We start from the raw sequence: 72,089 nt of genomic DNA on the forward strand, positions 1-72,089 counted from the left end.
CCTGGGAAGACTATAGCCATGGGGGAGGAGGGATGCTAAGTATCTACACATTTATTAATAACAAAAAAATGTGTCTTTCCCCTTTGGGCTCTTTCCCAACCCTTGTGTTACAACACTACTAGAATTAGTAATAACAGCAAAGATTTTTGTTTCCTTCTATGAGTAGGTTTTTGCCTAGTTCTTGTAGGAACCCAGTGACAAGAGTTTTTGCCTTAGATGCTGAGGGTAAGCTGGCCAGTAAAGTGGACTAGTTTTCAGGTCCAGTACTATGTTCCACTGATGCTTTGGTGGGACCAAAGGGCATTTGGTGGTGAAAGGAACCCCAAACCTGCTCCTTGCATCCCTGAAACTGTTCATCAGATTCAAAGCCAAAGGACCATGTCACTCTAATTTAATGTGTGCATATGTTGGCCAGCATCTTGGCCGGTTTTATGAGGTTTCACTGGCAAGGTCAGAGGGCCTGATGCTAGTGTTCTCATGAGGATTAAGGATTCTAATGAATCATGTGACTGTGAATAGACCTGGATGGTGGTCATGTTTAGGAGACCTACTTACCCTCCTCCCACTCTTGGGCTTTCCACCCTGGAGGTCTCTTTCCATTCCCAGAAGGGAAGACTGGTCTTTAAGGACCAACCAAAGAAGAGGCACTTGGAATTTTAAAATGTGCTTCTCTTCTGCATGTTGGCACAGACTATTTCTGAAAATGTGCACCTGGAATGCATTTATAATATGAATACAGAAGAAAATAATTAAATTCAGAAGTAGAAGTGGACCTGCAGAGTTCATCTGGTCTAGCCACTTGCATGCATATCATAATATGTTGGGAGATGCTGGTGGTACTTGGCCAGCAAGTCTCATTAATTAGTGAAAATGGGAGTGATGGGTTTCTCTTCCTTCTGTGGGTAGTTATTTCTAGGGATCTCTTGTTTATTAAAGATAAACAAGAGGACGATTAGGCAGAAGATGTTTTAAAGGGGAGGCATCATAGAGCACTAGGTGGGAAGAAAGAAATTCTCATCTGGGGGTGAGATAATTAAACAGACCTATCCCCACCATTTCCTGAATGTCTTTATTCTGTTCCAAGACAGCTATTGGAGGCTGTCTACACACTACACATACTTCATGTTGTGTAATATTTTCCCAAGCCAGCCAGGAGAATGGATTGTTCTCTTCTGGGGAAATGGAAAGGAAAGCAGTTCTAATGCAAACGTGGTGGGTCTGGTGACAACACAAGCATGGGCTTCCTTTAAAGCCCAGGGTCGCTGAGGTGGGATTGGGACAATGAGTCTAGAGGAACTGCCAGACTAAGCCAACTATGTACTGCCCCTAGGATGGAGAGAGGCTGTAGGCCTGCTAGGGGACTACAGTGGATGAACAAGAGATCTGTAAGAGATGTGAAAAGATGAACCGGCAAAGAGGAGAGCTCTGGAGATAGCTTAGATCTGAACTGAGGCTTCTGAGTTTCTAGGGCGCTACTGGGGATGCCTGGATATGCCTGGCTGTGCATCTGTATATAAGGAGGAGCCACCCAAATAGCTTTGGTTTTGCACAAATATTTTCCCCTATGGATAGGGACGGAGACTCTAGGTGCTCTGGCTTTGGAGGGGAGGGACACTCAGAATCAACAAGACAGGGCAAACAAATAAATGAATAAAAATTTAAAATCATCGAAGGAACTCAAACAGCCTGCACGCACCAGCCTTCCATGATTGAAGAGCCGCGTGCTGGCTTCAGTGCTCCGTTTGGAAATACGAATAGAGTCAGATCCCATATTACACTCCGGGGACAGAGTTTTAATGTAAACGTAAAATATGCTTGTAATAATCACTTGCGGGCCCTGAAGCGCCACTAGAATCTCTGTTTAATTATAGGGCATGAGAGGAGTATTACTAGCTAATTAAACCCCATCCTATTTGCAATTCCCCCCTGTGCTGCTGCCGACTTTTAAACGCGAAATTGCTCTTTTTAATATGAATTTTAAAAACACGAATGAGCTAAAGTGAGAAACAGGGTGAAAGGGGGCGGGGCAGAAAGGAAGAAAGAAAGAAAGAAAAGAGCCTCGGGCCCTGGCCCAGAGTCAAATGGGCATCTAGAGGAACGTAGGCCTGGCCTTCAGCGGGTGCTGCCAGGAGCCGCTGCCTCTGAGTTCTGAGGTTTCTTCGACTTCCGCTTTCTTCCGCGAGGAATTCCACCGCGCCCCAAGGCGGGGGCCAACAGCCCCTAGGCCGGGAAAGGAGCGAGGGGAAGGCCCCGCCGGGAACCAGTGCCCGCCGGGCAGCCGCCGGAGGCCGGAGCGGCTTCTCGCCGCGGAGAATGGAGCGGCGCCGGAGGAAGTGAGCTCACCCTGGAAGGAAGGAAAGCAGGGAGCCCGGACCCACGGCGCGGCTTCCAGGCCCCACGCGCGCGCGGAGCTGGAAGGCCAGGCCGACTCTGGGGAAGAAGCTGCGAGCTCCCGACTCGCGGCCTCGGCCCTCAAGGAGGCCGGTTCGCCCAGGGCCTCAGATGCAGCCGACTCCATGGGACTTGTACGGTTGGTCCTTCGTGCTCCCTGCGAGCAGGAGCGCCAGGTGTGACCTTGGAGATTCAGTCCTGGGGAAGGAGGTCGGAGGTCAGCACAGCGCGGCCGTTTTTTCTGGCCTGCCGGCCCTCAGCGTCCCAGCTTTGTTTCTCATTGTCCTTGGGCGTCCCCCTCAGCCCTTCCTGGTTTTCTTCGCGTTGCGGGTCCCAGAGCCTCGGTTTGCTGTTGTTTGCAAGAGAAAGCTAATGACTAGCGATCATTTGACTAGTGACTGAGTACTTGTATAACAGAATACTATGCTTTGGGAGTGAGTCTGTTTTCAAACTTGGTACCCAATATACAATCTGTAAGCAAGCATCTGTATTCTGGCGCAGTCTGATTAAGTCCTTGCTGCGGAAGCGCTAGACAAACTCTTCAAACTGGTCGAGGAACAAGAGTGCAGGACTGGTGCTGGTCTCTTAGGGAGGAATTCACTTCCTGGCTTCCTCAACTGAACATGGAGTAGTTGCCTCTAGGACCTTGAGCACATGCATGCATTCATATCTGGAAAGAGGCACGGTTATCAAGGGATGCGGAGGTTGAGGTTAATTCCACTCTGCACCAGGAGAATCTAGCCTAGAGCCTATTACTGTGGTCTTCCATGCAGGGGTGGGGAGGAAAGTGGTGTGCCCTTACCCCTCCCTTTCCCCCACAAACTCGGAAAAAGTCGCACCTCTCAAGCATTGTTGAGAAGGTGGGAGGTCTGGCTCCCTCTATGGCCTGAGACAGGGTTTGCTGAGTCCCAAGGTGGGAAAGTCAGAACCCCCTCTCTGTATATTAGAGGTAGAGGTATTGTTGTCAGAATGTGAGCGAGCCTATGTCTACAGGGCACAGCCTGGGCAGCCAGGTTTGGGGACTCTAGATCTGGGTTTGATTTGAGACATTTCCATAACTTTAGGATCTTGGCATCCAGCTCTCACCTCCCCCCACCCCACCCCCCACCGCCGCCTCTTGCAGAAGCCTCCACACACTTTCTGATCCTTGCTGGTTTGATAGGATGCTTAATAAGATGGGTAAAATATTGTTTTCATCTTTTATACACGTACATGCATAGCAAAAGACAGAGCTGAAGAGTAGAGGAAGCAAGACTTTACCCCCAGCTGTCAGCAGGGTCCCCATCTGCCATGAGAGTGCTCTTAGGCCCCTTTCCTCTCTTCTCTCCCCCTTTTCACCCCCCCCACCATTTGCCTTCCTGTTCACTACTCCTGGAGCTCCACAAAGGGGCTTAGGGATTCTGGGTCTTCCAGGCCAGCCAGAGGGGCCCTGCTGCCTGCTTGGAAACTCTCCATTTTCCCACAGTATTTCACATTCATATTACTTTTCACACCCTGTTAGGCAGTAATAGCACTGGACCTGCTAAATACTTCCATGCACCAAGCCAGGCCTCCCACAGCACTCCAGATCTCGGGGTTGTTCTTTCAGCCTTGAAGACCATTGCCTTCCTCTCTCCTCAGACTGACCACCCTGCCCCAGCTTAGAAACTTGACTTGGTGCTGGGCACACAAGTCTAGTGAGTCTTTTCAAGGGGTTGAAAGGGTCAGACTTAGGAAGACTTGGGGACTGGTGTGGCTTCTCGTAATAGCTGACATTAGATGGGCAATTAAAAAAAATAACAGCACTTGATTGCCATGAGGAAAATCCTGTATCCTCTCCCCAGAGGCAATCAACAAACAAACAGGGGATGGAGCCTGAGCATCTTAATTAAGTTTGTGGCCATCCTTTCCCTTCACAGGCACCAAACCCTGAGAGTAGCATTTGGGCACCAAGGGTGCAGAATGCAATGTTCCCAAACCCCTATTCTGTTCTCCATCCTGTAGCCATGAGGCCTCTCCAGCTCTAGGGGTGGGGCTGCTCTTTAAACCCAGAGGGAGTGAGGAATAGGGGTGATTAGGTCTTCTATGGCAGTGGCAGTCCAGGAGCCCACCTGTGGTAGATTGGACCTGGAGAGGAACATCACACTTCTCTATCCTAGCCCTCACCTTCTTGGGGCTGAGTCTGCTTCTCAGTAAGTCTGGTGGCCACTGGACTTCAGTGCAAGACTGAAGGAAGTTAATGATCCTTCATAGCTCCTCCACAAGCCCACCTCAGTTCTTCCATCTGGAGGAGCAATAAAACCTGCCCACCCACCCCCACCTCCAGGACATAGAGGAAAGGAACTAAGTTTTAATGAGCGCCTATTAAGTGCCAAACATTTTACAGGCTCATGTTGTTCAATCTTCACAAGCTACAAGGAGGACATTTCTGAATCCTTTATGCCTGAAGGGACACTGCAGTCCAAAGAGTATAGCCTTAGCTAGAGTCAGTGCAGTTAAATAAACTCCCAGCTTCCAAGGACAGGATGACTCTGAGAGTCTGGTAGGCTAGGCTAGGTCTCCTAGTCACATGTGAGGACCTTGAAATGCTTTCTGTGAGCATCTTCTGCTCACACCTGGAGTGAGGCTAAAGTGGGACATATTCTCCTAAGCACTTGAAGATTTGTGAAGCATTTTAAACTGTGGTCCCCACATATGCTCTAAAACATTCACAGCAGAGTCATTTATTTATATCTCTCATCAACCAAAGAAACCCAGAGCACAATGGCTCCATAACAAGGTACTTTTTTTTTTCTCTCCACTTCCTTAGGGTTTGAGAAGATATACAATCAAATTTATTGGACTTGAGTTTCTGCCTCTGCCATTTAAACTGAGCCCAAAGCTTCCTCTTCAGCCTGGGGCAGGAATGGCTCAAAACTGGGGAGGCCTATAAGGCAATTAACTTACTTCTAATGTACAAATGCTACCTCAACATTTCTTCACTTGTCATGGCCAAGAGTTTTCTTAGTAAGGGGAAGGGATTACCTCCCTCCAAACTGGGAAAGGGCAGAGTGCTGAGTGGGGGGTTCTGGAAGCAAAGCCCTAAGATGCAGATGTGGTGATCTGCAAGTTTACCTGCCAGCCTTCATCCAGCAGTAGCTTCAAGGTGTTGCAGACATCTTTCATATCTAAAGAGGGTATCTCTGGAGATAATGCTTTAAGTTCTGGGTTTGAGGAATTTGTGAAAAGTAGGAGGGGTAACAGAACATGAAAAGCTAGGAAGCAAAGCAAGTATATAGGCCTTCAGAGAGAAGCAGTGTAACATAGGAATTTCTTTTTATTTTATTTTATTTTATTTTATTTATTCTTCTCTTATATACAATACATCCCAAATACAGTCTCCCCTCCCTCCACTCCTCCCAGTCTCCCCCTTCCAGATCCACTCCTCCTCCATTTCCCTTTAGAAAAGAGCAGGCCTCCCAGGGATATCAGCCAGACAAGATACAATAAGACTAGCTACAAACCCTCATGGCAAGGCAGGGTGAGGCAACCCAGTAGGAGGAAAAGGGCCCAGGAGCAGGAAAAAGAGTCAAAGACACCCCCACTTCCACTGTTAGGAGTCCCACAAAAACACCAAGCCAACAACATATTTGCAGGCTCAGTGACTGTTGCTTATGTATGTTGTGAGCTCCAATGAGCCCTGCTTAGTTGATTCTGTGGACAGTGCTCTCCTGGTGGGTGACATAGGAATCTCTTGAAGGAAATTATTCCCTCTTATTTCCATTCCTACAAATATACAGTCCCTGCACAACTTTCTCCATTCTCTAGCCATCAACAGCCACTCTTTGACTTTTTGAGGTCTCACATAGCCCAAGTTGGTTATGTGGCAGAAGATAACGACTAGTGAATCTCCTGCTTACAGCCCACAATGGGAGGGGTGGTTTACAGACGTGCTGAACTCATCTTCTGTTCTTGGCTTTCCTGATACTGATATTGAGGAAGATCCTCAGAAAAGAGGAGGCAGAGGAGGAGAGGAAATAGAACAACTGGGGGCCTGGGGAAATGAACCTTACTCTTCTGTATATCTGGGGACATGAACAGTCCTGGAAGCCATACTCATTTAGGTTGAGCCACCACTTTCCCCTTGTGTAAAAAAGGTGAGTGTGTGTGGGGCGGGGTGCAAAGACTCTGGGCCTTAATTATTCCTTTAGCATTAAGCCAAACCTAGAGGAGGCTAAATGAGTGGTTATTTAATGGGACTTTCTAATCACGCAAGGCTATGATAATTCATTTTATAGTTGCCGTGCTGAGAGGAAATATGGTGGTTGATTTTCCTCAATTCACGGCGTTGATACTCTTAACTCGGCGGTGACAGTTAAAAGCTAACTGGCAGACAGGTGGGGATGTACTTTAGGAAGCTCCTCTAATGGTATTCTGTGGAGGGTTCTGCTGCTACTGGCGGTGTTAACTGCAAAGGTAGAAGACCCAAGGCCCTAGAACTTGCTTGCTAATTTAAATTAAGCTCGGTCTTCCCTCCTTCAGATTGGATTCCCAGAGAGACTCCAACTGTCTGGAAACTAAAAACCGAGACCACCAAGAGGGAAATTTAAAGGAAAGCAAGAAACCATGGAGAGAGGGACCGGCAACGGGAAAAATTGTCCACCACTTTTGAAGGACGTGTGGAATTTTGCATAGTTCCCACAACACATTCTGACTTTTCTCTATGTACTTCCTAGAACCCATTTTCCGTGTTCGTATTTTGAAGATTTTTGTTTTGTTTGCATATTCCTGTAAGTTGTACCGGTTGGCAGTAGAAGGGAAAATCTGCAGCCGAGCGCAGACTTGGGTGGGGAACGAAAGCCCTGGCGGCGCCCTGGGTCCAATCTAAGGCACTCCCCTCCTGGCTACCGCAGGAGCAGGCTGAGACGCCGCCCGCCTTTCCGAGCCTGAGCCCCTGGGCTGCTGGCCATGGGAGTAATCTGGGCCAGAGTGATCGTACTGCATTTATTAACGACCAGAGAGATTTCTTAAGCCAAGTCCCCAAAGAAAGGGATCCAAATGAGTAAAACAGTTGCAGCTCTGGCTGTGGCCAAGGCAGCGAGTCGGGGAATCCCGACAGTATTGCTGCTTCATAGACATCTCCTGGGTGTAGGACAAGTGATGGTCCTTGGTGGGCTCCGTGCTCTAGGACTCCGGCGTGCGCGGCTGGAAGGTAATTATTTGAACGACTAAACTATGCTACAACCGGCTGTGGAAATTTGAAGACATTTCTGGTATACTTCAGAAAACATTACTGCGCTTTTTTTTTTCTTCCGTAGCAGATTTAGTGTCTCTCCTTTACTAATAATGACACTGTCTTAAAAGTCCTAGATGGGTGGACAGATTCGCCGTTCCTGTAGAACTGGAAACCTCTGTAAGAGCCTGAGTGACAATCGATGGATGCAATCAGGTGTTGTACACTTTGGTTTCTGAACTGAATTATGGCCTCTTAGACTCTGCATTTACAAAACCGGAACCTTAAAGTGCCATCTCGGGACTGTCAGCTATCCTCACCACTGTGCGGTTCCTTCAAGTCTTCAGGGAAAATCTAGAATCTCGTATTAGGGTGTAGTCTGTAGTTCGCCTTGCCTTCCCCATCCTGCGACCCTTGGCTAAGAATTTTAGTCCTTCCCTGGGATCTCACTAGCGTCTTCTCAAACATGCCTCCAAATACATTTTCCCAACCTTATGGGGCAAGGTTTGGTTTCAAAGAAGTCCACGTTCTGCTCCCCTACCCCAGCCCAGGCAAGGGAGGGGCACGGATTTCTCTTCCATGCCTGTCTTTTAGGTTAGTCGCAAATGCATGACTAGAGAATCTGAGATTGAGAGAGGTCTGGAGTTGTGTTGGCCACAGGATTCAAATTGTGAATATACCTGTGGTCTTGGCCCTTCGAGAGCCTGGGCTGCTCCTAGAAACGAAGGCCAAGTGGCAACACCTGGGTCAGACAGAGCTCGGCCTCCCCTCCCCCAGCCCTCGCTGGGTGGGAAGAGTTTAAAGCCACAGGTATTGCGCCCTTTTGATGCTTCATAAAAAGACCTTCTTTGAACACCAGGCGTCCTTTTTACTTATTTATTTTTTTCTCGGTAAGGAAAGTAAACATCTTGCTTATATTTCCATAGTGGTCAGGCTCTAATTATGCATGATTCCAGCAACATGACTGCCGCAGCCGGAAGGCGCCGGCCTCAGAAGATGCCTGGAACTTCACATAGATTTTTTTCTTTTTTTTTTTTTTTTTTTTTTTTTTTTTTTTTTTTTTTTTTTTTAGTTTAGACCGTTTGTGGAGGGTCAAGAACTGTGGTTGGAAAGGGGATAGCCAGGATTCCCCAATTTGAAAAACAAAAAGCAAGCAAGCAAGCAAACAAACAAACAAAAACCCGTCTTAGTGATACTAGCAAGCGAGTGAGAAGGCAACCATCAGTGAGCTTGCCTCTGCCTCTGAGATGAAGGCGGTCTCTGCCTCAAGGACAGCTCGCTCGACCGTGTCTGGTCAGCACCACCATTCAACCAGGACTCAGTAAAATCTACTGAACATGTGAGACACGAAGAGAGTGCAGAAAGGAACCAGGCAATGGAACATCGGAAAACATCTTTCTGCTCACGTGACCTTTACTGCATGCAGTTCGGGAAGTTATCTAAAGGGCTGCCAAAAACTTCTGACTGCATTGCTCCAAATGTGACTGTTTCTCATACCTCACCACCCGCTATGGAGTCTGCTGACTTGGGGAAATTCAGATTTCCTAGTCTCTTTCTAGCTTCTACCCCCACCCGACGGTTTGCATTTGGAGATGATTTACCTTTCTTCAATTCACCAGACCCTGTGGTTCCCATGCTTACCTGAGCTGGTGGATTTCCAAATCTCCTTCTGCACAGGCAGAGCCAGGTTGAGGAAAGGTCAAAAAAGGAAGCCAGGCCTGAAGCCCAGGCATACAGTATTGTATTCGGGGCATGCCTTTGATTCGTTCCAGAAAAAAAAATAACTTGAATGGGTACCCCTCTCCTATCCCCCTCCCATCCTTCCACAAACTCACTAATTTCCAGGCCTGAGCCAGTCTCATGCACTGGGAACCTGACCTTGTTTCCCTAAAGGGCCTGACAAAGGTCAGAATACACACTAGTCGGCTACCACAATAATCCTGGTTGAAGTTCTACGGGAGAAGGAATGATTATTGTTATTGTGGAGGGAAGAGAAGCAAAGACCCCCTCAGTGCCCTCAACTTTTGTGCACTTCATTTCATGGCCACTTAAAAGACTGAGATTATCTCAGGAGGACCCTCTCCTGAATACCAGCTGAATACCAGCTGAATACCAGTTCTTCCTGAGTAACCCACATCTAGATATATATATATACTCGGAGGGACCGGCTCAGGCTGACAGGACATTATTGTGACCCCTGTGCGTCTTTCCTGACCCCTAGAGGCCAGAGTGAGCAGGGCCCATGGACCCAAGTCCAAGCATAATACAAATGTCTAGGAAAGGAGGCACTTCTTCAGAGGCCTGTGTAGAGAAAGACCATTCATCTTGGGCCCAGTGAATTTACTCTGTCAAGACAGTCCAAGATCTGCCTCAGCGAGGAGGGAGCATCTACAGGAAGGTTGAGACAGGGACTGGCTATGCAGCTGGGGCAGGATATGCCCAAGAGCAGAAAGCACATTAGCGCTGGATTAAAGGATGTCCTGATGTCACCCACCAGGATAGTTTTGTGCCAGCATGGTTAACAAGCCCTTTGAGAGCCAAGTCCTTCACTATATGCCACAATCCAACCACAACGCTGAGGCTAAGCAGAGTGATGCACACATCCCGGAAGTGCTTGCTGAGACCCGGAAGCACCTGGGGCTGGCTGCCCTCTTCTCTAGGAGACCTAGGCTGCCCCTGTGTGTAAAGTCGTTTGTGGTCCCCTGCTGCTCCTGTCCCACCCACTTTTGGAATATACACTGGCTGATAGAGGGAACGGAATGGGCAGGTCCCCGGAGCAACCACGAGGAGAGTCACTCTTTGGTTTTAGTAAGCTGCAGTTCTGCCCTGCCGTGGCATAGAAGGATGCCAATGGAGAGAAGAATTTATAACAGGAGCCCGATGACTAAAAAACTCACTGTACATTATAGAATAGATGTACTAGAGATATTTGGTTGGGATTTATAATTCCACACATAATAAAACGTCCCCTATACTTCCCCCCTCTGTGTCCCTCTGCGGGAAACTCCCTGTGATCCGGGATGGGCGTGAGACTTGGGCGTGCAGAACCTGGGGCGCATCCCTCAGCTCGCGGAGGAGCCGGGTTCGCGGGGCGACTGGCGGGCCTTGTGACCTGCCTCCGTGCCGCTGTAAGACAAATGTTTCAGATCCAACCTGAGCTGCTTTCCGCAGCACAGGAAACATCTGGGAAGTTTTCTCCCGGCGTTTGGGAAAGTACTTTCTTCTGAACTTGGCGCTAAGGTGTCCTAGGACCCAGACAAACCTGGGTCTGAAGACGGGGTGCAGAGGTTGGCAGCCTTGCAAGCTGCCTGGGTGAAAACTGGGAGACTAACTGGTGGCAGGCACTTGGGTGAAGGACGAATTAAACACTTAGTCCCGCGTCTGCGCCTTCTGGCCTCATTGTTTTAACGTCTGTACTACTTAGCCACAGTTTGAGAAAGAATAATGCTTTTACATTCAGAAAAACTTCAAAGACCTGGGCTTGCTCAATATGGAACACACATGGTAGTCTCCGAAGGCCTTGTCTGCCAGAACATGTTTCTCAGTATTTTTCTCTTTTCTTTCGATCTCCCACCCCCAACTTTTTTTCCTCCCCAGATGGGAGGGAACTGAGGGCTCAGGTTACCTAGGGTATTTTGCCTTTACAGGAGGCAGTTAGGGCTCTGCCAAGGCATTTCGAGAACAAAACCTCAACTAGGAAGGGACTTTAAGGATGGCTGGCTCTCCGGACAAGGTCTCCAGAGAGGTTGTGACTTGATCAAGACCCAGAAGGGACTGTGGCAGAGTAGCAGCATTGTCAGATTTATAGATGCTAAAACGCGGTGCCCTTTCCCTGCACATGTACATTTTTTCCTTTTGGCAACCACTTTTTAAACCAAGGTCAAGATACACTGGCTGTGTCTCTACCATAGCATGTGGCTCTCGATGTGGAAAGTCTTCCTATTTATCGAATGCATGTTGAACTAACCAAATGAAGGCAACAATCTGTCAATCTACTTTTTATGATTTTTGTCTAAAGGAGTATCAGTCCCAACCCCCCTTTTTTACTGTTATCTAGACTATCATCCTGATTTTCTTCATTCTGTCTCCCTTCCCTTCGTTTATTTTTATTTTTTAAACTATCCACCAGAGAGAAGCAGAGAGTTGGCTAAAAGTTCAGGTGAATTGCTTCAGGAATGGGGTCAAGGAAAATTACGGATAGTAAGATTCTTTACGCTGATCTACTTCAGCTTCTGACTTCTCCTGCGGAAGCTGAGACCCAAGAAGGCAGTTGTTTGCCCAGGGCACACAGCTAGGATGGAGCTGGAAACGCCTCCTTGTCAGGCAGACTGTGTGCGCAGCTCACCATCCCAGAGCAGCCCCGTGGGAAAAGTCAGATAGTTTCGTCTCCTTTAGCCCCTTCCATTAAATGGACTCCTTTCGGCACCTCTGAAAAATGATCTCGGGATATTACCCTTCAGCGAATTTACATGCAGAGTTAGTATTAAAGGCAGGGGTGAGTTCTTAGGACCCCCATTTAAAGAAGATTCAGGCTGTCGCCAGAACACGCAGCTTTTTCTAACACAATATTGATGGTGGTGGGGAAGGAAGCACAGCACACATGGAGCTCGTTAACCATGGATCTTATCAAATCTTCCAGCTCTCTAGTGGCATATAAGATATACACAGGGCCAGTGGGCAAATTGCCCTGCCAGGTCAGAAAGTCTGGACTTTAGACCTGGATTTGTCATTGGCCTCTTGTATTCCATGGCCAACCACTTTCTGCAGGTCCCTGTTTCTCTAGATATATGTATACATGTATTATATATGCATATAAAATACATGTGCATTTAAATATAAAAATTTTTAGTCTAGGTGACTCTTGGGTCCATAAACCTGAATTCTCTTCTCATGTTCTCTGATATTCTGTTTATCAACATTTAATAAGCTGTGTGCTCATGCCTGATGGACATTAGAGCTTATTCTTATGTGAGAAACTGAGGAAGTGAAACCTGCAAGGGGTTGGAGATGCTTGAGCCCCTTCATCCTGCAGATAAGATATGGGGCCCAAGGAGGCTTCCCTAGGTCACCCAGCTGGGAAGCCCAAGTTGGCTTTCTGCAGTGTCACATTCTTTCCAGAAATTTATTACAGAAATGGGGCCTACTGGTCTTTGCAGTAGGCTTATGTCAGCACAGGTCACATCTTTGGCTACCTCCATCTGCCACACCAATGATCTGCAGGCCTTACATGGCTTTCTATTTCAGGTTATAAATAATAGGGATGGAATGTAATGGTTTTCAATTCAGGAGCATGAACTTAAAGCAGAGCTCCATGATAGAACCAGTACCTTCGCTTGGAATATGCCTCCTCTCTCTCTCTCTCTCTCTCTCTCTCTCTCTCTCTCTCTCTCTCTGTCTCTGTCTCTGTCTCTTTCTCCCCCGCCCCGTGTGTGTGTGTGTGTGTGTGTGTGTGTGTGTGTGTGTGTGTGTGTGTTAGTTTTGAGACTGAGTGTTTCACTGTATAGGCCAGGTTGGCCTGGAACTCACAGACACCTACCAACCTCTGCCTCTTGAATACTTAGATTTAAAGCTTTGGGCTACCATGTCCAACTAAAAGAGTATTTCTTTAAATATACTAGCTCTGTAAAAGCATCCAAGACCTTAGGACAAAGTTATGGGTTTTCTAGTGAGAGGTTCAGCAGCAAATATTTTTTTTTATTTATTTTAAGACTGAAGTCCAAGGTAAGAAAGATGAACAGTTCTGGTCAAACCAAATAAGGAGGGGAATTAAGTAAAGCAGCATTCATAATAGTATTAAACTGACATTTCTCAAGATACCCAAATTATAATATTGGGGGTAAACGAAGGAGCTAACAAGAATGATCCAGCATAAGGTTAAGGTTGCTTGCACTGTGAGTGCAGGGCTCAGGGAACTGTCTTCCAACTTCCTCTTTGCTACCCATCTTGCCCTGGTTGACCTTGACTGAGCAGGATTGCTGCTTGGCTGAAATCCAAACTTTTTAGAGGATCCACTGGGATGTGCAGAGAGCAAGCTAGCATCTCTGCTCTGAAGTTGTCTTTTCCTTTAGGCAGGAGGCATGGATTACTTGGAGGCTGAAAGGACCCCAACCAGGTTTTAGAGAATCTGTTCATCAGAAGCCATACGTGGAATAAGAAAGAATGAGCTGCCCAGCACCAACAGCCACTACCAGATGTTGTCCTCGTAATGACAGATGTTAAAAGTCCAGCTACCATGAGGGCAGGCTGGTTGCTTACACTGGCCATAGAAAAAGTGGTGAAAGGATATGGGCAAGACTCAGTATGTGTCATTCAGCATCGCTTGGTTTCTTTTGGCTCTATGTTCATCTTGCCTTTGGTACTTCCCTCCTTCACCAGGCTGTATTTTATTTTAAGATTCAGCCTGCTTTTTCTCGAAATCCCACACTAAGCCTCAGGGGTGTATCATTTCTCAAGCAGAGTTGCTTGAGGGTCATGGAATATATCGTTTCCCTTTGTTCCCACCACAGTTTAGTGCCAGATGCAGACTAGGTGTTCATCACATGCTTGCTGAATATGATTTAGCTCAGAGTTCAAATAAATGGCTTCAGCTCTGTTATCATCAGCATCTGAGGGAAGTGCTTTTTCTGAGCCTTGGTTTTCTCGTGTGTAAAATGGGGACTGACAACAGCCCCTAACACAATGAAGAATAAATGACAACTGAGAGCAGAAGTCTTCTTAACTGATGAATGATGTATGTATGACATTACAATGACTGCAGACCCATATTTCCTATGTGTATATACATCATCATACAATGTACACATTATTTACGTGTGTGTGTGTGTGTGTGTGTGTGTGTGTGTGTGTGTGTGTTTCTGCATGGTACAATGGAATGAAAAAAAACTTGCAACAACTTTCTCTGAACTCAATCACTTAAAAAGCAGGCTAAAAAAGATCCATAATAATTACTTTCCCTACCTTCTTTCAGTGGCAAGGGTTGATCCCAGGGCCCAAGGCATGGACAAGCACTCTGCCAACTGAACTTTATATAATAATTACTTTTTGAGACCTAGTCAACATCATAGACAAAGCAGTCTCTACCATCATCAGCCGTCATTCTGTGGAACTGTTACATCCATCTGCTCAAGAACAAACTTCTAATTTATAAGGCACTAGGTGACTAACAAAGATCAGTTGCCATTACACTATGGCTTATTAAACCGTCCTGCTATAATTAGTAGAAGGAGAGGGGTCTAGCTTTTCATTTAACTAACTCATTAGTCTCTTGCAACAATTAGAGAAGGCATTATTCCCATAATGTCCGTGAAGTAATGAGGCATGAGGTTGGAGGTCAGGGAAAGTGGGCATTCCTTTAGCCTGATTCCTTTCCACAGAGTGGAAAGTCGAGTAGGGATCATAACCCTGGATGTCCTTTCTTTCTGTCTCCGTTTGGCTCCGCAGAATGGTGAAGTCCATACCTGTTAGTGGCGCTTTATTTATAATGCATTAAGTAACAGTTACTTCCGCACTTTGGACTTGGCTGGAAAGCGGGACTCCCCATTCAGCCATCAATGGAGTGTGAGTGTGTGGCGTGGGGGTGGTGGTGGTGGTGGTGGTGGTGGATCATCTCCAGCAGGGTGACTGCTTCTTGGCACAGATCGGGGTTCCTGGCTTGCAACCCCGCTGCCCGTGGCTTTGGTGGCAGAGGAGGGGATGGGGGAGGGGAGCGCCCTGGAGGGGAGCGCCCTAGCTACTCCTTCATCGGACTGCTGGAGCTGGTACTGAGAATCAGGCGCCGCCGGCCCTCTTCCACCTCCCCTACCTCCCGCCTCGTGTTCTTCTTTAAAAAGCCAGATGGCGCCAACTCTCAAGTCGTTCGAGAGCGGAGGGCTCCAGGGCTGGCTCCTAGAGAGAGCCAGGGGTCGGGTGGACCCTCACGTCTGGGGCCGGCATTTCTCTCCGCCTCTGCAAACACCGGTTTGCTTTTCTCTTTTTTCTTCTCCCACACCCCTCGCAAGATGCCGACAAGCCCAAAGGAAAGCGGAGTGTCCTGTGTGCCACATGGAGCTCGGGGAAAGGAAATGATTAAAGCCGTGAGGTTTCCTGGCTCTTCGTGGTGTTTACGGTGGGTTTTGATTTGGGAAGAGAGCGAGGAGAGGTTAGAGTCGGTTCCCATCTGCCCGCGCCCTGAGTCTGTCTGGGTTGCAGATGACACGGGGGCGGGTGGGCACGCGCGCTCCGTGTACACATTCAGAGTGGGTGCAGGAGCATATCTCCTAGTGTCTCTTGTGGTGGCCTACGTGGCAATACACGCGTGTTCATAAAGAAGAAATCTTCCAGCAACCAAGAGGAGGGGTTTCGGGTTCTTTCCCACGACATCCGAGGGGCTGCATCTTTCTAAAGTGCAAGTGTTTCTTTTCAAACGCCATTTAAAACACTTTGTAATGTTTCCAGTCTTTGTATATTGTATATTAGGATAGGGGAGAAACCCCATCATTAGACACTTACATTGAATAATTTGCTTGAAATCAAATTCCAGTGAATGAAAATACTTGTTGAAATCTGGCAAATAATTACTAATGTCGTCATGACATTTGGCCATTTTGGCTATAGACAATCATCAAATCCGAGGTTAAGATAAATTCAATAAAAATAATTTTTGAATTCATTGGAATGTTGTGGGAATAGAGTTGGCATATGGTCTATAGCAATCTTAGGATTTTAATTCAAGTGACAGAAAAACACACACTAACACATAAAGCACTCAGCAACATTAGTAAGGACATGTGTTGTTGATTTTTTAAAAAAATAATGCTAGTCATATATTTATTGCAATGTGCATTTTGGAACAGCATCTTTCTTCCTTTCTCTCTTTCTTTTTTAGAGCAGTGTGTTTCAAACCACAGGTTGTCAACTATTAGTTCATCTTGGAGTCAATACTGTGAGGGAGGGGGGAAGTAGCTGGAGTCAGAAATTTTGAAAAAAGGTCCTGGTATCTTAACAGTTGCTGGTAGAATGATTCTTGATGATAGTGACACTTCAGAGGCTCAGTGGCTGATGTAGGGGTGAGAAAGGCTTCCACCTCTCTTTCTACTCCTCCACTCTAATGTTGAAGAGAAGAAGCAGGTTCCCATTGCTCAGATTTCAGGACACTGATTAAATCACATTTACTCTTTTCTGGGAAGTTGACCTTGTGGACCTGACCTTGAGAATGACAGCCATCCCCGTTTATTACATCCCAGATGCCGAGGTTGTCTGGCTAGGCTAAGACTCAACTTGGGTGTGGCCTTCACTGGCTCTTTTATCCTGCAAGTATACAGAGCAAATGGCTTTGGGTCTCTGTGCCATCTGCTCAGCCAGGGTGAAAGGAGATTTGCATATGATCTTGGTCAAGAGGGGTCTGCCTACTAATTCCATTTTAGGTTTCCTAGAACTCTGAAATCAGGGATATGCCAATTTCCCCCTGCTACCAACCTAGAAGGCATTGCTGCTCTTTTTTCTAGAATTCTAGAGGTGTATTTTCCCTTGTAGCATATGCTTTTAAGCTTTAGAAGGTAACGGAATTACCAAAATGACTGGGGGCTGGTGAGTGGGCTCAGTAGATAGAGGAGTTTGCCATCTAGTCTAATGGCCTGAGTTCAATCACTGCAGTCCACATCATGACAAGGCACACACATACTCCACAAACTAAATAAATGTTTTCAAAAAATACCTGAGCCCTCATTTCTAATTCAGTAAGTCTGAGGCAGAGCTTAAGAACCTGCATTTCTTGTAACTTCTCAAGTGGTCCAAGGAACAGACCTTGAGAACCATGGCTATATATTCTCTTGAAAAGGTGTGAAATGGAAGGTGCCTGGTAGGACGGGGTGAAAGTGTTCCTGAATCCTCAAAGTCACCTCATGTTAACAGCAAGTCCTGTCCACTGAAAACGTCAGTGGAGGGGCAGGGAGGCTTCCAGAGGGAGTTTGGCACAGTAGAATTTTATCACCCTGTGCATCTAAAAGAACTTGCCAGAAATATAAATCTTAACACATCATAAACTGTTGATTTTTGTTTCACATTTAGTCTTGCATATTTTAAAGCCTAAGGGTAGGATCCAATCAAGACAGTGAAATGAAAGCTTAAACAATGGTAATTCTACTGTTATATAAAGGTAATATTTACCACCATAGTGCAATGGGACAGCTACTCTATATTAAATGGGAACAGTGGGCTGCACATGAATGTCACTGACTTTCTGCCAAGACATCCCTGGCTTCCACAGCCTGGCTCCTGTGGCTTTCCAGTGTTGGCCTCTGCTCTGGCTGCTGAGTCTCAGAGGCAAATGGGTTTGTTGTGAAATTGGTGTTCTTAATGAAGCAGTTCTTAAACCTGAAGTGTGTGAGGAAATTACCTCAAAGTGAGATGAGAAATTGGTCCATTGAAAAGTTGTCGACCTTTCCAGGATTACTTTTAAAAGAATAGATTTGTTTTATTTGACAATCTGGGAATTATTTAATGAAATGCAACAGCCTCAAAAATTATCATTTGTTTCATGTTCAGCAGCCTGGACTATCTAAACTAAGTCCCTGAAATGAACATCATTATTGGTGAAATTTTGTTGCAAAATTTGGCATGGACTATTTTGGAGTGTCAGACTTCCAGGCGCTATTTCAGAGTTGGCAAGAGTCAAGGGCTTTTTATTGATTTAATGGCATTTTTTCTTATTGTCCCCATAATCACCTGCTTTATGAACTGTGGCTAGAGTTGATGTTGCAACTGGTAATTTTCTTAGAACCCAAATTCATTTATATTTTTCTGTCTTTTGATTTCCATCATTTCTTGGAATTGTTAGTGGATGGAACAAAAAGAGACTACATTATAAACAATTCAAAAAACCAAAAACAAAATTCCTTGGACCTTTTACAGATACCACACATGCAAATAACTGTGGTTCTGCATTCCAATGGCATCAAGTAGGGATTGCATTTTCCTCATTAACCTCTTTCTTTACCAAACAGTATTGTTTCTCAAGCATGTTTTTATCTAAATACAGGTTGTCATTTTAAATGAATTCACATAGATTCAATTTAGATGAGGAGGTAGAGTATCTTCTCCTTTGACCCCAGCAATTGTACAACCCTGGCTGGATTGGTCCCAAGTAGGAATGCCTATATTTTAGGATGAAATTTGGAGATTGATTGCATGCCTTGGGAAACCATAACCCAAGCCAACCATTCGACGTGCTAAGTATGTTTTCTCTTTTTTCCTGCATTGCTGAGGGAAGAGGCAAAAAGGACAATGTGTGATGTACATCTCAGAGCTGAACATGATCTTTCTTCTTATGGCAAACTTTATAGAATAGATTTTCCCCCCAGTGATAATGACTCTGAACACAGGATAGCATTCTGTCTATGCAGGAACTCTACCGCCCAGACCTGATCCTTATTTCTAAGTGATGAAAGGCTTAATCTATTTTCAATCAGTCATAACTAATATTATAGTTCCTCTGCTAAAATGTGGACCTCACTCTGAAGCGATGGGAATTTTCTCATTTCTCCAGAAAGTCAACAAGTCTCTTTAACAAGATATCGCAATGTTAGTTCAGTGTACACTTTGCATGCACCGAGGACTTGGGTTCAAATCTCAGCATAATAAAAGAGACAAAGGAAGGCCTGAAAAGAAAAGAAAAGAAAAGAAAAGAAAAGAAAAGAAAAGAAAAGAAAAGAAAAAAGGAAGCAAGATGGGAAGGAAGGAGATAATTTTGATAGGAGAAGAAATGTAACCTGGTTTTTAAAAAATTATTCAAGAACACATACATGAATCTATGATTGTTACTCTAATACAGAGAAAAATGTTTGTTGTTTTTGGTACTAATGTCTGAGAAAAATGAAATATTTTTGTTCAGTTAGGTAATGTCTGTCTAAGTGAAAGTCATCAAGGCATTAAAATAACACTCAGTCTGGGTTAAACCTATCCATTTAGGAAACCCTATATCAAACGTCTTTACTCTGTTGTTAGGCTCTGTTTTGTTTTGTCTTTTTTTTTTTTCATTCCATCATCTTCTTATGCAATGTTTTCAAACTTCTGTAATCCTAGCTCAAGATGGCATGAGTTAGAGTTGGAGAGAGAATGAACACTCATTTTCTTAGTGTACACAATTTTACAACACACCCTTTAATGTTATTTGACACCATTTTTCTACATGTGCTTTCTACTGAGAATTTGTCAGATGAAACCATATTGCAAAACTGAATTATTGACAAATGCTTGTGATTCCAAGAGGGCTTGCCTGATTGAAAGCAGTTGCTGTTTTTCAACATGAGAATGTTGCTTACTCTTTCTGTTGGTGTTTGTAGATTCCTACAGACAATACCTCTGGACTTCTGCTGTCCCCAAATAGACATTTTTCCATAGCTAACTCGGAGCAGTTTAGAGAGTGGGTTTTAGAACACTCTACTGCCAGATTTTTGTCCCCTGTTAGCATCCAGGAAAATCCCACATTCGTGCGTGGTCATCTCTAATCCAATTTCTTCCTGCATGCTCACCATGTCCAACAACATAGACAAAAAACCTCCTGAATCATACTTGACTATCCCCCAAATGTCCTGATTGTCAAAGTCAGCAATCCTTTCTTCAAGATCTCTTGCAAGATGCTCATTTCAAGTCATGTGACTTTAGGGTGGACATTTGTTCCTAAATGTCTGTTTAGTCAACACTTAACCTGCCTTTGAGAATGATATCAAAAGCGGTTTTGCCCTGACCAGAAACACAGCCATTTCCTCTGAGAAAAGAGAAAAGCAGCCTTAGGGGAAGCTGAATTTGCTTACTCAATGGTCTCCCTAGTCTGCTTTAACTTGCTGTAGATGCATACTATAGATTGGATAATTTATTTAAAAAAAAAGACTTGGCTTATGGTATCAGAGGCTAGGAAGTCTAAGAGTATGGTGTTGGCATCCCAATAGGGCTCTTTTTTGTTTTTTGTTTTTAAAGATTTTATTTATTTATTATGTATACAACATTCTGCTTCCGTGTATATCTGCACACCAGAAGAGGGCACCAGGTCTCATAACAGATGGTTGTGAGCCACCATGTGGTTGCTGGGAATTGAAGTCAGGACCTCTGGAAGAGCAGTCGGTGCTCTTAACCTCTGAGCCATCTCTCCAGCCCCCAAAATAGGGCTCTTATGCTGTGTCATCTCACAGTAAAAGGCAGAAGAAGAAGAGGGGCCAAACACCCTTTTCTGACAAGCCCACTATATTTATAACTAACTCACTTACATGGATTCATGCTCTAATCTACTCATGACCTATAGAATAACTTTCAAACCCATGAACATGGAAGGACACATTTACAACGTAATAATGGCAACAATAAGAATGCAAAAGTTTTAACTGTTCCTGTTTCAAGTGTGATAAGTGGTAAGAAATAACTCTTTTATATTTAATACATTTAGCATATCAATCGCCTCTTGACCAATACAGAGCTAGTGACCTGAAAACTCCTTAAGAAAGAGAAAATTATCTTCTTAAATTTACTTCCTGTGTCAAATCTTTGTCCTAATTAATCAGAAAAGTCTCAAGAGAAACATGGCTCATCATTATTTAGAATTTCAAAATAGTGAATGTCCTGAACCATGTTTTATGAGCATTTCCAAGGGCTTTTGCTGTTTAGTCTCATCTTGTTTAAGGATGTTAGAGTTGTGTTGAGATTCATATCAACAATCAGAAAGTAATATCATGGTTCTGGTTGCCATTATCCTGTTTAGACATGCTAGAACGAGATTGCTTGTGTTAAAGTTTAATGGACTGGAGAAGAGAAGTTTTCAAAAATCTTAATGATGGAGGCTTTGACTCTTCAGGCATCTGGCAGATGTCTTATTTTCTAAATTCAGAACATCTGATAAATTCATGCTTTCCTCAATTAGTGTTCTCAGCTTTGACTGCACGTTAGGATATCTGCAGATTTTTTAAAAGAGGGGTGAGGGTGCATTTTGGTGGTAGAGAACGTTCCTGGCATGCACACAGTTCTGGGTTTGAGTCCAGCAATGCAAAAAGAATCAGATAAACTGAGTTGTTTAAAAAGACACTTGCAAATAACTTCAGCATTTGGGAAGTCGAGGTAAGAGGGTGGAGAGTTGAGATCAGCCTGGGCCACATACTGTCTCAACAAATCAAAAGCAAACTACAGGGGGAAAAATGACAGGAAGCCTTGATCCTTTACTAACTAAAGCAGAATCTCTCTGGGTTGGACTCCAGATGTCGTTGTTATTGTTGCTAAGTGCCCCCAAGTGATTCAAGTCTGTAGCCAGGCCGACAGTCACTAACCTACATGGAAATGTCATCTTACAGTGATGAGGAGAGCTAACACCATGCTTCTAATTCTGGCCAACTGAGAGGCTTTGAATGGAAAAATCAGAAGTGACAGCAACCTGGAAGAAGGCCACCTGGCCATCAGAAAATTCCAGAGGGATGTCGTCACTGCCAGACACACTGTTAGCAGGAGCTTAAGAAAATTTCAGGAAACCGTAAAAGCCTGACTTTCACACCCTTCTCTGGAATTCCAAAAAGACAAGGAGACATCCTGCCAGATAAAATTCTGATGCTACCATTTCAAATGGCAAAAAATCAAAGTGCACTGAGGTGGTGGTGAGGGGTGGTGGTGCTCTAAAGAGGTAGCCAGAAAGATTAGTGTCTTCATTCATGAAACAGTCCACTGAGATAAGATATGTAGGAAAATGGTGTGTCTCAAGTATGAATAACAATTTAGGGGGAAGAAAAGCATGAGTACAGAAGAGATCTGCCACGAATACGTAAGGGAAGACTCTGAAAGGCCACGTCCAGAAGGCAGCTGCATCCACATAGCTCTGCTGACATGATGTCTAAGGTGAAAGAAACGAAGTGAACACTGTAGGCTGTAGCCTCTCTGCAGACTAGACAAGTGGTGGTTGGGCAGTGTTTGCTAAATAACTGAAGGGGAACAGCAGTATGAGCCAATGGCAGCTGTCCTAAGGAAGTTCAAACATTGGTCTGGAAATAACAAACTAGAGTGTTAATAGAATCTGCAGATGCAATTGCTTTAATCTTTGAAAAAAATATGGAGAATGAGAGAGGTTCCCAGACATTGGCCCACATTTTTGTTTTTTAAGGGCAAAGTAGGAAAATTTTGAACTATAAACTCGAAGGTCTGCTATTCAAAAGTTCCAAGATTTACTTTAAAATGCCATTTGAATTTAAGATTTGCTAATTAAATCATGACTATGACATAGTTCATGAACAAAGAAGAGGCACACAACCATATTTTAAATCAGTTTATTTAAATCCAGTAGTTCATAAGCTTTAAGGATCATATAAAAGCAAAGAGACCTTTTTGAAATAGTTAGCTAGTGCTATACCAAACATCCCCTAACCCAACAGGCCAAGCTCTAAAATTTTTGAGTACTAACATTTGTTGTTGTAAGTGAAAAAAAAATGCATTTGACCTCATTTGATAAAAGACAGACAAATGTAGACACATTAAACAGTAAATAAAATTACCTCCAGGCTCTATGTATAAGATGTATATGAAACACAAATGAGAATTGTATTCAGGTTTGGGTCCTATCTACAAGGTACCTCCTTGTGCATATATGTAACACGAATAATAAAAACTCAGAGACAGATATTGGGGTTCAAGCTGAGGGTCAGATAAGCAAAGCAGCCAGCCACTAGCTCTTACCTCTACCTCAAACCAAAATAGCTGAGCCTGTCTCCACAAATCCTTAGAGGTAAAAGCTCTGAGTTCCTGTCTCCTCCTTATATTCATCTCTCCACCCATCCACATCACTCCTATCTCCTTCTCCTTATAATCCTTTCTCCACCCAGCCATATCACTCCTGTCTCCACCTCCCTAGAGCTGGGATTAAAGGCATGTGATGCCAAGTGCTAGGATCCAAAGCATGACCTCTGTTACTCCTCACTCTGTGTAGGCCAGGGTGGCTTTGAACTCAGAGAGATCCATCTGCCTGTCTCCTGAGTCCTGGGACTAAAGGTGTATGCCACCACTGCCTGGCTCTATGACTTGTTAGTAAGGGTGCTGAGATTAAAGGTGTGTATCACCATTGTCTGAACTCTATGGCTTGTGGCTAACTTTGCTTTCTGAACGCTCAGGCAAGCTTTAATAAATCATAAATAACATATCACATGTGCAAATATTTCAAAATAAGAAACAAATCTGAAGTTGGAAACACTTCTAATCCCAAGAGGTTTGGATAACACATATACAATTTGTTTCATTACTTTGCTCACAGTTCTACACCCATGGACCAACCTGGCTGGTTCCTGTCTTTTCCTGGGATTCTTTAGCCATCTTAAATTATTCAATGCCTTAAGTGAGGTTGAATGATCCAGGTAGCCACATAGTATATTTGGTGGTGCTTTCTGGATGGAAGATGGGCCATGAGTCACCAGCCAGAAAACTGGAGATAATTCACTTGATGGCAGCAGCATTCCAAGAGAATGAGAATGAGAATGAGAAGCTTCAAGGATGCTTAAGGTTAATGCTTGGAAGTCCACTTTCATCTCTCTCTCTCGGTGGAAGAAAGTCACAGAGTCAGCCCAGAACACTGAAAGGGGAACAAATGGTACCTTAGCGGGGGAGTTACTGTGAATATTTATGATAATCTGGAGTTTATTACACCTCTTCTGGCAAAAATGCTTGCATACTATCACAAATTAATTTCAGGAGATTCAAGGATCCTTCCAACTCAGTCAGAGAGCCTTCAGTCTATTTAAATCAAGGATGGATACGGTGTGCATCACCACTGCCCGACAGAACTAAGGATCCTAAAGCTTATCAAGACTAGAGACTTGCTTCAAATCAAGTAGATGTCCATGTTTTGTCTCTCACCCAGGTTTCATAATTTACAGTTTATGCCATTTCCATTATGCCCAACTGATATTTGCCTTGTTACTGTAGGAAATGAGTCTCAATACAATATGAATCATCACTATGTCACATCAGGACAAGTTACTCCAAATGTATACAAATAAACATATAAATGTTTATTTGGTTGACACAGTCTGCACATACATACAAAAAGGAAAGTAGGATGGATAAAAATAGGTGAGAAAAGAAAATTATTTTGCTAACCTGAAAATTGCCACAGTTGTGGGCAGGTCCCTAAGTATATTTCACTTTTATTTGGACACATACTCTTTATCTTTCAACCAACACAAAAGGAAAAGTTATTTGTAACAAATGATTTGTGATAGCAGGATTGTTTTCACAGTTAAATCATCTGTTTTTAAAAGACATACACTGGGGCTAGGATTATAGCTCTGTTGGTATAGTTCTTGCCTAAACATGCATTAAGTCCTAGATTTGATCCCTAACACACACAAAAAAATGTTGTTATTGTTTAAGCCAGGCATCCTGGTGCATGCCTCTAATCCCAGGACTCAGGAGGCAGAAGCAGCCAGATCTCTGAGTTTGAGGCCAGTCTGGTCTACAGAACAAGTTCCAGGACAGCTAGGGCTACACAGAGAAACCCTGTCTTGAACTCTGTCTCCCCAAATTGTCGCTGATCCCCAGCACTATGAATGTGTGCTCTCTCTCTCTCTCTTTCTCTCTCTCTCTCTAATAAGAAATTGTAGTCAGACCCTTTCATCAAGACTGATATCTCCCCAATAATGATGGGGACTTATTAATTATGAAAGTTCAGCCAATAGCTTAGGTTTGTTTCTAAGTAGCTCTTATAACTTAAATTAACCCGTTTCTTTTAATATACATTGTTTTACATGGCCCAGTTACCTTTACCATGTAATGCCCATGCCACTTGCTCCGAATCCTGGCATCTCTTGAAACTCTGCCCTCCTTCTTCCCAGGGTTCTCCCTGCCCTAAAAATCCAGCCTAGCTATTGGCCATTCAGCTTTTTATTTTCAATCCAAGTGACATGTATTTACAGTGTACAAAAAGGTTATTCCACAACAAGAAATTAATCTATATTCACTTTAAGTTATGTCAAAACCTGGTACTGCCACCACTTCAAATTTTTGTCTCCATGATAAAACATGTATGTGGTATAGCTTAAATGATCATTTTTGCTACCAGTGAATGGGAAGGCTTTCATGAGAGGGCTACACTTTCTGCTTTACTGTTGTTCTGTGTTGTTTGTTAACACAGGCTCTTGGACTTGTGATTCTCCTACTTTAGCCTTCCAAGTGCTGGCACTAAAGGCATGCACCACCACAGCAGGCTTAGATTTTACTTATTAAAATTTTTAAAAATAGCATTTATATTTTCTTTGTTATGTATATGCATGCACATGCTTGCCATAGCATGCCTGTGGGCATCAGAGGGCAACTTATAGAGTTGATTCTCTCCTTCCACTATGCTGGCCCTAGGGATTGAACTCTGGTCATCACACTTGGTGGCAGAGGTGACTTTACCTACTGGGCCATTGAGATAGTCATTGAGATGGCACAATGTGGTGGTTTGACGGAGAATGGCCCCCATAAGCTCATATGTGTAAATGCTTGATCCCCAGTTATTGGAACTGTTTGGGAAGGTTTAGAGGGCATAGCCTTGTTGGAGGAGGTATGTCACCAGCCCAGCCTCAGTCTCTCTGCCTGCAACTTGTGGATCAGATGTGAGTTCTCAGCTACTGCTCCAGTGCCATGCCTGCCTGCCTGCCTGCCTGCCTGCCTGCCTGCCTGTCTGCCTGCCTGCTGCCACTCTCTGCCATGATGATCATGGACTCACTCTCTAAAACTGTAATCAAGCCCCCAGTTAAATGCTTCCTTGGCCACAGTGTCTCCTCCCAGTAGTAGAACAGTAACTAAGATACCCAGGTTCTCCTTATCATTTAAGAAAGTATTACTGTCTTATTTTTAATTTCAGGGATGAGTTGTGCAGGCTAATTTGACCCAAATGAATGGGAGTAACATTGATTTTGAAATTTCTGATTTTCAGACATTATTCACTCAGTTAGTAATGATGTGTATTGTGGTTTGCATATAAAATATTCCCCAAAGCTTATGTTGGAGTAGCTGGTGGTTCCTGGCCAGAGATGCTGCTTTGGATGGTTATGGAACCTTAGGAAGTAGATCATTGCTGGAGAAAGTGGGTCACTGGGAACAGGGAGCAGGCCCTGAGTTTTGATAGTATGGTCCCACTCTTTGAGTCCTGACTGCAGATGTAATTCCACCAGTTACTTCACATACCTGCTGTCATGTCTTTCCTGCTGTGATGGATTGTACCCCTTCAACTGTAAGCCTCCCCACCCCTGCTTAATTGCTTCTTGTCAGGTGTTTAGTCCCAGCAACAGGAAAAGAAACTGATATAGTGGGTTTTGTTTGAATGGTTTGGTTTTTGTATTGTTTCTGTTTACAGTGCTAAGGGATAGAGCCCATGGCCTTATTCATACTACACTCTGCAAATGTTCTAACGGTAAACTCTTTAGACAGTCCATCATAAAAGCACATGTACAAGAAGGAAAACATGCAGAGAAATGGAAAATTAGTAAATGAACATCATAACCCCAAACCCTTACTCAAAAATTGTTATCAGTTTGCCGTCTTCATTCATCTCTCTGTTTTTGTTTGTTTGCTTGCTTTTAACAGGGTCTCAATATGCAGCCCTACTGCCTGGAACTCACTATGTAGACCAGGATTAATTCAAATTCACAGAGAGTTTGCCTCTGCCTCCCAAGTGATGGGAGAAAAGTTGTGCACCACTACCCCCAGCCATGTATTTTTTCTGTAAGACCATTTTCAAGTCAGTCACATGTATTCGGCATGTGTCTCCAAAATGTGGAACCCTCTCATGTACCCAAATTCCAATATGCCCCACTTAATAAATTAATATCATTAATATAATATAAAACTATGCCCAAATTCAAATTATTGCCTCCATTTTATAGATTATTTTCCCAGTTTCCAATTCCAGTCAAAAAGCACATATAACAGCCGTTTATCTATCTCCAGTCTGTTTCAATCTATGACCATGCAGGCCCCTACTCACACTCTCCCAGGCTACAGACATTTTAAGGGGGCCAGCCCACTTGTCTTATGGGGTATCCTAATTAGTCTTTTTTATCTTTTATTGCATTATGTTTTATTTTGTTTTTATAAAAAGCTAACAGCAAGCATTTCCTGATTATACAAGCAATGAATATTAGATTTTATTTTTGAAATTGTATTTTAATTACATTTTCCCTTCCCTTCCCTCATAAACCCTCTCAAATACCCCTCCCTGCTCTCCTTCAAATTCATGACTTCTTCTTTTGTCTACTGTTATTCTATGCACATATGTGTTTGTATATACCTTTTTATTCTTTCTTCATTGTGGTTTAACATGTTCATCCTTATATACTCTATTTTTCTGAAGTCTTCCTAGGTTCAGGTTTCATATTCTGAAGAATGCCTTATGAAGCTACCAACTTCATAGTATCCTATGTTGGGATTTGATGAGCTCAGTGGCCCCACTACCAGAGATGTCAAATTTAATCCATGAGTTAAGGTGAAAACATCCACACTCACCTTCACTGGCAAGACAAAAAGAGGTAACAAATTTGAAGGAGGCCAGGGAGGGGTATATGGGAGGGTTTGGGGTGAGGGAAATGGAAGGGAGAAAAGTTGTAATTAAAGTACAGTATCAAAACTAAACAAAAACTAATATTAATTGCTTGTATAATCAGGAAATGTTTGCTAAGAATTTTTATATATTACTTTATGTATATGAGTGCACTGTCTTCACACACACACCAGAAGAGAAATCAGATCCCACTACAGATGGTTGTGAGCCACTAGGTGGTTGTTGGGACTTGAACTCAGAGCCTCTGGAAGAGCATCCAGTGCTCTTAACTGCTGAGCCATTTCTCTAGCCCTTGATGTTAGTTTTTTGTAAAAACAAAATAAAACATAATGCAAAAAAGAAAAAAGGACTATAGTTAGGACATTCCGTTAGACAAGTGAGACTTTTTCCCCTTGCCAATTTATTGGTCATCGATAGGGTGATAATTGATGCCATAAAAATTTTCAGTTCCCTAAAGTGAGTTCCTTTGCTAGATTCTTTATAATATAATGTTATACTTTTGATTATTGTCATCAACATCATTATGCTGTTCTAGAGACTGAATTCAAGGCCTCATACATGCCAGGTACATGATTTACCATGGAAATACCCTCGATCCCATGATTTTTCATCAAAGAACTATATTCTGATTTTTCCAAGTTCCTTCAGGGTGACGTACAATCTAAAGCTACAAAAGCAAACAAATATCTGCTTTAAAGTTTAAGGTAATTTTTAATTTCCTACTCAAATCTTTGTGGATTTCGTGTGTGTGTGTGTGTGTGTGTGTGTGTGTGTGTGACATTCTGGTTATCAGTAGTCATGTCTACCTTGACCGGTGATTTAGGCATTAGGGAATTCCTTATCCATTCTCTTTATTTTATGATTATTACATGCTAAGTTCATAGATGGAGGAAGAATGTTGTAGAAATGAATCCATGTTCAACAAAGAGAGATCAAGGAAGCACTCTCCATGTCATGAACACAAGTTTTACTGCAGGTCGGATGGCTAGTCAACTCTGAGTGTGGGGTAATTGTACCACACACTGGAGTTGGGCTGTAGCTTCCTTGAAGTGACTTCTTTGTTTCTTTTGTTAAAGCAGGCCAAAAGATGTAAGTGAGCACATACCAATAACCAAGCATGGTGGTTATCATGCCTAATTAGGAATAGAAGATCATTTCTAAAATCCATTTGTGTTCACTTTCTTTACGTCAGTTGTTTTTGTTTCACCCTCATCTGTGATTCATTTGCCTTTCGCCATCTTCCACAATTGCTTCTACAGGAATATCAGTCTTGAAATGTACAGCGGGGCTCACGCCCACTTCAAACATTGTTTAAAATCTCATTTATTATTTCATACTGTGGACTCACTTAAGAGCTAGCATTACTGAGGCTGCAGAGTGCATACCTTTTAGGGAGGGGAGGAGGAGAGAGGGGAGAAGAGCACCATGAGGCAAACCCACAACAGAAATATGAGGAAAATAAGAACATTCAGAAGTCGTATGGGTAGATGAAGTCTCTAGACACCAGAAAACTGGAAACCACCCAAGCTTAGGCTTAGCACTGTACAGGAATGTGATGAAGACCAGGGCTGGTATGTTTTTTTCCCAACAAGGGGTTACTTACTTAAGGAGCGCATTCCCAGGATTACAAGGATTTGCCTGAATATCCAAGGGAACTTTAATCTACAGAAAAATGGGGAAAAAGGAAGAGGTGAGATTCCATGGGAACCACCTATTCCATGAGACTCTGGTTAGAGCCTGTAATCAGCATGGACATAATCATATTACATTGGTATCGGCAGATGAAAACTGTATTAAGTAGGGATTATGTTTTCCCAGTTAGCTTACATTTTAGACACTAAAATCCAAGTGTTTGTGCAAGTCAAACCCAATTAAAACTCAGTTTGGTTCAGCATTATTCTTTTAAAGAAAAGCAGACATAAGGCCATGTGCTGAAAAGGTTTCATGCCAGTAGCTTAACCGTTCATTCAACTCACTTTCTGTCCTCCACTCCCGAGCAGAAGATACTCACCTACTGTGAAACTGCTTGCATGTGACAGGCTGAGTTGTCCCAGCTCTCTATAGGATATGTTCTATGTTGGTTAACCCGTGCTCCAATGCATTTTGGGAATGACAGGAGTGGGAGGTAGGAAAGTATCCATGTAACCGAGGACAAATGGAAAGAAATTTCCCTATTTTTCATGCAGTGGATACTTTCTCTTCCTCCCTCCGTCCCTCCTTCTCTCCCTTTCTTCCTTGATCTTTTTTGAGACAAAGTCTCCATATAGTCCTGGCTGTCATGGGACCCTATATAGACCAGGCTGGCAGTAAATTTACAGAGATCCATCGCCTCTGCCTCCTAAGTGATGGGATTAAAGGCCTGCACTGCTTTGCCCAGCTTCCCCTGCCTCCATTTCTGAGCTCCAAGTCACACCTTCACAAGAAGCTGGAATTCCAGAACATACTTGTATTCTAAGCAATTAACCACTCAGCAGCTGACTGCAGTAGGGTTTCTGTTGTGGAATAGAATATTTTTAAACTAGATACAAATATGTTGCATTTGTTTGTGCTGCAGAACAATTAACTATGTAAAGATGTGTTGCCTTTGTTTATGCTGCATTTATTTAACTATGTAAAGATATGTTGCTGTTTCACCTTGTCTGCCTAAGGCACCTGATTGGTCTAATAAAAAGCTGAATGTCCAATAGCTAGGCAGAGGGGGGATAGGCAGGACTGGTGGGCAGAGAGAAAAAGGGGACCAGTTAGCCAGGGGCCAGACAGACAGACACAGAGGAAGCAGGAAAGCAGGATGGACAGTATGTAGATAAGGTAAACGAGCTTTAGGGCAGCAATAGGTTAATAGAAATGGGTTAATTCAAGTTGGAAAAAAAGCTAGCTTGAAACAAGCCTAAGCTAAGGCTGAGCATCCATAATCAATAATAAGTCTCTGTATCATGATCAGGGGCTGGTGGTCCAAGAAAGCCTGCTACAGGTTTCTACATTCTGGAGAATGAGACACAAGATAAGGGAATAATAAACATTGAACACTTCTTGCTGAGGAGAAATTGACTAAAAAGGCAATTTCCCAAGCTTCCACATTTCATTAACCGTTTCATTTGGACACGCTCCTCTCTTATACAGGGCTGCCAATATCAACTTCTCAAAGATTGGGCAGACAGTTCCATCTTGAGCAGGTAAAATAAAGATCCCACAAAGAAGTATCTTTTACTGATGCCCCTTAAAAGTCTCTAATGAAGCAATTCTCATACAAGTGAGATTTTCATGGAATATTATCATAAATGTCCCAAGTGCCAAGTAGAGGGTTAGGAAGCTTGTAAGGATGTAATATTGGCTTATTGTAATAGGCCAGACTTGTGAGCAAGAAATTAAAGCTTATGATGCAGCTAGAATTCTAGTTCAAGCTGTTCTTTAGTCAGTTCAGGACCTTTACTGTCTGTGATATCACAATATGGATCCCAGGGTGGCTTGCAGAGAACTAAGGCATTGGTGGCTTCATTCACTTCTGTCTGTGCACACTGCATTGCTTACGAATCTAAATCGTCACATCACAGATTCAATTCTGATGGCATCACCTTCAGCTCTGTTGGCTGCCACTTAATCCCTGTGAGTGTTCTCTGCAACTTCCCTGCCATTTTAGGGCACATGATAATTTTTGAACTACTGAAGATTTGGTATTTTGTGATACTAAAACTTGAATGTTCATGTCATAACACACAGCTTTATTTTCCCCATTTAGAATAGGATAGAATAGAATAGAATAGAATAGAATAGAATAGAATAGAATAGAAATCTTGGAGCTTTATCAGAGGAGTAAGGTCCAGGTTGCCCAAGTTGCCTCTATTTTAAACCTGTGAAAATTTTTTGCTCATTCTTTAAGAGAATTTAGAATCCTTGCTCAAAAACCCATTGATGTTTGTTTCTCATGCTTGTCTGTAGGCTGATGAGTCCTTGTTTGGTACCCATGGCAGAAAAGATTTCCATTTAATGTCAAGCTTTCTTCACCGGTGGTCCCCACCCATTTTTAACTGAAAAAAAAAAAAAACACACACACACACACACACACACACACACACACACAACAAAATTTGCCATTTTGTCTTTAAAAACAGACAAAAAAAAAGCCAGGTGGTGGTGGTCCAAACTTTTAATACCAGCACTCTGGAGACAGAGGCAGGTAGATCTCTGTGAGTTTGAAGCCAGCGTGGTCTACAGAGCAAGTTCCAGAATAGCCAGGGTTACACAGAAACAGGGCTACCTTGTCTAAAAAACAAACAAAGAAATAAAGCAAACAGGTTGGCTTTGAAGATGACCCTGAACTTGGAATTCTCCTGCCTCTAGATCCTGAGTGCTGGGATTGCAGGCATATGCCTCCATGCTGGGTTTATGCAGTGTTGGTGCTAGGGACAAAGGTCAGGGATTTGCACATGCTGGGCAAGCTCTCCTCAGTCCTATTTTAATTTTTTAAAGGTATAGTTCAAGAGATATTGAGTGTGTTCACAACACTGTACCACCATTCATTCTGAGAATCTTGTGTTTTCTTCAAACAGAAACTAACTATCCATTAAACACCAACTCCCCAGCACCTTCTCTGCTGGACCCTGACAAGCTGCCATCTCATGTTCTATTTATCTGGGTGAATTCAACTCTTGTAGGTACTTCTTAGAAGGAGAATTACACAGTACTTGTCTTTTTGTTACTGGCTTATTCCACGTAACATAATATCATAAAGACTTATCCATTTTGAAGCATATGTCCTATTTCAGGATCAATAATATTTCATTAGTGTAAGTACAGCCTGATTTGTGAAGCCATTCTTCCTATGACAGACATTTGAGTTGTTTACAACTTCTGGTTGTTGGTAACGATACCTCTAGGAACATTGGTTCTCTTCCAAGCACCTTCCAATTGGTCTATACAAGAAGTGGAGTTGCTAGAGCCTGTGGTAAATTATGTCTCATTGCTAGCTGTTTTTCACAACATGTGTACATTTTACATCTCACCTTCTCTTACAGTTTTTTCAGAAAAGGTTTATTATATATACGTGGAGGTTTTTCATCCTTGTATGTCTGTGTGTTGATGGAAGTTTCTGTCCTGCCGTGGTCCTGTAGCTGTTTAGTTCCAAATAAACAGAGAGATGTGATATTAATTATAAATTGTTTGTCCCATGGCTCAGGCTTCTCATTGACTAGCTCTCTTTTAATTATTAACCCATTTCTATTAATCTGTGTATCTCCACATGCCCCAGCCTCTTGCTTTGTTGGCAGCTACATGGCATCTTTCTGGTGATTCACTCTGCATTCATCTTCCCAAAATTTTTTTAAAAAGATTTATTTATTTATTATGTATACAGCATTCTACTTCCATGTATATCTGCACACCAGAAGAGGGCACCAGATCTCATAAGGGATGGTTGTGAGCCACCATGTGGTTGCTGGGAATTGAACTCAGGACCTCTGAAAGAGCAGTCGGTGATCTTAACCTCTGAGCCATCTCTCCAGACCCCTCTTCCCAAAATTCTACTATTCTGGTAGCCCCACCTATACTTCCTGCATGGCTACATCCTGCCTGTCCATTGGCAGAAGCAGCTTTATTCATCAACCAATAAAAGAAACATATGTTCACAGCATACAGAAGGATCTCTCCCATCATCTGTGCACTGCAAGTATGTGTTTCCCACAGGAGCCAGAAGAAAGCATCAGATAGAACCGAAGGTACAGACTGTTGTGAGCTTCCAGATGGGCACTGGAACTCGAACCCCAGTCCTCTGAAAGAGCAGACAGTGCTCTTAATCACTGAGACATCTCTCTATAGAAACAATGCTATAGCTTTGTCTACTCTAGCTTATAGAAATTTTCCTTATATTGCTTATAATCTGGTGGTAGCATAATTTATTTCCCAAATTATGAATATCTTCTACAAATATTAGAGAACTACTAATTAGTAGATTAGTACATCTGGTGGTAGCATAATTTATTTCCCAAATTATGAATATCTTCTACAAATATTAGAGAACTACTAATTAGTAGATTAGTACAATAAATGTGAAAGGTATAATAAGTGCATGGGCATCCAACCATTAATATTTTGTTTCTATTATATTTATTCGGTTGTCCTATTTTGCCAGACAATTGGCTAGTTTTTTGTTAGTGTCTGTTTGCTTCATGCCTAGACCAATGCTTGGCATTTAATAGCTACTCACTGAGGTTTTCAAAATCCATCTACTGTAGATAAATGGATTAATGAACTAATTAAATGCTGGCTAGTATTTTTAAATAGTTTTTTTTAATTTAAACAGTTTTTACAGATAGCACTGCTAATTAACTTTTCTTTAAAATGGATAATCACATCATAGTCTATTTTGTGTTGCTTAACAGAATATCACTGACTAGTTGTAAAGAAAAGAAAAGAGATCTGTAGTTTCAGAAGCAGGAAAAACCAAGGTCATGAGTCCTGCATCAGGAATCAGCCTTTGACTGCCTCATAATCTGGAAGAAGACACAGCCTGGTAAGTAAACCCAGAGATCAAGTCTTCTTAGAAATCCACTAATCTGCCAGGCATGGTGGCACATGCCTTTAATGCCAGCACTTGGAAGGCAGAGGCAGACAGATCTCTGAGTTCCAGGCCAGCCTGACCTACAGAGTTAGTCTGAGGACAGCCAGAGCTATACAGAGAAACCTTGTCTCAAAAACAAACAAACAAAAACCCCAAAAGAGCAGCAAGGAAAGAAGAAAGGAAAGAAGGAAGGAAGGAAGGAAGGAAGGAAGGAAGGAAGGAAGGAAGGAAGGAAGAAAGGAAGGAAGGAAAAAGAAAAATAGAAAATAAATTCACTAATCCCACAATGGGACTATAACCTGATGACCTCAGCTAACCCTAATTATCTTCTAAAGGTCCTACCTCCAAAACCATCAATGAATGACTTTGGAGATTAACAACATATAAATGTCTGGAGGACACATTCAAATCATAGCACATCTTCAAGTAGTCTACAACCAAATACCTGGACTTCTGACAAAAGCACAATTCTTTGCATATAAATTTATCAAAAATTGTTTCAGCTACGAATAAATCTTACCTGAAATGATGCTCTGTGTGTGTGCATGTGTTCATGTGATTGTGTATATGTATGCATGTACACATGTTCATGTGTTCATGTATATGTGGAAGCCATAGGTCAACACTGGTGTCTTCCTCTATTACTGTCCATATTATTTTTTGAGATAGGGTCTCTCAATGGACCTGAAGTTCATCAGTTTATCTAGGCTGCCTAACCAATGAGCTCCACTGGCTCTCTGTCTCCCCATCTCTATGGTTGCAGGCCTCAAATCTTTATGCCCAGGTTATGTGGATGCTGGGAATCTGAATTTAGCTCCAAATTCTTGCATAGTAGGCATCTATCAGTTGAGCCACCTTCCCAGCCTCTGATGGGTAATTTTAATAAGTCAACTTGAGGAGGCTACAAGATGCTCCAAGAGTTGTTCAAATATTGTTTTGGGTTTGTAGACCAGATAGACAGAGTATTTTTGGATGAGATTACATTGGTGGAGCTCATTCATCTGGAGGTCTGACTTTCCCTCCCTTCTGTAAGTGGTGATTCCTCCAGCCTGATTGCCTTCAAGACGGAATACCAAATGTTTTTACCTCTGAAATCAACCATCAGCTCTTTCCAAGTCTTGAACCACTTTTTTGAAGAGGAACCAATCTTCTCTGCAGGGTTTCCAGCTTGCTGACTGGATCGTGCAACTTCTCAGCTATACACAACCAAAATGTGGGCAAAATCCCTACAGGAAATTTCTTCCTGTAGTATTTCTGTTTCTCTGGAGTACAGTGACTAATGTACACGACAAAAAGGAATTCGGGTTTTATCAAGTTCAGGCTTGAAGTATTATAAATCATTACATAAAAGTGATGTTTGTAGGGATTGGGCAGATTTAATGTTCACATAGTGGGCCTGGATTCCATGCCATTACCACACCTGTAATCTCACCTGTAAAACTGAACACCTGTAATCTCAGCACTTGAAAAGTTGAGGCAGGAAGACCAGAAGTTGAAGTTACCGCCAGCTACATGATGAATTGGAAGGAAGCCTGTGATGAGAAATTACCTCAAAAAACAAAAAGAAAAAGAAAAACAGAAAAGTTTTTAAGCAAATTACTAAATATATCATGGAGGAAAGGCAAGAATTTATGATAAGAGCAAAATATATAAAACAAACTATACATATAAATAGTTTACAACTTGGATATGTGTTAGATGTTACATATTCTACTTTTCTTTGCTATTTGCTATCCTCTTAAAAAAAAAAAACAAAACTCTTCCACTAAATAACCAAATCACCAAACAACAGCAGAAAGGTTTGAGCTTCCATTGAGGGAGGGACCAGTAAGGAGAGGAAGGAGGTGGGTACCAACGTGCTCCCCAGGGTTTGTGCTCAGTATTCACTTTCTACCTCTTCACCCTTCAGAGCTTAGTTTCTGCTCACTGCTCACAGAGTAACCACTTGACTAATATGAACCAGGCAATTATAGCCACAACCTAGTTTGTCTGCATTTTTCTTACCCTGAAATAGTTACTTTTCACTTAAAAAATCAAACTAAATGATTATTTGAACAGGAAAACGGAAGTGATAGAGGAAGCAGATGGAAGCCTAAGAAGAGACATGCCCAGGGATGAGGTGATGTCTCCTAGAATCCAAGTCTCACTGGAGGCTCAGGTAATGAAGAGGCCAAGAAAATACAAGGAGACTTTTTATTAGCCTTCAGCCTTATTTACTCCCAGTTATACCCAGTATTTATTACTACCTGCCATGTGCTTGCTATTATATAGACTGATTTTAATTCTTCAAAGAACTTGGAAATTATTCTCATAAATCACTGGGTCATTCCACTTTTCTTGTTCTATGAAAAATTTCTAATCTCAGTACCCAGGAAAAATGGCCCTTAAAAACCCCTTGTGTACAGGCAGTATTATTCCACCCCACCAGCAGAGCAGCCATTTTTTTTTAATTACAAAAAAAAGACATTTTAGGTTTTTCCTTTTTTTTCTTAAACTTGGACTTTAAGATAAAAAACTAGGGGCTAGAGAGATAGCTCAGAGGTTAAGAGGGGTATTGAGTTCAATTCCCAGCAACCACATGGTGGCTCACAACCATCTGTAATGAGATCTAGAGATCTAGTGCCCTCTTCTGGCCTGCAGACATACATGCAGACAGAACACTGTATACATAATAAATAAATCTTTAAGAAACAAAAGATTAAAAACTAACCAAACTTTTCTATTTCATTTTAATTCACACTCTCTGATCATGGGGGCAAATGTTTTTAAATTCCATTGCTTACAAATAATTTTTAAAAAAATCCACCAATATTTGATGAGATTTATGTCATGTTTTGATATTCAAATATAAATATATCTAACATCTAAGTACTACTAAATGTATCTATACTCTATTGCTAATAGTTAGGATGATTGTAAAAACTACAATGCTAAAAACTAAAAATAAAAAATCTTTGTCCTTAACTCAGATAATTTCATTGCAGTCTAACCACATTAAACTATAACTACATTAAATAAAGGGAGAGTCATTTGGCTTCATTAATGTTATCTGAAACAAAAACTCATGTGAGTGCACAAATATCTCTGTAAAGTACTTCTAAAGGAGAAAATAGTAAATCTAATTTGGGTCTTCGTTATGTAATTTGCTTTGGTGGGAGAATGATTTGTCTTTTTATAGGCATTGTGATTGCATGCTCACCAAACAAGACTATTTGAGAAAACAATGTGACTGAAACACAGGGTGCCTGTGAGCTGATATCAGCCATTAATAGAAAACTCCAAGAAGCATGGGGTAAGCCTCTCTGAAAATACGCATCATCCTCTCTGATAAGATCTGTTGAGCATCACAGATGCCCACTGTATATTTTTGTACCATTAAACGTCTTATTATGGCCTGTGATAGTCAGTCGTGTCCACTAGATAAGATTTATAATCAGCATGGAAACAAATCTCTAGGGACACAGGTGTGAGATATAATCTACTTTAGGTTAAGGTGGAAAGATCCACCTTAAATGCAGGTGCTACCGTTCCAGGACTGGAATCCTAAATTGACTACATTCAACTTTCTGGGCTTCCTGACTGTAGATACAACATGGCCAGCAGCCTGGAGCTCCTGCCATCATTCCTTTTCCCCTCTGATGAACTGTCCCCTCCAGCTCAGAGCCAAAATAAACCCCTCCTTCCTCAAGTTGTTTCATCAGGGGTTTAGTCCTGGCAACTATAACTAAAATAAGTTACACTACCTGGTAAACACATACTTGGATGCTGCGTTGGTTTGAAAGAAAATGGCCCCCAGAGGGAGTGGCACTATTAGGAGGTGTGACCTTGTTGGAATAGGTGTGGTCTTGTTGGAGGAAGTGTGTCACTGAGGGGTGGGGCTTTGAGTCTCATATGTGCTCAAGATATAGCTCAGTGACAGTTCACTGCCTGTTGCCTTTGGATCAAGACGCACGGATTCTCAGCTCCAGCACCAGGTTTGCCTGCTTGCTGTCTTGCCTCCCACCATGAGGATAAGGGACTACAGCTCTGAACTGTAAGTGAGCCAACACAATCAAATGCTTTCCTTTATAAGACTTGCCATGGTCATGGTGTCTCCTCACAGCAATAGAGACCCTGACTATGATGGATGCTTTCTCATGATAACCAGAAATCAAACACCAAAATTCAGAGATGGGGAAAAAAACAGGAAGGGATAGAACTAACAAGAGTTCCTATACCCACCCATTCTGTCTAAGCTTTCTACTTTGGCTAGAGATGCTTTGCCTCCCTGCAGAAGGCAGAGTACTGAAAAATTATCATGCCTGAGAGAAGGAGGTAGCAGCTGTACACACAAAGCTGGGTTCCACATTGCCGCAAAGCGGGGGGTGGTGGGGTGGGGGTGGGGGGGGGGGGGGGATGGGGGGGTTGGGTTCCTAGCAGCCTGTGCCTGCATAGTGGAACACTGGCCCTGTCAAATGACACTTTAGTAACAGACTTACACTAATACAGTGTAAACACTGGTAGGGGTCAGAAAACAGGTCTTCCCTTCAGTTTATCTCCTCCCATGTAGGGACTCTAGAGAGGGAAGGGTGATTTCTCTTCCCTCCTTGAAAGTTGTCTTGTTGCCTGGCATCTTATGCTAATGGAGGATTCAGACAAAGAATATTTATCATTCATTCTTTCTTTTTAGAGAAGTGGGACAACCTGTATAGCCCAGACTGACCTTGAACTCAGAATCCTCCTGCCTCAGCCTCCTGAGGACTGACGTTACTGGTATGCTCCTCTGTGTCTAAGTCCCTCTTCTTTAGGCAATGTTTCCCCTCCAGATGAAAACCCTGCTAACAGTCACCAATTACCTAATTCCAACAGGGAGTCTATAGAAGCTGCTTCTTACCAAAGCTTAATCTTGAATACAAGAAACCTGATAGCTTGTCAATTTGATGGATTCCTAATAATTTTTAAGTAGCATATATAATTTTAATACCTTGCACAGTTGGAAGGTTGTTGGATAAATTGGAAACGTTTCTATTTTCTTTTTTAAAAATCACAACTCATAACAATGGGGCATTCTACATTTATTTTATATTACCTTTTGGCAGTTTTATGACAAATTATAAGGCTTTTATATTGTTTGAATTCTTAAATAGTTGATCAATTACAGAAAAATGTATTTGAAAAGTTTTCTCTGCCCTTACTTTCCAGATAATCTGAGTTGGTTGTTTGTTTTATAATTACTATTAAAGGGCCTCGTTTATTTTTCATGGCCTATCACCAGTATCCAAGATAGTATTCCATTTCTTACTCCTACAGTCTGCCTTGCATGACTTCCATGCTAAACAACATGAAGATACCTTGGGCAGTCTGTGTTTACACACAGTGTCAAAATCGTGTTATTCAGATGACTGCCCTGACATCTCTTCGGAGCCCCTGCTCTTGCAGCTTCTGCATAAACCCCCATGCCTTTCACTCTGCTGGAAGAAGGTTGTTTGAACATCTTCTCTGAGTGTGAGGTGGACAGGATTGGTTCTTGATTCTTTGTTAAGCAGATTCTGGAGCTGTGATGTCATTGTCTTTTGATGCAAAACATTTGTCAACAGCCTGTCAAATAAGGAATTAGGATGAGCCATACATTGTGTCTTGGGCCCTTCAATAGTGCACAATTCCTCTCATGTTAGTCGATAACAGAGAACAGAGCAAAAAAATACTCCCAAAGCATTCTGAATCCCAGGCTCCTCTTTGTGATAGCATATGGTAGAAAAACCAACATGGTGGGTGAGGTTGTCCATTCTGGCTTGGGAGGTCTCTAAGAATGGAATTCCAAGCAGGTCCAGAGAACATTCTTTCTTCATTTCCCCTAGACATTAATGCTAGCTAGTGCCCTACTACACGCTTGGTACATGGTGAATTTTCAGTAAATAGCTATCAGTGAACAGGTTCAAGAGGGTGAATTGTATGGGCTGGAATTGGACTAAAACATCTAAGGAGTCACTGATTTCACTCCTAGATGTAGGGAGACACCGTAACCACGTCTCCTAAGGGCTGGCTACAAGTGTGCTTGACGTTCAAGGGAAGGTCAGGATGATGCGTGTGAAGTTCTTAAGGTGCTGCAGACACGTGGGGGCCCCTTCTCTCTGGCCTCCCTTGACCATGCATGGTCAAGCACACCTGCAGCCATCCCTTAGGAGGTGTGGTTACGGTGTCTCCCTACACCTAGACACCATTCTACCAAGATCTGTCTACCAAGATAGTTCTACCACTCCAAAGCCATTTGGGTCTAATTACTTGCAGAAAACTCTCCTCATTCATCACCTATTCTCTTATAACCGAAACATATTTAATTAAAAATTTAAAAACCTCTCTCTTCTGATACTTCAGAATGTTCTCTTTCACCGAATCCCAAGTCTAGCTGTCTTGCACATCTCTATGTAATTCAAAATGACTGAAAAATCAGAATGCATGCAGCTTTTAGAATCTGGATAAAATGGAGCTGAGGCAGAGTCAGGCACTCTAAACATACTAAATCTCAAAGGATCATTTTAATATGCATATTCTGGGGCTGGTAGTTAGCACCATCTGGGAGGGATTCTGAGAAATATAGGCAAATGTTCAAGTTATCATCTTTACTAACTTATTTGGGAAAACTGTTCTAAAATGAGTCAAGACAAAAATTCAGCCTTGGGTGGCAAGAAAATTTGTCAGTGAGCTCAGGCTTTTGTACCCTCCTCATGCTCCCATAAACCCAAAAAGCAATAGTCAGCATGCCAGAGATCAACTTTTCCTCCCATTTGCTTGCTCAGCTCCCAAGCAAATTACTTCAGTTTTAATCTAATGCATTGAAAGCTGTTTAGGCTAAGTTCTGTTCACTTTAGTGGCATAAAATGAAATGTCTAGATTCTAGACCGGTGACAAGAAACTAGATGGTGTGGTTCTTTATGACAGTAAAGATAACATTGTTTCTCCCACCCAGAGAGATGGCATACTGGATAAAGGCTCTGGTCACAAAGACTGATGGCATGAGTTCTGTCCCCAGGATATACATGGTGGATGGAGATACACCAATTTGTCCTCTGACATACACACACAAACTGTGGGACCTGCACCCCCCATGCACAATAATAATAATAATAATAATAATAATAATAATAATAATAATAGACTGGAAAGCTAACTCAGCAGTCAAGAGCACTGGCTGCTCTTCCAGAGTTCCTGGTTTTAATTTCTGGAACCCATAGAGCTGCTTAGAAGCATTGTTAATTCCAGTTACAGGGAGTTATATCCTCTTCTGGCCTCCAAGTGTACCATGCAGGCAGGTGATAAATATGTGTACATACAGCCAAAACATCCCTACACATAAAAGAGTTATAAATAAATAATTGTTTCTTTAAAAAGAGAGAAAATACCCCTTCTCAAATGACTGTTCACAAAATCAGTGTGTGGTACATTCCTATTATCCTAAGATTCAGGAAGCTGAAGCAAGAGGATGATGAGATCAAGGCTATGCTTGGCTACATCGAAAAATCCTAGGGGAGTGGGATGCTATTCACACTTAAACCAAGTCATAGAGGAAATTAACATACAAATGCATAAAACTATTTGTATTTATTTATTTATTTATTTATTTTGAGACAGGGTTTCTCTGTGGCTTTGGAGGCTGTCCTGGAACTAGCTCTTGTAGACCAGGCTGGTCTCGAACTCACAGAGATCTGCCTGCCTCTGCCTCCTGAGTGCTGGGATTAAAGGTATGTGCCACCAACGCCCAGTCTATTTGTCTTTAGAAAGGTTGTTTTGATTAGTTATGTATACCAGAAGAGGTTTTAAAATATCCAAATGATCTAGAAAAATTCTTAACTTTTTAGTTTCAACTATAGATAGAATTGTTTGCTGTCCCATCAATGTCAAGTCCAGATCTGGGATAGAGAGGGCAGAATGCATGACTGATACACAGTCAGAAGCAGAGACATTAGTTTAGTCTTTGGCATTCTGTTCCTATGGACATTCATAGACAAGGTAGCTATAGCAACCTGTTTGAATCAAACATAATATTGCCATATTTTACTTAAAATTAAGTAAATAGACATAGCATTTCAGGATTAATCAGCCCCCATCTATAGCCATACTACCCCGAACATGTCTAATCTCAGATTATAAATTTTCACATTTTAAGAATGCTATTATTTTGTCAAATATTACATGGCCAACTGTTATCATTGCACTGTTAGACATTCTACTTATTTAGCTGCAGTGCCGGAAGAGAGATAGAGTTAAACACTTGGACTCTTACTTGAAGCTTATTTCAAATATTTATCAGAACCGACTTTCCCCACCCCATTCTCCCTAAGTGACTTCCTCATACCAAACCCAGAATTGCCTTGTGCTGAAATCTGGATGCCAGCACTGTGCTGGCTTTAAAACTCTGTGTGGGACTCCAACCCCGACTCTTCCATGTGATAGCATTGCCCCAACTGGATGGTGGTAGAAAACTCAAGTAAATGGTACTGAAGAGGCCTGGAGTGCTCTGCTGCTCTCTAGACTGAGCAATTGTTTGCTGGGAATCTTTTACTTGGATTCCCTTCCTAGGATGGAATGTAACATATCCCAGCTGACGCACTCAAGGCAAGAAAATATATCATGATTAATTTGACAAATGACTCCTAAACCCAGCACTGCTGCTTAGGAATTTTCCCTTTGAGTGCTTTGCTTACAACAAGTTTATGTACCAAATAAAAAAAGAAACTTGTTTCACTTGACCGAGAGTGCAAGCATGCTAAAGTTTCACAAGAGTTTTCCCTTCTCTTGAAACCTGTCTCTGGTCTCCACCTTCCTGCCTTACTCCCCGACCTCCTGCTCCCTGTTCCCTCATTCAGATTGGCCATTGCATCCATAAATGTCTAAGGAAGAAGAAAGAAGTCCTGGATCTAGGCTAGTACCAAGTCACTTCTGTTGCAGGTCATTTTATTATTATTATTATTATTATTATTATTATTATTATTATTATTATTGAAAAGAAGTCTTTGGGGCTAGGCAATGGTGGTGCATGCCTTTAATCCCTGCACTTGGGAGGCAGAGGCAGGGGAATCTCTGAGTTCCAGGACAGCCTGGTCTACAGAGCCAATTCCAGGACAGCCAAGGCTACACAGAGAAACCCTGTCTTAGAAAAAGAAAGGGGTGGTGGGGGGGCAGGCATGGCAGGTGGGCACAAAGGAAGGAAGTTGTTTACACACCTGAGAAAACAATTTCACACATATCCAAAGGTAGGCTATAGATGCTGTGCACACAGGTTGTGAGCACTAACTGTACAATTTATGGGAACAGAACAGAAAAGAATAAAAAAAGGTTTCTGGGCGGTAGTGGTGCATGCCTTTAGTCCCAGCACTGGGGAGGCAGAGGCTGGAGGATCTCTGTGAGTTCAAGGCCAGCCTAGTCTACAGAGTGAGTTCCGGGACAGCCAGAGCTACACAGAGAAACCCTATCTCAAAATCTACAAAAACAAAACATATTCCATGAAATTCTCAAAGAGTTAATGAAAATACATTTTAAAACAAGTGACAGATAGAGAGATTTATTTTAATCTGTGTGTAACTTCAATTTGATGCTTTGTGTGTCCGGATAAACTCTAAATAGGACGATTCTAAGTGGAAGAATAGTTTGAGACTCTTACAAAATCATTTGGAAGGCCCACTCCCCATTACTCTCTGTCTCCAACTTTCAATAATTTTACAATCTGTTCATGTGTGTTCCTTGACTGCTGCTAAAATCAGCATTTGCCTCTTTGTCATTCAGCTCTGCCTCAGCTGCTTTTTACACCACCAACTCAGTTATTTCATTTTTTCCTTACCCTTATACTCTCTGTATCGTATGACAAGGCTAGTCCACTCATTTCTTTTCCCTAGCCTTTCCAAACTCCCAATATTCAGTATGATTGGCATCTCATGGGGCCTGAAACCATGGGGGTTCTTTTATAAGAGCACAGAACCACAAAATACTGAGATTTAGGGGACACAGGGACACAAAAGAAAGAAAAGACCAAAGAGGTTAGAGAGCTTGTCTGGAGCTGATGAGTAACAGATCAGGAATGAGAAGTTATGGCTACCAATTCTTGGACCAGGTGCCTTTCCTCCATATGTCTCTCTTCATTGGCAAAAGCCCATACTGGTGACTGATACCAGACAGAGCCATGAGGAGATTGTGTTCCAAGAATACGAAGCATGTGGTTGAGTCCACATACAGAAAGGGCCCTCAACCCCATCTGTATACTCCAGGGCCGACAAATGTACCTTTCTTAGATCAGAGTATTCATGTCAAGGCCAATGGCAAAGAATTCATTCAGCCTGCTCCAAACTATTGATCCTGTCTTCTCTTTTATTGTCTTCATGCCATTGCTTACAAGCAACAGTTATTCTGTAGTCTTATTAATGTATCACTGGTGTTAGATGCTAGGATATAAACTCCTGGGGAGTAGAGGCTTTGTTTGTGATATGATGTTCGTGGATGCTGAGCCCCAAGCATCTGAAACAATGCTGTGCAATTAATAGTCATGAATAGAACATGTACAGACTCCAAGGCACCATGCTTTTAAATCAACAGTAACAACTTTATCAGGAATGGGCAGATTAGACATTAACTAAAGCTTCACTGTCTAATACAGTAGCCACTAACTATATGTAGTTATTAAGTACTTGAGATGTGGCTATGGTAACAAAAAAAAATGAACTTCACAAGAAAAGCTGGTCCTGCCCCTCACCAGGGGCAACAATCCATACAGTGGGCCCTGCACCTCAACAAGTGCAGCAATCAAGACAGTGGGCCCTGTACCTTGCCTGGGCAAAACAGTGGAGCTGGCCCTGGTAGTGTGAGTGCAGGTGAGCTGGACTCAAGATTGTAAGGGCAGAACTGGCCTTGCTCCTTGCTGCCTGCTACATTGGGTGAGTTAGATGGGGTAGTGCTGGAGAGCTCGCCTAGGTGGTGATGATGAGGGCAAGCTGACAGGCTGACCAACTCAGCTACCACCCAAGCCCAGAACCCAACCCCAACATCCACCTCATCTATAAACTGCTGGAGTGCGTGAAGGGGATGACTCTACAACTCCAAAGCTACAGGATCTCCATGACACAAGGCAATAATAGGATATCCAAAAGGAGCTCCAGTGAAATCCTAGTATAGAGGATATAACAGAAGCCAGAGGCCTTGAACCAGACCAATGACTCATTGCAATGCACATTTACAAGTAATTTATATGGACTAAAGGATATACTGTGTGACTCACTGGGCTACACTACAGCTTCCATGCAGAGATTTTGTTGTATTTGTTTTTTGTTTGTTTGGTTGGTTGGTTTTCAGTTTTACTTTTAACTTTTGTTTTGCAGGTTGGTAGGGGAGGTGACAAGGGCAGAGGGCAGAAGTGGGGGGATGGGAGATGAGTGGGATCTGAATGCGTTATGTGAAATGCACAAATAATCAGTAAAAAAAAAAAACTAGAAAAAAAGAGCTTTACTGTTTTTGATATGACTTTGAGAAAAGGGTTTATTTAGCTCATAATTCCAGATTATAGTCCATTACTGTGGGGAAGGTATAGCAGCAAAAGTTTGAGACAGTTGGTTACATCACACCTAGTCTGGAGTAAAGAGAAATGCATCTATGAAAGTGTAGTGCTAGGCTAGCTTTTCTATTCTTTTAAAGAGTTCAGGCCTCCAAACCAGAGAATGGTCCTGCCCACCTTCAGGCTGGGTCTTTCCATATCAGCAAAGGCAATCCAAACCATTTCCCATACACACGCTCACAGGTCAACACCATGTAGACTATCTATTACCGAGACTCTTGCCCGTGAGTCTAGGTTGGGTCAAGTTGACAAAGTAACCATCATAGACGGAATGGTCTTGCCAACCCTTTCCAGCCCAATCTGAATATATCTCCCTCTGAATGTGTCTACCCTCCCCTCCTCCTCCTTTCCTTTCTTTCTCCCTTTCTCCTTCCCTGCTTCCCTTCCTCCCCTCCCCCCTCTCTATCCCTTCTCTCTTGTTCTTTTGTCTTTTGTTTCATGTTGGGATTAAACTTCAGAACCCTACATCAGCTAGACAAGCTCTCTACCACTGGCCCACACTCCAAAACCCAGTTCTTGGTATATATTTTAGGTGTAGTGTCTACAAATTGCCTCGTGTGTGGCAATATGTTGGTGGATTGTCATTGCTTTCTTCACTTATGACAGACTGTTTTTTCAAGGCTTCCACATTCACCCTTCTTCCTAAGGAATTGCTTAATGCACAACTTCCAGACTTTCAGGAATGATTTGATGTTTGTCTGAGTGTTGCTGGCCCATGGTTCACATATCACAGGTTAGCCAATGGACAAGGGGCTTCTCAGTGAAAACTGCTGCTGAGCCAGGAATAGTGGCACACATCCATGTGATTCCAGCACTTGGGAGAATGAGGAAGGATGATTGATGTGAGGTTTGAGGGTAGACTGTACTACATAGTGAGTTCAAAACCAGCCTGGGCTACATATGACATAGCAAGACCATGTGTCAAACAAAACAATGCAAAATGAGAGAGAGTGAGAGTAAGGTAGTAATCAAGCTTGAGATTTCTAACTGCAACTCCATTAACTGCTGGAAAAATGCAGTGCTCAACACCTATTAAACACTACCCTTCATTCAGTAAGTGTCCTTTGTTCCTCTCTGAAACACAAGCTGCAGGTCTATGTTCTGTAACAAGTATAATGTGTTTATGAAGATGTGCATAAAAATTATTGAAATTATCTTTTCTGAGCTCCTGTAACACATAGTTATTCTCCTGCCAGCCCTGGGCTCTTACGGGTATTTTGGAATGGCTCAGTTGGCAGTCTCCCAGTTTCCTCTGATGTTCCAGTGGTCCCACTATGGAAGTGCTGAGCATGTAAGAACATGGGAACCCCTGGGCATCTAAGAACATGGGAGCTTCCTGAGCATCCAAGAACACAAATAATAGTAACTGCTGCGTCTTTCCTGCTCCTGAAGATGCAGATCTAGTGACTACTTCTAAAGTGATTCATTATGCTTTATCCTCTGGAGAAGACAGACAGATAGACATTCCACTCTTATGGTTATAGCTCAGACGTGGAACCCTTGCTTCACATACAGCAGGCCCTAGGATTGATTCCCAGTATTGGGGATGGGGGTGGGAGGAGGAAAGAAAGTCTCTTCTAGGGCAGCACTGGTTCTGTCAAACTCAATTTTGTTTTCAATTGAACTTATTTTTGGTACTTGTGTAACCCTGTTGCAGGCCATGACTGAGTAAGCCAGTTAGCAACATTCCTCCATAGGCTCTGCTGCAGTTCCAGTTTCCTGCCTTGAGTTCTTGCCCTGACCTCCCCTCAGTGATGGAGTGTGACTGGAGGGTTTGTTGGCCCTGCTTTTGGTCATGGTGTTTTATCACAGGAGCAGAAACCCTGACCAAGTCAGTGACCAACTGCCAAATAGCACTTGGCTTTCTCTATGAGACTTACAGCTTCATACTCTGCCCCTATCCAACTGCTTACTCCAACAAGCCACTTGAACATCCAGCAAAGAAAAGCTCTCTGAAACGTTTGCAGTGGCTTGAGGATATCCATTATCAAGCTTCAGAGATGACCTCTGGGGATTTTAAGCTTTAAAAGTATCTTTTTGAACATGAGCTGCTATGGAATCATTTTTCTTTCTTTTTCTTCTTATCCGGGGTTAGAAACAGATTTTAAGGCAACAGATGTCATAATGTTTGACCTGCTCACCTACAAGAGAGGCTTATCTCAGCCCAAAGCATTACCTTACCTTCAAGGACAAGCAAAACAGAAGTGGTGGGACTCCATCCTACCTGTGATCATTCCAGTTGAAAATTCTCCAGTTGTTCAAGTAGAAAAATAAAACCATCAATGAACAAAGCCATTGGGGAGCACAGGTGTCTACTATAAAGTGACCATCTCACAAGCCCTGTCATAAGTGGGCCAGGAAAGATCCTCATACGATCCCAAAGGAGAGGCATTCCAAGTAGTGGACATATACATGGGATGCTGGAGGCAAGAGGCAGTCACCAGAATATCAGGGCCTTCTATAGACAGACACACAATGACTTTGTGAGGTAAATTATGCCCTGGGATGCCAACAGACACAAACCAAAAACAGATTTTCCACTGCTCTCTGCAGAAAGACCTTACCATCTGTCACGTTTGGATATTTTCAGCCACACTTTTGTACAGGAATTACCACAGCATCAACAGTATCATTCTTGACTACAAAGGACAACAGTGACAAATCTCAGGGCCCTTTGAATCTGAAGATAGTGTTGTTAACTACTGTGAATGCCAGAGCTTTTTGTTGTCAGCAGAGCTTCTTGAGTTATTTATGCCTACAGCGACATGTATTAGATCACCCCCGCCCCTTTTAGCTGCTTCCCTGAGATCTGTCATAAGGAAAGAGAGAGTGTTGTCAGCAGCAACATGTCCTACACTCTCTAAATGGCCACTGGAATGGGAGCTCCCAACTACAAACTCCCTACCTCTCACTCTCTTAACCTTGATGGACTTTAGCCTATCTTTTTGTGACTCCCTAGGGAAGCTATCAATGGCAGAAAGTACCATCTCATTCTTCATTCTAGAAACCCTGACAGTCTTCCAAGAGAATAAATCACTCCCTGATTTATTCCTGCAAGAACGTTTGGGGAACCTGCACAAGGAGGCTATTGTATGCATACACAAATAAATGACACAACTCAATGGTTTAGTGCTATCTGCCAAGCTAAACTACTGCCGAGCAGCTGTGCACATTTAAAATGATGCTTGGCACAACTGGAGATCCATAAATCATCAGCTGCATACTTTCATCCAATTAAGGAAGTGAAATAAGTACAAAAAAATCTACAAATTGAGATGTGTGTAAAGACATGGATGAAATTGTCATTCTGCTCTGAATGCAGAAATAAATAAGATTAAAAAAATGAGTCCTTGTTTTGTTAATACTGAAGCTAGAATTTCTTGTCAGGAGGCCCAGTATTTTTGGCATTTCAAATCCAGGCATAAAATTGTGTTTCTAGGAGAGTTGTTTCAAGCTTGTAGCTTTGTCTCTGTGAAAGTAACAGGGCAAAATAGAAGTGATGACTCACCCTGAAAAGCAATCATTCCTAAGAACAAGTGGGGGCTAGATCAAAATGTTAAGACTCTCCTGAGAAAATTGCAGCCAAGTTAGAGGTTCAGGGACCATTCCTATACAGTTAGCCTTTTCTTTTGTCTCACCCACAGCAGGTCAGATGAGAACAACAGCCAATGCCTCCATTCAGCTTTTGTGGGTCTAACTCAGACAGGTGTAGCTGCAGAGGACTGGTCTGACTGAAATGAGGAGAAACGACACTGGGACACTATAATAGAGGGTGACTGAGCATATTGGTTTGTTTAGATATGAGGATGTTTCTAGAATGCTGGAGGTTTAATGCTAAAATGAAAAACATACATGACCACATTGGAAATGGGTCAAGCCTGTCATCTGAATTTTTCAAGATTATGTAGGAAACCTGAATTATCCTAAACAAGTGATACATCAACCTTAGCAGTTCTGTTTCCAGAAACCACTATGAAGACCGCCACAGGTGCTTTGACAGAGCTTCTGATGGGTACTCAGTCCAGTGGAGAATTTATGTTTAAAACAATCATAAAATCCCTGACTTAACTCGAAAGGAATTTGTAACTACTTGTTAGTTTAAACCTAACTAACTTTTTAGTTTAAAACTAACTTTAGTTTAAAACTAACTAACTTTAAACTTTACTAACACAACCCTCCAGGTGTGCAACTCTTTGCCAAAGCATTGAGCTAACGTTTCAACAGTGATGGTTAGAAGAACATGGAGAAACAGCCTTCAAATTCCTATCCCATCTGCCCTCCAGGACTCCTCAGAGCACTTGAGTTTGATGTTGAGGTGATGATACCAGATCTCTCATGAGTTTCATGAGGTGAGAACTACATGCAAAGCAGTTGTAGCAGTTTAAACACAAGAAAAAGAGCCTGCACGAGAGGATGAGATTGTAACTCAGTGTGGCATGTGTATTTAACATGCATCAGGCTGTGGGTTCAATCTACACAAACACACACACACACACACACACACACACACACACACACACACACACACACACACACGATCTTGCAACAATTGTCCTAATGTCTCTGCCCCCTCAAACCACTAGTGAGATGCTCTGAGGGGTGGAAGAAAGATCCCAGGGGCCCATCTGAGACATGTTTGCTCCCAGGAAGTTACACGTCATCATCACTCTAACCCTAATGTACAGATGAGGACCCTGGAAACAAGGTAAAGCGCACATTCCACAGCTGACAGTGAGTCAAAGGCTTGCAAACAAAGAGTCCAGAGTTCAACTTTAAGAGAGTTTAAGGTCAGACATAATTCTTTTTACCTAAATAATGTCTAAACCTTCTGAATTAACTTTGTAACCATTTCTGAAGTAATTACCAGGGAGGAGAAGTTGAACTGTAGCAGGACATGACCTCTTTAGTGGTACATTCGATGGTCTCCTGTGTATGTCCCTTGGTTTCATTTTTCCTCTCAGACTATAGTTTTTCAAGGTCAGGGCTAACATTGTAATCATCTGCTTGACTTTCTGACACCAAACTAGCACGGTGTTTTACATACTTTTAATACTCCAAAAGCTTGTTGAGTGAATGGATGATTTGAAGGGATGAATGGATGAAACAAGTCAATCCTGAACCTAAAGCAGTGATTTTTCATACTTCTTTATGAGTGAGAATGTCTCTAGTCCTCAAATCAGAGAGAGAAAAAAAAAGAGAGAGGTCTCCAGGTGTTCCATGCTCACAGTTGGAATCGGGCAGGGGAGGGGTATTACAGGGAGACTCTGGTACCTGGATGTGTTAGTGTGATACATATTTAGTGTATGGCTCTGAGTATCTCACAGCTGAGAACACAGTCAGGTCAGATAAGTGAAGGGTACCTTGCTATAGTGAAAAGGCAAAAGTGTTTGACATTGAACTTCTGCTTTGGTGAAAGTGGAAGTTCTTGTGTAAAGCCATCTTCAACCTGCTGTCCAGTGTCCCACATACTTAGGTAGAGACATCTCATTTCTTCTTCATTTTCATTTACTCTTCAAGATGCAGCTCAGCCACCGTCTCTAGGAAACACCCTTTGGCCATCTTCCCTAGGGATGACACCAGTAGATAGTAAGTTAAAAAGTGTTCCCTCCAAATTCATGTCTATCTAGGACATGTGAAGGTATCCTTATTTTTGAAAGGGTCATTTCAGATGGGATTGAATTAAGGTGTGGCCATAGAAGATTATGGTGGCTACTAAAATTATGACCAGTAACTTTGTAAGGAGAGGGAAATTCAGATCCCTAGACAGAAGAGAAGGTAGGATGTAGACAGAAACGGAAACTGGAGTGGTGTATCTACCAAGGAATGGCAGAATTTCTGTAGTTCCCAGAGTCTGCAAGAAGTAAGGATGTTTCCCTGGAGACCCAGAAGGATCACTACCCTGCTAGCACACTTGTCTGCTAGTTTCCAGGACCCTGAGAGAATAAATTTCTGTTGTTTTAAGCAACTTAGTTGCAGCAACACTAAGAAGTTAAAATACTCCTTCATTTATTTATTTGTTTGTTTACCCACCTGCTTTTTTGTTTGTTTTGAGACAAAGTCTCCTGTACACCAGCCTGGCTTACAACTGGATATGTAGCCAAGGATGACCTTGAACTCCTGATCCCCCTGCTTCCACCTCCTAAGTCATCAAGTTATAGATGTGCGCTATTCAGTGCTGAGGATTGAATTTTGGGTTCAATCCAACTAAGCTATGTCCCCAGAACATCCCTTCCCTTTCACATCCACCTACACCCAAAACTGCTGCATCATACTTGAAGTTGTTTTTTGTTTGTTTTGTTTTTTTGTTCTTATCTCACTTCCCACATTGATTTCTGGAAGACAAAATATGTCTTATTCACTTTCATATCCTTAACATTATCGGCTTTAAAAGCAATTTTTTGGGGTGCCCAACAAAATTCAAATTTGTCACGTGTCTGAGCGAACCTTTTACACAGTTTAGAAGGGAATCTCAAATGTAGGACTGCCTAGATTGGGTTGGCCAGCAGACAGGGATTGGGGGATTGTCCTGATTGACATAGGAGAGCCCAGCCCACTGTGGGCAGCACCATTCCCTGATTGAGTAGTCCTGGAATGTACAAGACAACCAAGTGTGAACCAACATAAATCATTTCTCTGTGATTTCTGCTTCAAATCTCTGATTGAGTTACTGTGCTGACTTTCCTCAGTGATAGGGTATGTCTGGAACTATAAGCCAAACAAATCCTTTCCGCCCTAAATTCTTTTCTTTCTTTCCTTTTTTCCCTAGTTTTTTTTTTTTTTTTTTTTTTTTTTTTTTTTTTTTTTTTTTTTAAACAGGGCTTCTATATGTTGTCCTGTCTGTCCTGTAACTCACTATATAAACCAGGCTGGCTTCAATTCACAAAGATCTATCTGCCTGTGGCTTCAAATTCATAAAGATCTATCTGCTTGTGTCTTCCAAAGGCCGGGAATAAAGGCATTCATACCACGCACCTACCTAAATTGCTTTTGGTCAGGATGTTTTCATTACAGCAATAATGTAACTAGAACACCATTTTGACAAAATCCCAAACTCCCAATAACCCACATTAAAGTCATATCCATTCCCCCAGCAACAGCTCCACCTTACACTGTCACTTATTCCAGAGTATGAAGAAAAAGCTAGTAAAAAATGGGAATGCAAATTTCCTAGCCTTTACTAGATTATAAATCTTCCAACCTACATATATTATGTCAAAGGAAAAAGTGAGGAATAGAATTCTTTAGGGTAAGTGTGTTGAAAACTGATAGCCTAAACCACAGCATGTTAGAAACAAATAAACAACAAACCAACCCAAGTGTAGGTCTACCATTTACTAGGAGGTAAAAATAGAAACTGAACACGTGGTTTCAGTGATCCTGAGTTTATTTGCATTAATCTGGCAGAAGAGGAAACAAAGGGCATGGAGAACCACTCATGGGGGTTATCCCAGGGACAGAACAAGGTAAGAAGGGTCAATGTGTGTTGGGAGCTGCAGAGTACTGTGCCTAAAAGATGGCACCGGTTTCCGCCTTCCACCAGCCTGACGGCGAGTGCTCTCTGTGGTAAACAACTCCTAATTTGGTAAAGGCCACGTATCCTCTTAATTTTGCTTGGAGACAACCAATCCTGGCGCGCCACGTGGGGTTAGGTGATTGGTAGTTGTAGTATATATCAGGCCCTCTCTTCCGCTACCCGGGGCCACTCCCTGTAAATCAAGTTTCCTGAGTAAAACTGTGAGAAGATTTCTTGGTGTTGCGTCGTTCTTGCTGATCAAGGGTGGGCACAACAAGTGGTGGCCCGTACGGGGAACTCAGAACTTCTCACAGTCGGGGCGGTGCCGGTAAGTTCCCAAGGTAAGTGGAACAAGTAGGTCCATGGTGAATGCGGCAATAAGGTCTCCGGTAAGGAGCAATAAGGACCTCGGTAAAAAGGCAATAAGGTCTCCAGATAGGAGCAAGACTGTTTGCAGCCAAATCGAACCGAAAGTAAAAGGCCTCGCTCCTGCTTTAACTTGCAGAGTGAGAGTAAAGTGAATGGACCCCGCTATTATAGTGGTGATTCGGCTGCTCTTTAACATTGCAATGTGGGCTTTCGTTTTTTTTGGTGGTATTATCCAACTTGTACGCCTCCGGAGCGCACAAACTGAAACAAAAGCACAATGGGATCGTCACAGTCACATCCAACTTTTCTGGCTCTTCAAGAGCTGCTTCATTCTAAAAAATTAAAGTTAACTAAAGCCACGTTGCAGAGGTTCCTAAATGAATGCGACGCCATTGCACCCTGGTTTGCGGTTTCGGGCAATCTCTCGGTGGCTAGTTGGGATAAGTTAGGGAAAGATTTGGATTTTGCCTGGGAACAAGGAACATTGAAGTCGTGTGTTCGGCTGATATGGCGACTAGTACGCAGCTGTCTAGAAGATCAAGAGGGAAATAAGAAAGCTATAGCGAATGGACAAGCTGCCCTTGAAATGCTTCAAGAAGAAAGATCAGAACAGTCAGACAGTGAGGCTGGAAAGGAAAAATGGAAAGGGAATAAGAAGTGAGTCTATCCTTCTCTGGGAGAGTTGAGGAAGGAGTTAAAAGAACCAGGAGAGGATTCAGAATCAGAGGAGGATATATATGAGGATGAGGACCTCACGGAGGGTGAGGAGGGGGAGATTATTGAGCTCATGGAAAAACATTCCTTAAAAGTACCAGGAAAACAGTGCCCTAAAATGGTGACTGTAAAGCAAGGGCACCGCCCTACTGCTCCTCCCCCCCTACTGTTCACAAGAGGATGTAAGAGCTCCTGGTTGTTCCACCTTCTGTCCAGAAGTGTGGCATACTGTTCGCACTGAGTTCCGGATTGCTTGACCACTGGCTTATCCAGTTTTTATGGATGGTAACCAACAGAGATATCATGAGCCGATTGACTTTAAAATAGTCAAAGCTCTGGCAGAGTCGGTACGCACCTATGGAGTGACGGCAGCTTTTACAGTTGCTCAGGTAGAAGCACTCAATCACTTCTGTATGACACCTGGCGACTGGATGAATTTGGTAAGAGCTTGTTTATCGCCAGGACAATATTTAGATTGGAGAGCTTTCCAAATTGAATTTGCCAATGATCAAGGTGCGGCTAACCACGAGGCTGGTAATCCAGCCTGGTATGTGGACATGCTTCTTGGTCAGGGACGTTTTGCACAGCAACAAACAGGATACCCCCCTCAAGTGTATGATCAGATTAACCATATAGCCATTAGGGCTTGGAGGTCTCTGCCAAACAGAGGTGAGGTCAGTGGAAATCTTACCAAGATATTACAAGGTCCTATGGAACCCTTTTCAGACTTTGTGGCAAGAATGGTAGAAGCTGCAGGACGAGTGTTTGGGGATCCAGATGCTGCTATGCCATTGATCAAACAGCTGGTTTATGAACAATGTACAAAGGAGTGTAGGGCTGCAATAACTCCATACAAAGGTAAAGGCCTTGAAGTCTGGATGAAGGTCTGTAGGGAGTTAGGGGGCCCACTGACCAATGCTGGCCTAGCAGCTGCTGTGATGCAATTAACTAAGGTGGAAGTTCAGGAGCTTGCTTTAAATGTGGCAAGCAAGGACATTTGAAAAGGCAATGCTCAGAAAGAGGAAATATTACAGTCAATAATTCTACCCCATGCCCTAAGCCACCTGGCTTATGCCCTAGATGTAGAAAAGGAAACCATTGGGCTAAGGATTATAGATCATTAAAAGACATCAATGGACAGCCTCTTGTTCAGGGGTATGGAGGAGCTCGGACGACGGGGCCCACAACCCCAGGGCCCACAAATATATGGGGCCATGGAGGATCAGAACCAGGAGCAGAGTCCCGAAACCTGGCCCTCTCTTCGACATCCGAGAGACCGAGGAGAGCCACTACAGGCTCCGCAGGGCTGGACTTATGCTCCACTACCAGACTCATATTAACTCCCAGATTGCGGGTCCAGCTCATTGACATGGATTTTAAGGGACCCCTTGAGCCTGGCACAGTAGGCCTGCTTATAGGAAGATCATCTGCAGCCTTGAAAGGTCTACTAGTACATCCTGGAGTAGTAGATCCTGATTATATGGGTGTAGTAAAGATCATGGTAGAATCTCCTAGAGGGATTACAGCCATTTCTCTTGGAGACAGGATAGCACAGCTACTGCTTTTGCCAAGTTTACATGATAAGTTTCCAGCTCAAACCAGAGAGAGAGGAGAGGGAGGCTTTGGTTCCACTGGCTCAAACTTAACCTTCCTAGCTTTAGGTCTCGATCAACGTCCGACCCTTGAGTTAATAGTGGATGGTAAGCAAATAGTGGATGGGCTTACTAGATTCTGGAGCTGATGAAAGCATCATAGCCACCAAAGATTGGCCCTCTGGCTGGCCTATACAGGTCTCTTCTCAAACTTTACAAGGTTTGGGCTATGCTAAGGCCCCTGATATGAGTGCTAGACAATTGCCTTGGAAAGATCAGGAAGGGCATTCAGGGACCATGCAGCCTTATGTGTTAGACTTACCAATTTCACTATGGGGAAGATATTTGTTAAAGGATATGGGTTTAAAACTCACAAATGAATACTCGGAAACATCTCAAGATATCATGAGACACATGGGATACGGCCCAGGTCGGGGGCTCAGAAAACATCTGCAGGGTCGAACTGCAGGGTCCTATTATTCCACAACCGAGACCAAAGAATCTAGGTCTGGGTTTTTCCTAGGGGCCACTGGGGAAGGTATTCCTATTACCTGGAAAACAGTGGAGCCAGTGTGGGTTCCTCAGTGGCCACTTTCTTCTGAAAAACTGGGGGCTGCTAGGACTCTAGTACAGGAACAGCTCGATCTGGGGCATATAAAATCCTCTGTGTCCCCATGGAATACTCCTATTTTTGTCATTAAGAAAAAATCTGGTAAATGGAGATTGCTTCATGATCTTAGAGCTATTAATCAGCAGATGCAAGTTATGGGCCCTGTACAATGTGGTCTTCCACTTTTAACCTCTTTACCTGCATCCTGGCCTATCATCTCTATAGATATTAAAGACTGTTTCTTTTCCATACCTTTGTGTGCCAAGGATTCAGGGCACTTTGCGTTTACACTGCCCTCTTGTAATCATGAACAGCCTGAGCTAAGGTATGAATGGATAGTGTTGCCACAGGGGATGGCCAATAGTCCTACTATGTGTCAGTTGTTTGTTGCAGAAGCTATTGCTCCTTTGAGAGTGGACTTTCCAAAGATTAGATGTGTTCATTACATGGATGATATTTTATTGGCTGCCAAAAATGATAAAACACTCGATACGGCATATATAAAATTGGTAAAATTGCTTGAGATGCGTAATTTAGTCATAGACTCAGAAAAGGTACAAAAGGACACTGTTATTAACTATCTAGGGGCTAAGATTCTCCCTCATACAGTTATACCACAGAAGATAGAGATTAGAAAAGACAATTTAAAAACTCTTAATGATTTTCAGAAGTTGTTGGGAGATATAAATTGGATAAGGTGTTATTTAAAATTACCTAATTATGAGTTGAAACCATTGTATAATATTCTCAATGGTGATTCAGCGTTAGATTCACCTAGGCAGTTAACTGCTGAAGCCAGAGAAGCTTTAAAGAAAGTGGAGACAGAATTACAAAATGCCAGCCTTAAACGCCTAATAGAAAACATGGATATTCTTTTGTGTGTCCTGCCAACATTCTCCCAGCCTACAGCTTTGCTGTGGCAAGATGGTCCGTTACTATGGATTTATTCTAAATCCTCCCCAGGAAAAACTATTGAATACTATCCTGCAGCGGTTGCTGACTTGGCTCAAAATGGGATACAGCAATGCCTTCAATATTTTGGGAGACTACCAAATAAGATCATAATCCCATATACTGCTCAACAAGTTAAGATCCTTTGTGGAACTGTGGATGATTGGGCCATTCTGCGCTGCCGGTTTTCAGGAGAAATAGATAATCATTATCCAAAACACCCTCTAATGTCATTTTTTAAAGAACATCCGGTCATTTTTCCTAAAATGACTGCAGCTGCTCCTATTGCTGGAGCCCCAAACATTTTCGCTGATGGATCCAAGACAGGCTGTGGAGCCTATATGATAGAGCATCAGGATCCAGTGCAATTTCAATATCAGCCTGGCTCCCCCCAGATTATTGAATGTAAAATTGTCCTTGAAGTGTTTAGAAATTGCCCGTTCCCCTTTAATCTAATTTCTGATTCGGCATATGTTGTGAATGCAGTCAGGGCCCTGGAGGTTGCAGGACCTATCAAACCTAATAGTACAGTTTCCATACTCTTACAGGAGTTGCAAAAGTTGATCTGGCATCGTGATCAGAAATTTTTTATACAACATATTAGGGCTCATACCAACTTGCCTGGACCTCTATCAAAAGGCAATGAGATTGTAGATCACTGTACTAGAGGGGAATATGTATTTTTTTTTTGCTTCCCCTGTGGAGTGGGCACAGCAATTTCACAAACAATTCCATGTATCTGCAAAAATTTTGCAACAAAGGTTTCAGCTATCCCGAGCGGAGGCTAGACAGATAGTATTGAATTGTCAACAGTGTATAACCTTTTTGCACCCCCCTAGCGTGGGGGTCAATCCCAGAGGGCTATTGCCCCTGAAAATTTGGCAAATGGACGTAACTCATTTTTCAGGATTTGGAACTCTCAAATATATCCATGTGTCTGTGGATACCTTTTCAGGCATCATCCATGCCACCCCTATGAGTGGGGAAAAGACTCCCAATGTCATTGGACATTGCCTTGAGGCGTGGGCTGCCTGGGGAAAACCTCAGCAATTAAAAACTGACAATGGCCCTGCTTATACAGCTCACTCTTTTACCTCCTTCTGTAAGCAAATGGAGGTCCAATTAAACCATGGCCTACCTTATAATACCCAAGGACAAGGAATAGTTGAAAGAGGTCATTGCACATTGAAAGAATGTTTATTAAAATAAATAGGGGGAATAGGCCATGGTAGAACACCAAAGGAACAACTATCCTTGGCTCTTTACTCTGAATTTTTTGAATTTGGATTCTCAAGGCCTTTCTGCTGCCGATAGGCACCAGACTCAGGCACCTGCTCAGAAGGGCTCCATAAGATGGAAAGATATCCTTACGGGTCTATGGCATGGACTGGACCCAGTGTTAGCATGGGCGAGAGGTTCTGTTTGTGTTTTTCCCCAGGATCAGCAAGACCCGGTGTGGATTCCAGAGAGACTAACGAGGCGGTGCAACAAACAAATGAAGCCTCTGATATTGATCCTGCTCCTGACCTTGACAACTCCGTGGCTAATTCAGGCCAGGGAACAAATCCTGTGGGCCATAGCAAAAGTGTGGCCAATTCCCTTGCCTGTTCATAGTGCATCTAAAGTTTTGCCTGTTTTCTTTTCTACTAGTTGTGATTTGGGCTTGCCTTGTGTAAATTTAGACCCTGATAGTGCCCTGTATTCGGCTACTAACATGTCGCTTCAGGGAGCATTATGCTTCTCCCTCATTAATAGTTCTAACCCATGCATTTGGATGAAAAATGGTTCTGTTGGCAATTGGCTTGACCCCCTTACTCATAACCAGATATTGAGCGCTATGCTCACCGAAGCCCTGACCCAGGTTAGTACAGGCGCTAGCTCTGGCTCTGGCACTGGTACAAATGGAACCACGGATGTAAATATTACTACACTTCTAATGCTCATGGAAGGGCTTCGACCTTCTAATTCACGTTATGATCAATTCAATTCCACTGCTCGTCAGGTGTTGCCGTATTGTGGGCCCAATCCGGGGTATCCTCCTCATTGGACGCCTTGCCAGAGCCCTGACCACAAACTTAAACAGATAGCTCCTGGTTTTGAATTTACTCCCCCTCTTGACTGGTATCAGTATAACCTAACTCAGGGAGGTTCCCAAAGAACAGGCAGTAAAAATACCTGGCCATGGTTTCAATGGGTACTATCCAACGAGCGTGGAACATTTACTTCCCTTGAACCTTTTGCGGTTCTCCAGAATCTCATCATAAGACTTCTTAATGTTTCTGGTACTATGGATAAGAAGGGACCTTCTCTTAAGAATCTATCAGTACATAAAACTTTGGATAATTTCACTGTTCCAGCTAGCCCAGTATGTTTAAAAGCTCCCTTTTTCTTTCTGCTCTCTAATGCTACTAATGCTACCAAAGAAGTGATCTCGTGTAATTCGACTAACGTCTCCTGTATTGCTAGTCAGTGTTGGAATGGTTCTGCTAATACGGCAGTAGTGATGAGGGTTCCTACGTATGTTCCTATTCCGGTTAAAGTGGATACAGGAAAATTTCCCATTACGGAAATCATCAGAACCAAACAGGATTTTGGCATAATTGCAGCATTGGTTACTGCCATAACCCTTTCTGCAGCAGCGGCTACAACTGCTGCTGTTGCCATGGCTGCACAGGTCCAAACAGCTGAGACAGTCAATGACATTGTTGAAAAAACGGCCACAACATTAACTACCTTAAGATCTATTGATGGCTACTTAAAAGCTGGCATTCTAACTGTGAACCAAAGAGTGGACCTGTTGCAGGAGCAAGTGGATGATTTAGTAACCCTAACTTCCATAGGATGCATTCATTCCTTTTCTTCTTTATGTATCACCTCCAGGATAGCCAACAATTTCATGGAGAACAGCAACCTGAGTTGGCAGCTGAGTGCCTACCTTCAGGGAAATTGGAGTCAACAGTTCGAGAACCTGACAGATACCTTAACACAACAGATCGTTGCCGTGAATGCTACACGCCTGTACCTGCCCACTGTTAATACCCTCTTAACTACTCTTAAGCAAGCCTTCAGTTATATTAAGGAATGGGCTGGGGTGGGTGTTATGCTTTCCATGATGTTGTTAGCCATTTTTGTTTGCCTGTGGTGTCTATGCAGGATCAGGAAGTCGCAAAAATCCCAAACTGCCATGTTGGTACAGGCCTTTGCTGCTATGGAAGCAGGATAATCCCCTCAAGCATGGTTATCCATGCTGACAGACAAATAGGTGTCTGTCTCACCCTTGCTGAGTGAGTGATACATATCTGAATCAGTCATGCTCAATGACAGGCACCTACCCTATTGCTGAGCGAATAAACATACATGTGTTCCCTTCGACCTAAGACATGAGCCTGTGAGGGTGACACAGCGACTCTTTGTCGGGTAAGATAGGGACACTGGGGTTGAACCTAAGACAGAGATGACTGAAATCTGACAACAGATAGATACTGCTACTCCTATAATATTAAAACAAAAAGGGGGAACTGTTGGGAGCTGCAGAGTACCGCGCCTAAAAGATGGCGCCGGTTTCCGCCTTCCGCCAGCCCAACGGCGAGTGCTCTCTGTGGTAAACAACTCCTAATTTGGTAAAGGCCACGTATCCTCTTAATTCTGCTTGGAGACAACCTATCCTGGCGCGCCACGTGGGATTAGGTGATTGGTAGTTGTAGGATATATCAGGTCCCGTCTTCCGCTACCCAGGGCCACTCCCTGTAATCAAGTTTTCTGAGTAAAACTGTGAGAAGAAGATTCCTCTGTGTTGTGTCGTTCTTGCTGGTCAAGGGTAGGCGGGACAAACATCTACAATTGACTGGGGGTCAGCCTCACAGCTGCTTCTAACTGTGACAGTGTCTAGGAAACCACTTGGGAGCCAAGGAAGAGGAAGACTTTCAATAAACAACCAACAACCACTGCCTACATAAAAATTAGTTTACAACCCATTAAAATATCTCCAACATTTTATAGACTTAAGCACATTAAAGTATCTTTAGTAAGAGTTAGGTAAGTGGAAGTAGAAGCAGACACCCACAGCTAAACCTTGAGCTGAACTGAAATTCAGTTGCAGAGAAGGAGGAGTGATGAGCAAAGGAGTCCATACCAGGCTGGTGAAACCCACAGAAACAGCTGACCTGAACAAGAGATAGTTCTTGGTTCCCAGACTGATAGCTGGGAAACCAGCATGGGACTGATCCAGACCCCCTAAAAGTGGGTGTCAGTGAGGAGACCTTGGAAATCTATGGGACCTCTTGTTGTGGATCAGTACTTATCCCTAGCATAGGAATGGACTTTTGGAGCCCATCCCACATAGGGGGATAGTCCCTGAGCCTAGACACAAGGAGATTGGCCTAGGCCCTATCCCAAAGAATAAGACAGACTTTGAAGACCCCCATGGAAGGCCTCACCCTCCCTGGGGAGCAGAAAGGGTATGGGATAGGTAGGGTGTTAGCTGGTGGGAGGTCAGGGGAGAAGGGGGTACAGCCTGGTATGGACCCATTTGCTCATCAGTCCTCCTTCTCTGCAACTGGATTTCAGTTCAAGGTTTAGCTGTGGGTGTCTGCTTCTACTTCCACTTACCTAACTCTTACTAAAGGAGGACCTGGGATTGACATGTAAAATAATTTTCTTTCTAATTAAAATAAAATAAAAAAGAGGTAAGACATTGAAATCCAACAGCAACCATTGAAGCTAAAATTGAAACTGCACTTAAAACTGAGAAGGAGGAGGAGGAGGACGAGGAGGAGGAGAAGGTTTGATACACTTGTTATCTAGTACTCGAGGGGCTGAGACAGGATGTTCATGAATTCAGAGACTGTCTGGGCTACATAACAAGATCTCTCTCTCTCTCTCTCTCTCTCTCTCTCTCTCTCTCTCTCAAAAAAGGAAAAATATTGGAAAAGCGAACTCTGACAGAAACAGCTTCTGAAAACATTTAGAATGCTACTAGCAGAAGGTGTTATTCTAATGTTTCCTTTGACTATTTTGTTAAGAAGCCTATGAATAATATATTAGACACCAATTGACCAACGTATTCCTCCAGTCCATTATTTTAAACATTCTCCTCTTTAATCACATTTTAGAGTTTTAAGTAATAGAAATATAACAACAACTATTATTTCTTCTTTGTGTGTACATATGAATGTGCAAACATTTGCAGGTGCACACAGCCTAGCACACATTGATGCCAGAGGATGACATCAGATGTCCTGCTCCATCAATTTCCACCTTATCTCCTTGAGACAGGCTCCCTCACTGAGCCCAGAGCTTTCTATTTTTCTGCTAGGGTAGCTAGCCAGTCAACAAACCCTAGTGAATCCCCTGCCCCAAGCACTGGGATTGCAGGCATGCACAGCCACACCTAGACTCATGTGAGTGCCAGAGATCTGAACACAAGTTTTCCAGACTGAACGAAAAAGCACTTATCTACTGTGCCATCTCCCCAGCCAAAATAACAGTTATTTTCCTGGAAGATTTAGTTCTAGAATTCAGATTATCTTACAAAAGAACAAAAGGATCCCTTTCTTATCCCTTTGTTACCTTTCTTCCCTTGAGAACTAGGTCTACACAGCCACAATCTTTGTCAAACCAGGTCATCATTTTGATACAGTTTTCATGTTCCTTGAAATGATTTGGACTAGCAGGCCAGTTAGCTTTCTGTCACTGTGGCAAAATACTTAAGATGATCAACTAGTAAGGAGGAAAGGCTTACTTGGTGTCATGATTTTGGAGGTTTCAGTCACAGTTGTTTTTCCCTGTTGCCTCTAGGTCTACAATGAGGCCATACATTGTACAGTGTAGCACATGGTGACGTGGCAGGGACCACTCACCTTGTGTGGTTAGGAAGCAAAGAAAAGAAGAAGATGGGGCTGGGACCTCATCCATCCTCCAAAGGCATACCGCCAACAATCAACCCGCTCCAATTAGCCCTGATTCTTCAATTTCCCAACCTCTCCAGGCACCACCAGCTGGAAGCCAAGCCTTCAACTCATGAAGCACTGAGGGGCATTTCAGATCCCAATTCTAACAGCAGGTTTCCAACTGAGGCAAAATTAATTTAACACAATGACTGGAACATTTTCTAATGCAGGCTGGCATTGTTGCTTAGCTTTCTGTCTTTACATTGTTTTTTTTTTCCCCTTCAGTTAACATGAACATCAAACACTTACATAAAGTTAGAGGCAGTTCATCTCAACTCTTCAGAGGGCAGAAGTACTGGAGCATTTAAGGTCAGCCTCAGCTATACACAGTGAGTTGGTCAGCCTTTCTTACATGAGACCCAACCTCAATGCCAAACACAGTGGCGCATGCCTTTAGTCCCAGCTCTCAGGAGGCAGAGGCAGGTGAATCTTTGTGAGTTTGAAGCCAACTTGGTCTACATAGCGAGCTGAAGGTCAGCCAAGCCTATATAGTGAGATTCTCTCAAACAAACAAAAACAAATCCAGCATCAAGCTCCAACACACACACACACACACACACATACACACACACACACACACACACACACACATACACACCAAAAAAAAAAAAAACATACAGGGAAGCAGAGACCTTATCTAGGCAGTGTGTCTTTTTACATTTTATTTATTTTTTAGTATTGTTATGTATATGGGAGTCTTGTCTGCATAAACACCTGTGCACTTTGTGTGTTCAGTGCCCATGAAGGCCAGAAGAGGATACCCCACCCCCTGGGAATGGAGTTACAGATGGCTGTGATCTGTCATGTGGTTCCTGGGAATTAAACCCAGGTCTTCGAGAAGTAGCCAGAGCTCTTAACCACTGAGCCATCTCTCCATCCACCAAGCTGTTTGTGTTTCATGTGTAAAGGGATGGATAGTTAGCAGCTTGTCAGTGGGACATCATACACTAACTCAACAAAGTAAGCCTTTGGTGATCTCTAGCTTCCATTGTAACCTTTCCTTTCTCTTCTCAGCAAATGTATGACCTTAACAGATTATCATTCTAATTGGATGTTTGGTTGGTCAGTTAAAAAAAATAGAGTTATTAAGATGAGCATGTGAATTAACAAGTTCTTTTGTTTTTCTTAACAAGGCATCCTTTAAACTCCAGATGCTGAATTATTAGCTATTATTACAAAATTTCTCTTATTCGATGACATCTGTGGCTAAATGTTTACGTCTTCTTTTGTCCATGACTTATTGCATTACAATAGATACTGTGTGCTTTCTTCAATATGCCATTGAGTAAATGAAGGTTTAAAACAAGGAAAGGATGCCTGAATTGCCTTGTTTGGTCCTCAATGTCCCTCCCTTTAAGTCTCTCTCTCTCTCTCTCTCTCTCTCTCTCTCTCTCTCTGTGTGTGTCTGTGTGTGTGTGTGTCTGTGTGTGTGTGTGTGTGTGTGTGGTGTGTGAGAGAGAGAGAGAGAGAGAGAGAGAGAGAGAGAGAGAGAGAGAGAGAGAGAGAGAGAATGTGTGTGTTGTTGGAGAGCCTTCCATAGTAAATGATGCTAAGACGGCTGAAGAACATGCCACTCTGCCCTGAGAAGCTGGGGTCATATTCAATTCTGTTCTAAAGTAGAAGTCACCTGAAAGCCTAGACTATGATGAAGTCAGTGAAAGCAGGAGTTGATGTCAGTTGATGTCAGTGTAAGGACATGCTCCCTGTTGTATCCTTCTGGGGTATCGGAAAAAGAACTCCATCATCATTACTGAACCATGAGGATTCCCACTTTATTTGGGTGTGTGAGAACCAAAGCGCTTGAGAACAGGACAAAGCCAGACAAGGCTTAGACTGTTAACTAATATCTTAACTTCTTGGGAGATGCCTAAGTGAGCAAACAGCAATTAAAGCCATCACACCCAAGAGTCCCAGCTGAAAGCTAAAGAGAATGAAACCAAATGTACAAGACAATTGTATTGTATCAAAACTAGGGGCTCAGCCAGGCATCAGGAGGACTCCTGCCCTCCTGAAAACACATCTTCATAAACAAACACACACTTTTTTTTTTAAATCAAGTTTCTCCATTTCACGAACACCAGTGGTTTATGAACTTTTATGTGCTGTATTTGTGTTTATGCAAACAGAAGGGGAAAATGGGTATACAGAGAACAATTGTTTGACTATGGTGGATAGGTGAACTTTGATGGAACTTAGTAAAACTCAGAGCGTTTATTACCATGATCAATGACTCCCTAGAGAGTCATTTCCCTGCCCTCCCAGCTGGAGGTACAGGGCAGCAGGGACAGCACTGGGTAAGAAAGGAACAGAACAATAGGTTCTGTGAGTTCAAGAAGCTGAGGTTGCCCTTGCTGAGTGGGTGGTATCGGCATCCATCCCGAACAGCACATAACTCAGGCGAAGTGATGGATTCCTGTGCAATGTGGAAATAGCAAAGGGGTACAATAATGAAAGTGCACTTGAATCACCCAAAGCGCTGAGGATTTTTCGTGTCAACAGATTCCACGGTTGAAAAGCCACACGCCTGGGGAATTTCCTGATCAGATCCAGGACACAAAGTTAACACTAAGGAACCCAGGGGTATTACCCAAGTAAACCTCCGCAGGGAGTTTGGCCAACCAGATCAATTGGAAATCAAGTCACTGTTTTGTCCTTGGGAAAACAATGAGGGAATTAATTTATTTTGCTTGAATAGATTATTATTATTTATTCATTTATTTATTTTAAATACTACTAAGTCGAGTGTTTCTGGTTCATTTCAGTTCCTCTGCTGTCATGCTTGGGTCAGAGTCACTGCTTTATTTGACCTCTCTTTCTCTGTGATGACACAGCATAAAGGTATTTGTTGCAGCAAACTTTTAATGGGCAGATTTCACGTCCTGTCCCTTGACAGAAGCCAATGGTTTCCTCAATTTGGGGAGGTTTGGTGACAGGTCCTCTGACTAACCCTTTCTTGCTGTCTTCGCATGAGTTTCTGAAGAATACACTAAGGCCACCCTTTGCTCCTCATTTCACTTCAAAGTCACATGGCAAGAAATCTGACCTTGGCTAACATTGGCTAATGTTGGCTGAGCGGGTCCATCTCGAGGCTCCCTTTGGCTGGATGTTTACATTAAGTTCATTTCCCAATGCCTACACACACACTCTTGGCAGCAATGTGGGCAGGGCTGGCTGTTTCGTGAAGTTAGCAGCCTGGTCGCTGTATCTTGGAATCACAAAGGTAACAACCCTAAACAACAACTTTGTGACCGTTGAATGTCAGGTTCTGCATCCTGACACCAGGACATGCCTTGGAGCCATCCCCTGCACCCAGAGATGTGAGGCAGCTTTCAGAGCCACTTTGCCAAGCTGAGGATGCATGATTGGCCCTGACATTGGGTGGAGGATGATCAAAAGCCCTTCAGAAACCAGCCTCCTGGGGAAGATGCCTCCTCTTTTGTCTTTCCCCGCCCAGTGTTTCTCTCCCTGCCCCCTGCCAAGGTAGAGACTGTCATCGCGGTGCTGCTCCAAGTGCATACTTCAGATGGAGAGAAATGAAAGCTGAACTTCATTCTGTATAACAATAGATCCAAAACCTGTTGATCATCAGAATCCCTTGATCACACAAGGAGGCTTAAAGAAAAAAAAAATCAATTTTACGATCCGAAGCTCAGAGGCGGAGCACTCTCGCCTGCGGTCAAACATTGCAGTCTGTAATTTGAAGTGCTCCAGATGACTGCCACAGCAGCCATGGTTGCTAGCAAGAGAGCAGGTTATGTTTGTTTTAAACCAAGTATTTTTAGACATATCTTCAGCGATTCCGTTTAGAACAGGCCCTTTGTGCTTTGTTCCCTGATACACTGCTTCATTTCCACCACCTTGACTTACACATTCAGCAAAGACAGTGCTGGGAAAGCAGTTTCTAGTGCTGGGCTTTTTTGTTTTATGTTTTTTCCCCCACTTTTTGTTTTTTCTAACCTTTATTGGGAAAGTCTCCCAGTGAAGAATTAATGGTACCTTGAACTAGAAAGGAATTCATAGCTCTATTGTAGGATACTCAAGATTGCCAACTATGACCTCAAGGGATGTTGTGAAATTTTTGAAAACAAATTTCTCTGGGCTTGCCTCAGTGGCTCAAGTTGGAAAGACATGGCTTTAGGCATAAGGAAAGAATCCCAGACTTTCCCTCCTTCGACTCCTTTTCCCACTCTTCACAACTCTCCTGCCTGTCTGAGTCACACCTGAAGCACAGAAGTTCTCATACATGGACCCTGAGACCCAGTCAGAAAAAGTGAGGCCGCATAGATGTCTCAACAGAAGAACTTGGCTGGGGAGGTGAGCTACGGATGACGGAGGGTGAGAAAAGCAAAGGCAGATACCATGAGAACACAGGTGAATGGAAGCAGGTGCTATTCTCAGAGACGAGGTTGAAGTCACTGGAAGTTAAAATTGGATTAGGGCCACCTAGATCTGGGACCCACGTGTCAGGGTTAGGGCACTACAAAGCCACTGCTTGGATCTGGGCCTCTGACCTCTGATTGGGTACTACCCCAGTGCCAATGCTACCTCAGAACTCTTAGAGTGAGGTCCTGGGAGCAAGCAAAGAGGTGACTGTGGCAGTGGGAGACCATCCTGAGAGTGACCTGAAGAATCTGGGAAACAGGAAGAAGGGCATCCCTGATGCCTCATCCTGCTGCAGTCTCCTTCTAGGATATTCTAAAAGGAAGCCAGCTGACCAGCACAAAGTGTGGCTTCTGAGTCTTTGTGCCTTTATCACAAAGCAGAGGGCATGGTGAGGGCTTGCAGGTAAGAGTAGTTCCTGCTTATTGTTTTCTTTCTCTTAAAAATCTGTTTGTTATGTTAATAGATTATTATTATTATTATTATTATTATTATTATTATTTATGTGTTTGCACTCAAGTGTGTACTTGTGTGGGTACACTTGAACTACAGCATGCAGAAAGAGGTCAGAGGATAACTTTCAGCAGTTGGCTCTCTCCTACCATGTGGGTCCTGGAGACCAACTGAGTCCATCATGCTTGATGAAGGCATCATTGTTCTCCGAGCATCTGGACAGCCCCTCAGATTTCTTTGTGAGACGGAGTCTCATGAGGTGATGTATAATGTGGGAATTACCAATACGGAGTCAGGTAAAAATACAAGGGAATAGGGAAAAGCTTTACTTACAGAGCAACCTAGCCAGCCGGTGGGGCAGCAGTAAGTACAGCAAGCTGAAGATGAAAGCGAAAGCCGGGGCATCACATGAGCATCCTTAACCCTTAAACTTTCCCTACATCACCCTGACCACGCCCTTGCAGGTGTGGCCAGGCACACCTGTAGCCAGTCCCTAAGCAGGCGTGGGTACAACATCCCTTACAGATGTTGGTTGGCTTAGAACTCACACTCTTCCCACAACTGCCTCCTGAATGTTGGGAGTATAGGCATGAGCCACCACACCCAGCTTGGGAGACAGTCTCTTTATCATGTGCAGAGTCAGATTATTCCTGGAGCATTCGGAACGGCACTGGAAAATGCACGTGCAGGAACAAGGTCAAGCTTTTGTTTCCATGAAATCTAGAAATACACTTTATTCTTGGTGTGCCACAATGCCCGTTAACATATTAAAGCTTCTCACAAGTCCTGCTGTCAAGGAACCTGCTTAGATTACTTATTCCTAAAGTTATTTAGTGTTTTCTTTTTCCAAATATACCCCTCAGAATTTGAACACTGTTGTAAATATTATCCTTAAAAAAGTTCTACATAAGTCTAAATCATTTGCTTTTCTCTAGCTCCTAAAGGAAGCAGAGAGAGAGAGAAAGAAAGAGAGAGAGGGAGAGAGAGAGAGAGAGGGAGGGAGGGAGAGAGAGAGAGAGAAGAGAGAAAGCTGGGTATCTGAATACATTTCTTCAGTAGCCACCAGTAAGGAGCCCATATGTCAGTAAATAACTGCTTACCTATGCCCATGGAATTAGCCCTAGTTAAACTCTGGGTCACACAAAAAGAAGATTTGAAAGTAGGAGGAGGAACAGTTAGGAGGAAGAAGGGGAATAAGAGAGAGTAGTGGAGGCAATTGTGATCAAAACATTATGTGCAAGTATAAAATTGTCAAAAAAAAAAAAACCTTGCCAGGTGGTGGTGGCACACGCCTTTTAATTCCAGCACTCAGGAGACAGGGCCAAGGGGGATCTCTGGGTTCAAGGCCAGCCTTATCTCCGGAGCAAGTTCCAGGACAGCCAGAGTAACACAGAAAAACCCCATTTCGGAAAAATATATATGTAAAGGCAAACCAAAAGAAAAGATACATCTGAATTAAATCAAACAATTAGGAAGAAAACTAGAATTCTAAATGCAAATTACTCTGTCTTTCATGATTCCTAACATCTGTAAAAGGGAAATCTTCACCTACTCTACTATGCTGTTAGGGAAACAATTCCTTACTTAACTCTGGGAAAAATTACTCTTCATCAGCACCAACAGAGACTGCCATCCTCGACAGCAGGGGCGTTTGGGTCCTCACACAGTGCCCAGAGATTCCCAGCTGCACGGCACAGAGCAAGGAGCTTAAAAATTAGTCTATGCTCAAAAGTGGCTCTGTTTTTATTCACAAGGTAAAATGGGAAGGGTTCTTGTTTTTCTGTGTGTTCATCGGTTATTTCTATCCCTTCTACAGCTGTCTCTGGCTACAAAGAATCCGCTGTTACACCTAACAGGGATAGAGTTGAAATACAGAGGAGGCATCGTGATCGATCTTCCCGGAGCTGAAAGGCAAGGCTGCATCTGAGGGCCATCACCGGGCAGGTGCGCTGCGTGGATAGAGGGGGTGATTTGCAAAGACCAATTCCTAGGGACAAGAAATGATCAGTGAGGGGAATGCCAGAGGAAAGAAGTCTTGCTCTAAACTCTTCTCCTTCAACTAGAATATTTTATTTTCATAACACCACAAATATCACCTAATGCAAATGTCTCCATCAAGATTCACCTCAGAGGTGGCTTTTAGCCATGTAGACAACTGGTTTCTCTCTGGGATTAGTTATTTTTATTTATTTGTGTGCATTAGAATTTTATTTTGCTATTGGTGCATGTGTGCAATGCGTGTGAGTGTGTGGCAGGTACAATTGTGCCAGGAGTGTGCATGTAGAGGTCAAAGAACAGTTGGTCTTACCTTTCACTGTAGGGTCTCCAAGGGATTAAACTCGTCATCAGGCTTGCTTGGCAGCATTTTAACCCACCAAACCATCTCACAGGTTGCATGTGGGTTTTATGTAGCCTGGACTGAGTTGCAACTTACAATGTAGTTGAGGATGACTTTGTGCTTCTGAGTTTACTGCCTTGCCCTGCAGGCTTGCACCATCATGCTAACTGAGCAGGTGTTCTCTGAAGCTGAAGCACTTTAGGTTTATATGTTTATTTGACAATTTCATTTCCTGAGGCTCAGAAAATCTCGAGCAGTTGGAGGCAGCATGTGACCCCAACATCCCTCTTAGCATGGTGATGTGTTACCTAGAGTCCTGACAAGATTCTAAACCTGTACAAAAGAAAACAGTAAGGACTAACTGTGCTGCAAATTTTGTCTGCAACACCCACATAACAAAGGATAGACGTTCTGAGGTAGCCACGCTCGGTTAAACATCTGTGGTGCCAGGTTTAATAACTGATATTAACACCCTGGTTCAGGATTCAAATCTTTCAGAAGTTAGATTTCTTTCAGTGAATCTCTTGATAGGCAGAGCAGTGTTCCTGAATATCGCCCCAGCCAGCTCCTGACCACAAAACTGTCTAGGAAGAGGAGTATAAACAATGGTTTGTATGTGGGTTATTTTGACTTGGGGAATACCATAGCACCCACCTTTTATGTGTGCTGGCTTAGTCTTGGTTCTGTTTCACTTCATTCTCCTTCTCTCTGCCTTTTTGAAATTGATCATTTGGCTTCCCTGGCTCAGCTTCATTTGTAATGCAGATTTAAACTTTCTTTGCTCAGTAGCCTACAGTTGAAGGCCAGAAACACCCCCAACCCCATTGACTCCTTTGAAGCTCAGCCAATATAAGAAGGAATTCTCTACAAGTAACTCTGGCCTGTAGCAGACAGAATGCTGGCCCTGGCTTTTGAAATCCTGAAAATTTTCTCTTGCTAAATCCTATAGCTCTGTTTGCCTTTTGTCTTTAATAGTTC

At 42.9% G+C, this 72,089-nt stretch overlaps 1 long non-coding RNA gene across 5 annotated transcripts; it reads left to right on the forward strand.

The window, feature by feature from the left end:
• Positions 1–2,032: 2,032 nt before the first annotated feature.
• On the forward strand, positions 2,033–38,538 carry LOC113833306. 5 transcript variants are annotated; one of them, XR_004771886.1, is made up of 7 exons: positions 2,033–2,608; positions 27,909–28,083; positions 28,651–28,819; positions 33,740–33,826; positions 34,490–34,620; positions 36,727–36,826; positions 37,847–38,538. It is a non-coding gene; the product is annotated as an uncharacterized LOC113833306 (long non-coding RNA). The 5 variants fall into 5 exon arrangements; XR_004771884.1 differs by lacking the exons at positions 36,727–36,826; positions 37,847–38,538 and adding exons at positions 31,236–31,288; positions 35,004–35,197 and having other exon boundaries at positions 2,035–2,608; XR_004771887.1 differs by lacking the exons at positions 33,740–33,826; positions 36,727–36,826; positions 37,847–38,538 and adding exons at positions 31,236–31,288; positions 35,004–35,197 and having other exon boundaries at positions 2,036–2,608.
• Positions 38,539–72,089: the final 33,551 nt, after the last annotated feature.

Source organism: Cricetulus griseus, assembly GCF_003668045.3.
Source record: "Cricetulus griseus strain 17A/GY chromosome 1 unlocalized genomic scaffold, alternate assembly CriGri-PICRH-1.0 chr1_0, whole genome shotgun sequence".
NCBI lineage: Eukaryota > Metazoa > Chordata > Mammalia > Rodentia > Cricetidae > Cricetulus > Cricetulus griseus.